Source organism: Borostomias antarcticus, assembly GCF_949987555.1.
Source record: "Borostomias antarcticus genome assembly, chromosome: 4".
Lineage (NCBI taxonomy): Eukaryota > Metazoa > Chordata > Actinopteri > Stomiiformes > Stomiidae > Borostomias > Borostomias antarcticus.
The window spans coordinates 34,315,024-34,387,112 of NC_140237.1; the positions used below are offsets into that span (position 1 = coordinate 34,315,024).

The 72,089-nt window shown below is 45.7% G+C and overlaps 3 protein-coding genes across 4 annotated transcripts; 2 read left to right on the forward strand and 1 right to left on the reverse strand.

Moving 5' to 3' along the window:
* Positions 1 to 4,499: 4,499 nt before the first annotated feature.
* Positions 4,500 to 18,532, reverse strand: LOC311307704 (ubiquitin-conjugating enzyme E2 Q2-like). Of its 2 annotated transcripts, none has more exons than XM_084436558.1 (13): positions 18,005 to 18,532; positions 13,957 to 14,061; positions 12,018 to 12,140; positions 11,544 to 11,600; positions 11,234 to 11,374; positions 10,482 to 10,566; positions 9,822 to 9,882; positions 9,556 to 9,646; positions 9,391 to 9,449; positions 9,050 to 9,098; positions 8,848 to 8,943; positions 8,083 to 8,149; positions 4,500 to 7,817 (listed from the first exon to the last, which is right to left on the reverse strand). In XM_084436558.1, the coding sequence occupies exons 1-13, from the start codon at positions 18,161 to 18,163 to the stop codon at positions 7,786 to 7,788; spliced, it is 1,125 nt and encodes a 374-aa protein (XP_084292684.1). In that variant the 5' UTR covers positions 18,164 to 18,532; the 3' UTR covers positions 4,500 to 7,785. The 2 variants fall into 2 exon arrangements, with proteins under 2 accessions (XP_084292684.1, XP_084292683.1); XM_084436557.1 differs by having other exon boundaries at positions 11,219 to 11,374.
* A 38,893-nt stretch (positions 18,533 to 57,425) lies between these two features.
* On the forward strand, positions 57,426 to 61,214 carry chrnb4 (cholinergic receptor, nicotinic, beta 4 (neuronal); the record flags this gene model as incomplete). The annotated part of the gene is made up of 5 exons (XM_084437151.1): positions 57,426 to 57,566; positions 58,532 to 58,576; positions 58,851 to 58,960; positions 59,146 to 60,193; positions 61,050 to 61,214. Exons 1-5 carry the CDS (start codon positions 57,453 to 57,455, stop codon positions 61,212 to 61,214), a joined length of 1,482 nt encoding a protein of 493 aa, XP_084293277.1. The 5' UTR covers positions 57,426 to 57,452.
* A 2,284-nt stretch (positions 61,215 to 63,498) lies between these two features.
* Positions 63,499 to 71,423, forward strand: chrna3 (cholinergic receptor, nicotinic, alpha 3; the record flags this gene model as incomplete). The annotated part of the gene is made up of 6 exons (XM_084437478.1): positions 63,499 to 63,559; positions 64,433 to 64,572; positions 68,302 to 68,346; positions 69,335 to 69,444; positions 69,863 to 71,069; positions 71,295 to 71,423. 6 exons carry the CDS (start codon positions 63,499 to 63,501, stop codon positions 71,421 to 71,423), a joined length of 1,692 nt encoding a protein of 563 aa, XP_084293604.1.
* Between the last annotated feature and the right edge of the window lie 666 nt (positions 71,424 to 72,089).

Sequence of the window (72,089 nt, forward strand, 5' to 3'; positions counted from 1 at the left end):
GAGCTTGTTTAACAGTCTGTAATACAACAGGTATCCTCTGGAAGTTGGGAGCAGACAGCCATTCAGGCTGATAAGATGATTATCTCTGCTGGTGGCACATCGTTTTATCTCTGGGGTCTGTAGCCTCGCCCAGCCAGACAATGAGGAATAGATACATAGATACATTCTTTAATAATCCCTGTGAGAGAATATCAACACTCTTGAGAGGAGAGAGGAAGAGATAACTGCTTTTTTTTTTTTTTATACCAGCACCTTAGGTGCTGTATCTTTGGTGTCCAGTGAACACCAGTGTGACTGATTAGATTCTCCATAATGCTTTTTACCTCAGTATAATCCTGAACAGCATATAGGATATATTGCATATTACTTTCAAAGCCATAGTCAGAATAACACCTGTCCTAAATGCTAATCAATCGCCATTTAATACTAAATGCCCTTCTCCTCAGTGTAATCCTGTAATTCACCGATCATCTCTTTGTATCTCAGTAATGGAGGATACTGCAGTCTTTTCTCTAGCTGTGTCACAGAGGCCATTTTAACCAATAAGGGCCTCCCATTCATCAGCTGTGAGTGATCCTCACCGCTGGGCCCTGATCGGCCACGCGCCCCTCTCATCCCTCCTACTGCTCCTCCAAATAGAGGAGGGGGGTGGGGGCAAACTGGGCCCTGTGGACTGCACCCCCCCCCCCCCCCCCCAACCCCCAACCCCCTTTCACGGTCTGTACCTGATAAAGCCATCAACTCACCCAGAGTCCAGATGGTACGCTTCATTAGAGGAATGTGGAGCGCTTAGCCCTAGAGCTAACGTTAGAACTAGCCGTGTAACCAGTTCAATCCACATCCTCCAATGCTTCTCAATCAAGAGCTTCTAGTCATGAATCATGATACAAATACAAGAAGTTATCCTTAGGCCTATTGACTAAGCTGGAGGATAAAAAGAACAAGTTGTTCTTTGTAAAAGTAGGGGTTTTCGTTATCCGTCTGTGGTGCATTGTGGGAGGGAAAACAGAGGGCAGTACCTCCAGTCCAAATCAATGTTCTAACAATAAGTCCGTTCCATCTCTCCGCTCTGCAGTTTAAGCACATTAGGAGTCTGGAGAAGATAGATAGGCCACTCCAGTGAGATCATTGCCTTTCCTCATTGATCTGCCAGTGCAATTTCAGCCTGCATCTAGACGGGCACTGATGCGTTATTGCACCTATAAGTAAACTTCCTTTCCCCCAACTTTCAGCTCTTGCACAAACACACAAACAAAGGTGAGCTACAGTCAGTAACTTCCTGAGGTCAACACAGCACAGGAAGACGCTCGTCGATATTGTTCCACTGTTTTTTTTGGCAACAATGCTTTTTCACAGTATTGAGTAAGCATCTGAAATGAATCATAACCCCCCCCCTCATGGAAATCCATTTAGTTCAGCCCAGTGAAAGCCTGTGCAAGGAAGCACATCTTTACCATGAGCACTTTTCTCTCTGTCATCCCTGAGCATTAGATTCTAGGGGGGGGGGGGGGGGGGGGGGGGGGCAGGCATCACCCAGGGTCAACATGATTATCCCATAGATATTACTCAAAATGGTCTGGGCATCACGTGGACAATATCCACTGGATAGTCAAAGATGATGTTGAACTGAATGTTCCCCATAAAGGGTTAACTGGTCTGAGATAACTTCAATGGAATGCAGATGGAGGCAGCGTTTCTATGCAGCCTATCTGCTGTTTGGGAGTCTGTGGCGGTCTGAAAGGCAAACTGTGAATACATTTGAAGTCAATTTATGAAAAGCAACACACGCGAAAACGCGTGTGAAGGTTATTCTGTCAGTGGTGCTGTCTGCAATTGCACGCCCCCTAAAATGCTGATTTGGGTATTTGAAATAAAACAGGACGAACGTCCTTTCTAGTGTGAAACTATTAAATAATTCCCTCTCTCCTCACTGTTAAAAAGCAGCCCACCGTTTGTCTGGAAGCCGAATAATCATCATTACAGAAAATACAGACTGCTTTTTCTCTCTCTTAGGATTCATTTCAAAGCCCTAGAGGAATTAATCTGTCATCGTCAGTGGTGCATTGAGACGTCCCCCCCCCCCCCCCTGATTGAGACGTACCCCCCCCCCCCCCTGATTGAGACGTACCCCCCCTCCCCCCTGATTTGGACACAATAGGACGCATCACGAGAAACAAGTGGGATGTTAGTTCCTAAACAAACACAGAAGGCAGATATGACTTCATCGGACCTAAACATTATATGCCGTTCACCAGATTTCACAATCTCTTGGGATTCATTTCAAAGCCCTTGAGGAATGAATCTGTCATCGTCAGTGGTGCATTAAGACATTAATCTATGAGGGCAGTGCCTCCGGTGACAAAGACTGGCCTTGGGTCATACAAAATCAGCCTTATCTAATGAATCTAATGACACACAATTGGATCTGTCCCTTCGTGACAAATTAATTAAAATAAATAAATTGCTTAGATTCATATTGTACACAAACACGCAGATATAGCCTACTTTGGGAGTCACCTTTTAGTCTAGAGAATGTTGAGGACACATTTTAACAATAAGGGCTATAGCCTTATAGTCTTGGGGTTGGGTGGAAAGGAGAAATGACTAACTCCCTGACAACGCTTTCATTGCCACTGGACATCTTTTCAACCCTGATTTATGTGTCAGGGATGGTTAGAAATGTGACCTTCACTTTATTGCCACTCGGGGCTTCAGTAGCCTACCTCTTGGACACGCTTCTTGGGTTCGCCGTGTGAGGACGAGGATGGCATCTGCCTGACCGCTGTCCAGACGCTCCTACCTCTGTAGAAGCAGGTCACACAGAGTCACGATTGGTCAGTCTATGCTTCTATTGCTGCCATTTCATCTGACTCCAATTTACTCTGACAGAAATGACGTCTCTCAGAAGAGCGCAAGAACACGGTAGAGCAGCCTCACAGCTTCATCAGCAGTATGGACATGTTGCTATCAGCAGTATGGACATGTTGCTGGGGGAGGGAGGGGCGCTTTTGTAAGATCTATAATCTAATCGGACTGATTAGTACCCTCGTCATAAACTGTTGGTAAGAACGTCTTTGACTCCATTTGGTGCAGTGCTCACAGAGTCTGTAGGATAGGCTACTACACAGCCTGGGCCAATAGAGCTATTGGAAACAACAGGTTTCAAACTGAGCTCCTTACTGCTATTTTCCAGCTCATCCGGGATTATGCTGGAGTATTTGACTGATATGCGGCTGGTTCAAATCAAGGTCTGGTGGTTCAAGTCAAGGTCTGGGGGTTCAAGTCAAGGTCTGGGGGACACGACTGTTGAAGCCGCTGGGTAGCCTACCAATCAACTCGGGCCGATTTTCAAAGCAGCGACATTGTGTTTGGGTCTGGCCTCGGGGTCGAGACGCCCGTGTCTCTGCAGGACACCGCCAGGTTAATCACTGAGACTCCCAGTAGCTCCATCACCCCTACAGCTCTGCCACAGCTCTGCCACAGCTCTGCCACAGCTCTGCCACAGCTCTGCCACAGCTCTGCCACAGCTCTGCCACAGCTCTGCCACAGCTCTCCTCTCAACCCGAGCCCAGCCCAGCTGACAGGCAGGAACCCAGGGGCCAGATAATCATCTGCTCCTCTAAGGCCAACTAGCCCGCCCCACCTTCAAATCAACAAAAATGACACGTATAAAAATTGTTTTGATAATGGGCAATTTGCTTTGCTTTCAGTGTACTCCGTCTCCCATACAAAACTGATCCAGAAATGTGATTAAAGCTATCAATGTTTTCAAATGGAAAAAGCGGCTTCATTGTCTGGCCTGATCTCCTGCAGCCCTGAGTACAGCTTTGAAGTGAGCAGTGTTTATGTCCATGTCATGTGGAATCTAAAATGCTTTCCAAATGCACTGCATGTTCTTGGTTTGAGTGGTTTATTGTGTCCAAAAGTGTTCATGCAGGAACATCAACCAGCAAGTAGATTTTTGTATCAAACAGCAAGTAGATCCAGTGTGGTCCACATTATAGCCACCGGGTTTACATTTGCCTTATTTCAGTATTTACACAACAAAATCTATGAGACTGTCCAGAGCCGGTCAACACCAGCACTGTCCGACTCAAATGTTACATCCACTGACAGAACTTTGCTTTCAATATGAAAAATCAAAAGACACAAACTAATGAGAAGTGATTAATGAAACTAAATACCCCACTATTCACCGATACTGGGCCCCTTTTGAAAAACCTGGAGGACACTGCAAAAGACATGCACCAGCACCCTCTAGAGGCAAACCATAGAACTAAGGGAACGGACAAAACAAGATGCAGGACACCAGCGCCATCTGCTGGCTAAAGTTATTATGTCTCGGATCCAGATAACTTTTACAAAAAAAATCACAGTATCACCTACACGATCAAAATTACAACAAAATACGGTCCTCACAAAAGTATTTCATAAAATTCTTTATTCATAAACTTGATGCAAGTTTACAAATTACTGTACATGGTCAAAATTACCCTTGCAATGAAAAAAAAATAAAAATAAAACCAAAGCATGCTAACAGTGCATAACTTTATAACCCGCCCACCACAGAATGAAGCCAGAAAAGGAGCCCATAACTAGGCTAGTTCAGATCTCAAACTAATACTGCCCAAACCCTCAGGCTGTTATGTTAGTTAGACAACCAATCTCAATTGGTGTAGAAAGAAGCTGCAATTCACTGCACGACTGACAAGACTACAGACATGGGGCCATCTAAGAAGCGCCGTCACGGGTCGCAGATGTAGGTCAACTCTAGCTGGGATGGCAGAGGGCTCTGAACAACATCCTTACTCCATGTTCCACTGAGGTGGACAGAATAGTAGTGATGAGATTGAATTTGGTCTCATACTTTTAGCAACGCACCAGAGACTGGCGCATTATTGCTCATCGCTAACCCCATCTAATTAGATAAGGTTCACATTTCTTATCTAAATAAAAACCCATTTCCACAAACCCCAAAATCAACCCTACTCAATCCGTTGACAACAATCCTATACCCACAGTCACAACAGAGCAAATTTACTTGGTTGATATATCTACATGCAAAAGACTGCAATATCAAAGGGCCACGGTGGAGGCCCCATCCTGAACACACCCATGAAGACCCAGACTGTGTGAGGTAAGAGATCCCTGGGTGGGAGTCAGTGTTAACCTACGCTTCCTGGCGTGAGGCTGATCCTGTGTGGGGATTAATGGTTTATATAGGAGGGTAAAAATCAGGAACCCACTCATGTCATCACTTCAAACCTTAGCTCAGCACTACCGGCTCCCCTCTTCCAACCTGACAGAGATTCATCATCAGAAAAGCTAAATGAAGAAGATGTGCAGTCCAACAGCAAAATACACCGCAACGCTTAATTGTAATTACAGGGGAACCAATTCGTAAACCAGTAACAATTAAGTGAACCAAAAATAAAACTTGCATCTTGTGAAGCAATCCCTTGCAAAGTCAAGTGTGCAATATGTATTCCTGAGTTTGCTTCTCCAGAGAACACAGGGATATGGGGGCGGGGTTACGGCTGGACATGGACAGAGATAGGATGACTATGAGAGCAGTGCACACTGGAAACCAACAACGCCAAACGCCCATGCCTACGATCAACAGTTAATATTGTGTAATGGAGTGAATAACGTAGTGAATGTAATTGACAAGACCCTTAAATGGCCGATACCAGACTTCAGCGTGAAGGAGGGAGAAAAAAAGGTCTGTCCAAATTTGGACACGATAGGACGTGAGAAAAGTGGGATGGCAGTTACTACACAAACACACAAGGCAGAAGAGACTTAATCAGACCAAAACATTGTATGCCCATCAATAGATTTCACAAGAACTGTGTTCTGCATGAGGTTAGCGTTGAGCCAGACCAGAAACATTGACAGGATAAGCAACTAGGAACATGCGTGGTTCCTATGCTGGTTTTCAGAACAACACTTGGAACAATGTGAACATTCACTATAAACACCCATGAAGTCATGTGTAAGAGCATTAAATGCAATGTGCCACGCGCACGTTTGTCTGCACAACATCCACATCCTAGGTAAGACTGGGCATGCTGATGGTACGCTTGGGCTGCTGACCAGAGGGAGAGACGGGGGGGGCAGTCATGACTAGGTACCAGAAAAAAGGGGGGGGGGGGTTGTGGATGCAGTGGGGGCTGTTTTTTTTCTCCGCCGTTTCTAAACACCTCGGACCTGAAGGGATCTCAACCAAATACACCTCTGCTTACTGGAGCAAATGGTCAAATAAAGTCCTCTAGTCTGCTGTTTCTCTGGAGGGTGTTAGTGGGGGGTAGGGACCGCTGTGTGGGCTGGACCTGTGAACCACCTACACGGATTCAAACGAGGCGAGTGTCCAAACTTGAGACAGTCGCTCGGTGTACAAACTCTATGACCACCTCACCAATAGAAAGCCATGTTGACTCTTCTCTGCGTAGCATCACTGGGGTTCATCAAGTTTGAGGGACATATACAAATAACTAAAATGTCTGGAATGCCAAAACAGCACTGCCTTTGCAATAACTGCTACGACTGCAAGTATGAAGTGCCACTGTGTAAGAGGAATGGTGTCACTGTTGTCGATAAGAAACATAAGAACTCAAATTCAAACAGGAAAAAAACCCAGCAGTAGTCATTAGGCTTATACATCAAAACATGGTTTAAGGTGTTTCTTTTTTTAGTTCTGCAAGAATGAAGCAAAGTTTGACTTATTCTATTTGAGTGACACATCTTCAGAAGTTTGCGATGGCAGAAGTGTACTGCTTTAAGTAGTCATGGGTATACTAACGCAGCTTCTGCCCAGCCCCAAAGACCCACACAAGGTTACAATAAAAACAATTAAATCCATTCTCAGAAATACAACTTTACAAGTTTACATGTGGAGTTAAATTCAACTACATAACAGTGAGGAAATTCCAACTTGCCACTGCTAAGCCTGGTCATGTTTCAGTATGCTGCCAACCGCCCCGGCCAGGGGTGGAGAATGTACCCCCCCATGTACCCCCCCACCTCCGAGCTCAACAGGATATCCTTCACAGAGCAGTAGTCAGTCCCACCCCGGCCAGGGGGGTCTCTGTAGCCCCCCTCTCCGCTCGGGAGGGGGGGGGGTGGCTTTGGTAGGCCGAGTGTTCGTAAGCAAGCGAGCCTCGGGAGCAGGTTAGCCCCGGAGGAAGAGGAATCTTGGCGTTATACAGGTATTACACAAGCACAGACATGACAGAAGCCGTCCACGGAGGGGGAGGCGGGGCTCTACGTCTCTCGCCGCTGGCGGTGAACGTCCGCTCCGGCCACAGCCGGCTCGAGAGAGGGATGTCTGGTCATTCTGCAGGTCCAGTCTTAAATGCCAGAGAGGCTCTGTCTGGCGAGATGGACATCCCAGCGCGGACAGCCTCTGCTGGTAGTAGAAGCCACGCCTCATCCTGGACCAGAATCACTGACAGTGTCCTCTTCTTAGCTCGCCCCAGGTAGCGATTCAGGGAGTTGTACAATATGGGCATCCATTGGAGAGTAGGGAAGGTGTCGTAACAGAAAAGGAGAGAGAGAGGTACGTGAGAATTAGGGGGATATGGGGTAGGGGGAAGAGAAAGGTGAGGACCCCCAACGGTGAGTAGACGATGACCGTCGGTTGAGAGTCAAACTGAGGGTGAACCTCCCGGTGAAGAACAGAGGTCTGGCTGGGGAGTGGGGGAACAGAAAGAATGGGTTGGAAAAGAAAAGGGCGTCGATCCGAAGACGTGGCGGTCCCGGCGGTGACGCGGCCCGGCTCCGCTCCTAGCCGTCCTCCTTGGGTGGCGTGTACCAGCCTGGAGGGGGACGAGACGGAGAAACATGACCAACTGGACAACGCGGCCCGAGCAGGAAATAAAACGATCCACAGACATCTGCACTCACAAAGATGTATACTAAGCCGGAGGGAGTTAAGATCATCTACTGTGGTTGCAATGAGAACCAAAATGAAACTGGGGACGGTGGTATTTTCCCAGGGCTGAGTGATGTACGGAGGGATTGAATGTCGGTAAACAGGGTCAGAGATGCTCCCTGGGTGTAAGCGGAGAAGCTGGCACTCACCGTTCTTTTCATGGATCTGGACCAGGGATTTGTATGACTGCTGTGCTCTGGCGAGATTGTATTGGTTCTGAAAATGACAGAAAACAGAGCAGACAAGAGAACGGGGCTGAAACTCCTGGTGATCAGACTCGCAAAGAATCCTCCGCGCAGGGAAAAGACCGGCGCACTAAAAATAGGCTGTGATGAAGAGGTCTGGTTATGCGGTCCCTGGTAGCAATCAGCCGCCGCCGCTGTGGCCATCTTCCCACTTCTGCCTGGTACTGCCCTCCCCGACGAAACCTCTCCCGGGCTCCGCTGATTCTGCCTCCTTCATCATCAACGCGGCTGATTATCAAGCCCCCCCACGCCCACGCCCACTTTGGACAGTGCTTAATGAGAAGTTCAGAAAAGTGAGCGGGTAATCGCGCGGAGTACGCTTGCTAGAGAACGAACGAATAGACTGCCGCTTTGCTATAAATAGCCCTGACTGGTAGGTCTGGATCGGGAGGAGGGGGGTGAATCAACATCCTGTAGACGTGGAGAACTGGGGGCTATCGTCAGAGTGTCGGCTGCCTGCCTCTTCTGAATGGAGGCAGACGGGACCAGCTGGCTTCTCTCTCTCGCTCTCCCTCTCTCGCTCTCCCTCTCTCGCTCTCCCTCTCTCTCTCCCTCTCTCTCGCTCTCCCTCTCGCTCTCCCTCTCTCTCTCTAAATGGTAGCGTCTACGTTCAATGTCCTGTAATCACGTATAAATGGCGGCAATTATCTTGCCCGTTTCTCTACGTACCTTATTGGCTCCAAACTGCACTCTAGCTTTTCCTTTGACTAAAGTGGCGTTGATCTGCATGATGACAGATTCTATGGAATAGGCACTGCTCCAGCCCTGCAATCAACAACAACAACAACATCATCGTGAGAAGCTAATCTATATGAAATGTCACTCGTACATATGGTGAGCTATGTGATCTATGCATGGCACGTCAACACACCTGCTTTGTAAGAAGCTCCATGCACAGGGCACCCCCTCCGAGGACATAGCTATGGGTGAGAAACAAACGGCGCGGGTTAGGAGGTGAGAAAGGGTCAAAATGTAACACAGCGCCCTCCCTGTTTCCAGGGCACAGACCACCTGGTGAAATCCGTCAAACGCTCACTAGTGGGTTTTCATTGGCTGTTGACAGAAAGGGGGTGCGGGACCAGAGACCACCCTTCCTTTATGTTCGGGTGAGGAGAACAACAGCGTCACTGTGGAAACACTCCAGAAAAAAGAAAGAAGAAGAAAAGAAAGGAGAAAAAAAAGACCCATTCCAGGCATGCCCAGTGAACTCACCCTCCAGACAGCACGGGCGACACCACCCGCACGAACGGAGGGTCAAAGGGGAAATTATCCTGCAGAGGGCAAAGGTCAAACCTCGTTACTGTGAGTCGGCGAGCTTCCGCACACTAGGGTCTCAGTGGTCGTTATTATGAAATGAGCGCCGAGGGTCTTACTCACTTTATAGGAGAAGTTCAGCAGAATGTAATCCATGCCCTCCTTCTCCTTCAGGACCTGAAGGTCACTGTGAAGGGGGCTATCTGGATCCACCCTGCCGAGGAAAACAAAAACAGCCTCTTTAAAATGTTGTTTACATGCTGTAAACACAAACATGCAATTTTGTTAATGCCTATGAAAAGGAAATTATATTTTTTCTGTCTGCACTGTCGACCGAAAGATTGCAGATTTCTGGACACTAAAGCGTGACCCCTCCCACAGGTACTTACGTCCTCAGCTTGACGTGCCACTCATACAGGCTGTCATTGCAAAGCTCCACTGAATAGATCCCTGTAAAAGACCACAGTCTGCTAAATCTCACGATCAAACCACATTCAACCATCTCCTCCATATTGTGACTGAGACAATGCAGTGAGTGAGGCAGAGTTGTAGTTCTTATACAGTGAATGGGGTAGAGTTGTAGTTCTTATGCAGTGAGTGAGGCAGAGTTGTAGTTCTTATACAGTGAATGGGGTAGAGTTGTAGTTCTTATGCAGTGAGGCAGAGTTGTAGTTCTTATGCGGTGAGTGAGGCAGAGTTGTAGTTCTTATGCGGTGAGTGAGGAAGAGTTGTAGTTCTTATGCAGTGAGTGAGGCAGAGTTGTAGTTCTTATAGTGAGTGAGGCAGAGTTGTAGTTCTTATGCGGTGAGTGAGGCAGAGTACTAGTTCTTATGCGGTGAGTGAGACAGAGTTGTAGTTCTTATGCGGTGAGTGAGGCAGAGTTGTAGTTCTTATGCGGTGAGTGAGGAAGAGTTGTAGTTCTTATGCGGTGAGTGAGGAAGAGTTGTAGTTCTTATGCGGTGAGTGAGGCAGAGTTGTAGTTCTTCTGCGGTGAGTGAGGCAGAGTTGTAGTTCTTCTGCGGTGAGTGAGGCAGAGTTGTAGTTCTTACCGGTCTTGTAGCTCTGGGATCTGTAGATCTCCCTGAGCTCCTTCATGAGGCGGTCAGAGGCCTGGACTGACCCAGACACAGCCCCCTGCAACACACAACCCACAGGGACAATATAACATCCTAACAGACTACACACCAGCCACTGTAGAGGAGGAACATTTTAGATGGGGACAATATTTCACAAGAATGCATTGTTGTCCAAAGTTTATCTAGACAAGTACTTTGATAATACAATAGAAGTGTAGGAGTAGAATGTCTCTGTGGGTAGAAAACATCCGGTTTTCACAGTGAGGCAGGAGCTGATTCTGATTCACATTTGAGATGACTAAGACGCATGCAGCTGAGCCACTGAGTGCAGTGAAGAGGCTGAGGCGCACGGTCGCTGGCACAAACAAATCTATTCATAACTGCACTGCCTCCCTCAGCTCAGGCCTAGAGAGACCTGGAGGGAAACAGCACACACACACACACACACACACACACACACTAGTGAAACACTTCCTTGCCATAAAATCTACTTATCTATGTGGACCGTACAAAACATTTTACAATCTATAAAGTGCAATTAGCTTTAGGTAGCAATTAGCTTTAGGCTGTTAGTACATCTATGAATACTGGCTAACCTATAACGTTACTTTATCTGCGGGTAGTCGGTAGGCCACTATAAGCTAAGAACAAAACTACATTAAAATGCCACATGCAGCCCCCCCCAAAAAATGTATGAAAGGTCGCCTTACCGAATGAGCACTTACGTTCAAGTGGTCCTGTCTCTGGTTCTTCCGGATCTTCTCCAGGATGGCCAGGTTCTCCTTCTCGATGCCCTCATCCTCAGACTTTTTCCCGTCCACAGGCTCCTCCTCTTTCATCTCGTAGTGGTCAAGGTCTTCTATGTCCTGTACGCAAAAACAACAAACGACAAGATGCACATTAGAAAACATACAGGAGACAATATGAAAACTGCCCATCAACACGGCATACGCAGATGGAATCGTTATGAGAGGATATTTATATGAAACGCTTTTTTTTTTTTTTTTTTTTAAACAAACAGATCAGGATCAGGACCTCTCCCATCTCCTCCTCTTCCTCCTCCTCAGATGTGACCTCGTCAGTGGTTCCATGCTAAAGACACAACAGAAAACAAGGTCAATGTAGATCAAAGCAAACCATGAACACTTATACTTAACATTCTCTCATTGCGTCTTCTGGTTCAGTAGTTGAGACTTGTCATGTATGAACCAAATGCTCAGAGCGGATTAGTCCTTTGTAAGTAAAGAGAGCCCCCCCCCCCCCCGCCCCCCCCAAACTGACCCTGACCACTGGAGGGATCCATCGATTTCTTCCCATGGAACCATGACGCAAATCATTAAGCTCTGTGGTGATGTACTGTTTTTGGGCAGCACTAAGTTATTTTACAGGTTTATAAATCTTTTCATTAGCTAAGTAACGTCTGTCCTCCATCTCCCTCTAGCCTGTTGGAACTGAATCAAGCTCAAAAGACAGTGTGCCCCGTGAGGAGAGTGTTTCAGACAGCCTTGCCTTGCGGTCTTGTCCTACGGGGCCGGCGGGCAAGGGCTGGTCCAGCATCTCCACGTCTGGGTGCTGGGGCAGGTTGTACAGACGGCACAGGTCACAGATCAGCCTTTTCAGCTGCTGCAGGAGCTGTGGGGAGGGAGATGGATGGGCAGGGAGGGAGAGAGGGGGGGGGGGGGGGGGGAGAGAGAGAGAGAGAGAGAGAGAGAGAGAGAGAGAGAGAGGCCGGGGAACAGATGAGTACAGGATGACACCATAGCAGAGCACAGAACAGACATGTCATAGATGACCTTCCTCTTGCACACCCTCACACGCAGCCACACAACATGAAAGGTTAGAATTTTCTCTCTCTCTCTCTGTCAAGTATAGGCCGGTGTCATTTTTCACATAAGCAACACAACCAGTTATGACTAGGCCACCCCTGGAACGCTCAATCTGGGTGACAATACGCAGGGTGACGCGATGGCACTTTAAGCGATGGCACTTTACACTGTGAAAGGAAAATAACTGATGCGTGCTCGCGCTGTGTTCTGCCTTCTGCCAAACATAATTGGTGCAACTGAGGGAAAACTTCACATCTGTGCAATGAGCTCAGGCAACGGAACTGGAGTACAGATCTTTATCTTGTAGCCAAACTGCCACATGTGGACCACTTCATGCAAACAATGTTACTTCTGTATGCGTCTCCGCCTTGATATACTAGATGCACTTCAATTCAGGATATAGCCTTGTACAACAATGGAAAAATTCTAGACTGTGGGGCCAGCTTTGACATCACTACTATAAAAAGAAATTCTTGTGGCCTACAAACAGTGCATACAGCATGACTAAGTAGGCTAAGATAGAGATTGTCGCCACACAGACTCACCCGTTTGCCACATAAATGCTGACCAAATATAAGTCATCTGAATAAACAGCACCTGTCTTTTCAAGCCCTTCCTCTGTGAGGTGCGCTATCCCCTCCTGCCAAGCGCCCCCATCCCTACACATCTCCCATCAGCAACCGTGATCGAGTCAGAGAGGCGCTCACGATTCTTGCTAAACATGACATAGTAGTGCTAAACATGACATAGTAGTGCTTTGAGGTGTGAGACAAAACGATGCCTAAACAGTCTGTTGAATACCCCGAGTGATAAATTAAAGAAAAGGGAACACTACATGGCTAGAGAGCCGAGGGGTGAGAGAGAGAGAGAGAGAGAGAGAGAGAGAGAGAGAGAGAGAGAGAGACTTCTGGATTGATTTCACCTTCCATCTCTCTCCAAAGCTCATTAATAAGTTAGAAGTGCAGTCAGTAATAAATGTCAACAACAAAAACACAGGCCTACTGACTTGACATATTTACAACAGCTGTTCTTAGAATCCTAAACTAAATACAAGTCAATTCTGGCAGTTCTTGTAAGCGGGTTGTTTTTTTAGCACACATTATCACATCATAGACGAATGTCTGGAATTGAAAAGGGGAGCCAAACACGATTTAGTGCCGCAGTTATCTGCTTGCTTTTGGTGAAGCGTGGCTCCACAGGCCAGCATTGTGTCGTCATAGTGCACAGAGAAGGCTCCTGCTGAGATACAGCCTGGCCCATTATTTCCTTAACCTGGCACCTAGTGGCTAGTCAGAGCACTGTATTCTTTTTCCATTTAACCCATCTTCACTTTACCAGAGTTAACGAGACTTTTCCTAGAAGTTATGTTGTGAAACAACAGAATAGACTCACATATCTTTACTTCCTCAATTATTTGGCTCATAGTAACCCCTATAAATGGTCATGGGGGAGTCAACATTTTGACCCTTGAACATTTTAAGTCATTGTGTTTTTGTTTTTTTTACTGTTATGCGGGTTATATTGTTTTCAGTGGGCCACAGCAGTTAGCTAGTAGTAATATTGTTATCTTACAGTGCAAACACAGAGGCTCTTTTACAACATATTGGCTTGGTATATCTTACCAGAGTGCTTCCTCTTCTCACATCTTCAAGACGCTCCAAAACTTGTGTCAGGCTTGGGTCATCGGAGTCCACAAACCATATAGGAGGTGTGGAAGGGTAGGACTCCTATAATATATGGAATGGGAGAAAAAAAACGGCATTATCATTACTGGTACAGGGTAGGACTCCTATAAGAAATGGGAGTAAAAAAACACAAAAAATGAAACGGCAGTCATTACAAGTACTGATGGCTGAATGGTGTACAGTATCTATGACAGTGGATTGTGTGCGTGTGGGGTTGCATTCAATGACTAGAAACGTATGCGAATTCAAAAGGTCTCTTTCTTTAATAATTGCATTTAATTGAGGGCTCAATTCACGTGCGATTGTAGCTACTCATGTTAACCTTAACTTACTAAGAAAATAAACTTGCTGGAAAACCATGACCTCGACAGGTAGCTTCCTAGGTCTCCAAGTTGTCAAACTGCGCACTCACATTCAGACTACGCAGCTGCCATCACCAAGTGTTTGTAGCTGGCTAGCTCACTGTTAGCTCGGTCAAATGGTTCAGTAACATTCAATTCAATTCAATAACCTTTATTTCAACTCGAAGGACACTGAGGTTGCCCTCATTTACAGTGACGACGAGTAAAAGAGATAAAATAGTACAAAGATAAACATGAATAAAACAGAGGTAAGGCAATAATAACACTAAAAGCACAACATGAAAATAGAGTAAAATAAGTTAAAATAACATGATATCTACAGTAGGTTAATGACTAGCTTCATGTCTAACTTGTAATAATCTCAATAAGGAGGTGCAATCAAGCACTGTGCAAGTGGTGTGTCACAGGGAGACAATGTTGAGCAAGCTAGTCAGTTATCCACCTGCGTAGCTGCTCCAATTCTGCTGCAACTCTTGGTTCTTTTAAAACAAGCCTGAAGACTTGTCTTTTTGCCACTGCTTTCTAAGAGGAGCTATGTTTATCAGTATACTGCACTGTAACCTTTATTCCTGTACTCTATTTGTCCTGCTTTTTGTTTTAAATGTCTATAATGACTTGCTTTTTTGTTTTAATGCTTTTAATTTGTCCTGCCTTTGTGTTTTTAAATGTATATAATGTCTTGCTTTTTGGTTTTAATGCTTTTAATGTCTCATGTAAAGCACCTTGAATTGCCCTGTGCCTGAAATGTGCTCTATAAATAAACTTGCCTTCAATTCCCAGTCCTCTAGCAGGGATGTGTGATTAGCTCGGCTGGCTAGCTAGCATTGGGTTAGGGTTAGACCTGGTCCAGGACCAGGTCTAGGGTTAGGGTTAACCCTAACCCACATCGTCACAACATAGCTCGCTAGCTAGCAGGTAGATAGCTAGAGACCCACCAGACTAGCTAGCCTGGCTCGACCCAACACGTCTTTTAACACATCTGATTAGATAATGTTACGTTTTCTAACCCTGTTGTGTCTTTGTGTCCGTGCAGGATCGTTAGCCATGTCTTATCGAGCCAAAGCCATGCTAATATAGCTAAGCTAGCTAACTGCGTAGTGAGCTAGCTAACGGGAATTCAGCACATTATCTCGAGTTCGTATCAAAGCACAAACCGACTGAGTGTTCAACATCCTCGGGAAGTTAGCATGCTAGCTAGCCAACGACGTAGGGCTACTCAGAATAAGTGGCTAGCTAGCGTGCTACTACCTAGCATGCTACTAGCTAGCGTGCTACTACCTAGCATGCTACTACCTAGCGTGCTACTACCTAGCATGCTACTAGCTAGCGTGCTACTAGCTAGCGACGGTTAGGGTACGTTCGTTTATAACTGGGAGGTGGCAAATTGCGACTTGCTAGGAATGATTAAATAAAACACCGCATGAACTCGCACTTCCTCGTCGTGAATTCAGATATGTTTCTCTGCTCGAATGCACTAGATATAACTAGATAACTGTGATATAATGGTATATAGATATAACTAGGTAACTGTGATATAATGGTATATAGACATAACTAGGTAACTGATATAATGGTATATAGATATAACTAGGTAACTGTGATATAATGGTATATAGATATAACTAGGTAACTGTGATATAATGGTATATAGATATAACTAGGTAACTGTGATATAATGGTATATAGATATAACTAGGTAACTGTGATATAATGGTATATAGATATAACTAGGTAACTGTGATATAATGGTATATAGATATAACTAGGTAACTGTGATATAATGGTATATAGATATAACTAGGTAGCTGTGATATAATGGTATATAGATATAACTAGGTAACTGTGATATAATGGTATATAGATATAACTAGGTAACTGATATAATGGTATATAGATATAACTAGGTAACTGTGATATAATGGTATATAGATATAACTAGGTAACTGTGATATAATGGTATATAGATATAACTAGGTAACTGTGATATAATGGTATATAGATATAACTAGGTAACTGGGATATAATGGTATATAGATATAACTAGGTAACTGTGATATAATGGTATATAGATATAACTAGGTAACTGTGATATAATGGTATATAGATATAACTAGGTAACTGTGATATAATGGTATATAGATATAACTAGGTAACTGGGATATAATGGTATATAGATATAACTAGGTAACTGTGATATAATGGTATATAGATATAACTAGGTAACTGTGATATAATGGTATATAGATATAACTAGGTATCTGTGATATAATGGTATATAGATATAACTAGGTAACTGTGATATAATGGTATATAGATATAACTAGGTAACTGTGATATAATGGTATATAGATATAACTAGGTAACTGATATAATGGTATATAGATATAACTAGGTAACTGTGATATAATGGTATATAGATATAACTAGGTAACTGTGATATAATGGTATATAGATATAACTAGGTAACTGTGATATAATGGTATATAGATATAACTAGGTAACTGTGATATAATGGTATATAGATATAACTAGGTAACTGTGATATAATGGTATATAGATATAACTAGGTAACTGATATAATGGTATATAGATATAACTAGGTAACTGTGATATAATGGTATATAGATATAACTAGGTAACTGTGATATAATGGTATATAGATATAACTAGGTGACTGTGATATAATGGTATATAGATATAACTAGGTAACTGTGATATAATGGTATATAGATATAACTAGGTATCTGTGATATAATGGTATATAGATATAACTAGGTAACTGTGATATAATGGTATATAGATATAACTAGGTAACTGTGATATAATGGTATATAGATATAACTAGGTAACTGTGATATAATGGTATATAGATATAACTAGGTGACTGATATAATGGTATATAGATATAACTAGATAACTGTGATATAATGGTATATAGATATAACTAGGTAACTGTGATATAATGGTATATAGATATAACTAGGTAACTGTGATATAATGGTATATAGATATAACTAGGTAACTGTGATATAATGGTATATAGATATAACTAGGTAACTGTGATATAATGGTATATAGATATAACTAGGTAACTGTGATATAATGGTATATAGATATAACTAGGTAACTGTGATATAATGGTATATAGATATAACTAGGTAACTGTGATATAATGGTATATAGATATAACTAGGTAACTGATAACTAGGTAACTGTGATATAATGGTATATAGATATAACTAGGTAACTGTGATAACTAGGTAACTGTGATATAATGGTATATAGATATAACTAGGTAACTGTGATATAATGGTATATAGATATAACTAGGTAACTGTGATATAATGGTATATAGATATAACTAGGTAACTGTGATATAATGGTATATAGATATAACTAGGTAACTGATATAATGGTATATAGATATAACTAGGTAACTGTGATATAATGATATATAGCTCGAATGCACACAGGTCGGAGGTGGGTATTTTCCCACTTGCGACTTGCCACCTCCGACCACAAACGAACGCACCATAAGTGGCTACCTAGCATGCTACTAGCTAGCTAGCTTCTTCCTCGGCTAACAGCTAGTGCTAGCCTGGCTAAGCTAGTTCCTCTCTTACCGTGATGTTGCAGTGGATAATCAGCAGTTTCTCTCCAGTCACGTTGAACTGACAGCTCAGCTCATCGGGTTTCCAGTCGATTATTCGGAAACGTTCGTGGTTCGGATCGAAGATGGACTCCAGGAACTTCAGCTCGGCCTTCAGCCCCGAAACAGACATCTTCCACGCATCTCCGGCCGGGGGGGATAAGTCGGGACTTGCTGCCACCCACGTAGTCGAGACCAACTAGTACTAACGTCCCAAAAAGCAAGTGACAACAAAAGGGTGGAAGAAGAGGGAAAACAAAGATGTCCTGCTAGCGTAGTTAGCTAGCGAGGCTAACTGTTAGCTCAACAACAACGCCTTGAATGCACGTCCGTTGTGTCTTTCGGTCTGTTGTTGTTGTTGATGCCTTTGTTATTGCGGCCCACAGAACTATGCGGGTCGTGTATAGTTTCCTTAATAGGACAACTTTTTAGTTTAGGTTATCAAACAAGAGGATGCCCCGCAGAACTAGTGCGTCGTTGATCCTGGCTGTTCAACGGGGGCTTCTTCTTCTTCTGGGGTTTAAAGATGGCGTTGCTCCCAACCCGCAGGATCCGGGGGCTTCTTCTTCTTCTGGGGTTTAAAGATGGCGTTTCTCCCAACCCCGCAGGATCCCAGCATTCACTTCGTGCTCGGTTTAGTAGGGGCGGAGGTTAGAGGATCAAAACATGGGATTGTATGCAATTGTGAAAACATTTGCAGGCAATGTATTATTACTTTATGGGTTATAGTGAATGACGTGCGTCAAATGTTATTGACTGTAAAAATTGTGTTCCCTAAAAATGAACCCCCAAAATAAAAAACATTGCTTTAAGCCATTGATATACAGACAATAGTGGTGTTTCTCAGGAACCAGGGATATAGGCAGGAACAAGGATACCTTGAGCTACGTAGGACATTTTTGTAATGTCAACAAATGGTGCATAGTACAAATTGCAACTGTGTGCTATGACCAGAAGATGTCAGTCTTCTCCAACTGGACTGTGTTCGTTTACAAGGCATTTAGTGTATGTGTAGTGTATATTTAGTGTATACTTGTACATGCTGCCCCTTGGCAGTGTCACCAGGAGGCACAACATTAGCTACCATAGCTATGCAGATGATACCCAACTCTATATATCTGTAACACCCAGTAATTACAGCTCGATTGATTGCCTTTTTAAATGTATTACAGATATAAATGTATGGATGTCACATAATTTCCCCCAGCTAAACCAAGACAAAACAGAAGTATTGATCATTGGTGAAAAAGCTGAAAGAGAGAAACTATCTGCACATTGAAAAATTCTGGCAATTGACACCAAATGCCAGGCTAAAACCCTAGGTGTCATACTTGACTCAGATCTTAATTTCGAAACCCACATCAAGAATATTATCATGACATCTTTTTACCACTTAAGAAACATTGCCAAGGTACAACCGTTTCTCTCTTAGGCTGACACTGAAAGACTAATGCAAGCTTTCATCACAAGCAGAACAGGCAAGGACTACTGCAATGCTCTGCTGTCTGGCCTACCAAAGAAAGCAATCTCTAAACTACAAATGATACAGAATGCTGCAGTGTAGTGGAAATAAATCTGATCGAAAGTAAAAAATTCGCCAAGGTTCGCTCAAAGAGGTTAAGTCTGATTTATTGAGAAAACATATGAGCGCAAGGACTTCAGGATAACGCACGTGAGTGGTATCCAACAGAAGTGAAGCAGAAAGGTGTTGCAGGGTCTTATATTCAAGCAATATACAGGTATGACGCTTCCAGTGATGTGATTGACTAACCCATCTGTACACGTCATAATAAAGTGGCGGACATCATCAACAGTGGTCAAGAGTACAGGCACGTGATATGAGAAAGGGGGGAAGATCTTGCAGGGACAATGGAACAAAGAAAGGTTATTCTAGGGCAGACAAAGTCTGAGGTGTGTCGACCTCCTGGAGAGGTCATCCTGTTATAAATGAGGTTAGCACAACTAGGGGTTTTGCATGTGAAAGGTTGAGGGAGGTAGAGTGAAATTACAATTTCTATGACAGCAGCACGAGTCCTCACTAAGACTAGATGGAGGGCACACACATCACACCAGTCTTACAATCACTACACTGGTTACCTGTCAGTTCTAGAATAGACATCTAAATACTTGTATTAATCTATAAATCTCTCCACAGTCGTGCACATGAATACATTTCAGACATGCTTGCTAGGTACATGCCCAACAGACCACTCAGGGCCTCAGGTACTGAACAGTTCCAAAAGACAGGACCAAGAGACACGGAGAGGCAACTTTCAGTTTCTATGCCCCCAACCTCTGGATCACCTTGCCAGAGTACCTAAGATGGGCTTGAACAATGGAAATCTTTAAGTGAGATCTCAAGACGTACCTTTTCAGTCTAGCCTACAATCATTAGCCAGGACCTAGAGACACAGAAAGGCAGCCTCCAGCCTGCTTGTGAATCATCTGTATACATTGGTGTATATCCTGTTATGCACTGTGTGTATATTAAAATGTGTATACAGATGCTGGTTGCCATGTAACTGTTTAGGTGGCGTGAGGATTTGGCTTTGATAAGCCACTTTCTGGAAAATGAAATGTTCCTAAGATGAATTAGCCCTGTGTTAACAGCACTGTATTTTCTGCATTGCAATTCTACATTTTAAAATATACAGTGGAGTAGATCATTAAAGATTATTACAACGATACAGTCATCAGTTACTGTATTACCACACTGGAACCCCTTTTCAATCAACCAGATGCTGAGGAGGGTTCTCTGCGCTGGGTGATATGAGAAAGGCCACAAATTCTGCTGGACAACCAATCGACCGATTAATCACACCGATAAGATGTTTTTAAATCTATTGTTATCGTCTGAACTGGGCTCCGATAGTGGTTGATGGCTGTCTGGCCTCCGCCCATTGTACTGTAAATAGACCATATATGATGTAGGCCTAATCCACCAAATCACACTTAAGAATGTTCCGTTTCATTTGTGTGTGTGTGTGTGCGTGTGTGTGTGTTTATATATATATATCAAGTTCCGATGAAGTAGCCTACTCCTGCTGGTGCTGGAAAGAAGGGTCCAGCCGATAGTCGAACCTCAGATTGAAGAGGAACAATGTGGATTCTGTCCTGCTCGTGGAACCACCGACCAGCTCTTCACTCTCACAAGGATCTTGGAGGGGGCTTGGGAGTTTGCCCAACATGTGTTTTGTGGATTTGGAGAAGGCTTATGACCGGGTCCCTCGAGAGATTTTGTGGAGGGTTCTGCGGGAGTATGAGGTGAGGGGGTCCCTGCTCAGGACAATCCAATCTCTGTAAGCCCAGAGTGAGAGCTGTGTCCGGGTCCTCGGCAGTAAGTCGGATTCGTAGGGGTTGGCCCTTTGTCACCAATCTTGTTTGTGATTTTTCATGGACAGGATATCGAGGCGTAGCGATGGTGGGGCGGGTTTGCAGTTCGGTTAGCTGGGGATCGCGTCACTGCTTTTTGCAGATGATGTGGTCCTGAGGGCATCATCGGCCTGTGACCTCCAGGACTCTCGGGGTCGGTTCGCAGCCGAGTGCGAAGCGGCTGAAAATCAGCACCTCTAAATCTGAGGCCATGGTTCTCAGCAGGAAACCGGTGGCCTGTCCGCTCTAAGTAGGAAATGAGTCCTAACCCCAAGTTAAGGAGTTCAAGTATCTGGGGATCTTGTTCACGAGTGAGGGGACTATGGAGAGGGAGTTTGGCTGGAGAATCGGAGCAGCAGGAATGGTTCTGCAATCGCTTTACTGCACTGTTGTGATGAGAAGAGAGCTGAGCAAAGCTCTCGATCTACCGGTCTATCTTCGTTCCTATTCTCACCTATGGTCTTGAAGGATGGGTCATGACTGAAAGAACGAGATCAAAGATACAAGTGGCTGCGATGAGTTTTCTCAGGAGGGTGGCTGGTGTCTCCCTTAGAGATCAGGTGAGAAGTTCTGGCATCCAGTGAGGATGCTTCCTGGGCGCCTCCCTAGGGAGGTGTTCCAGGCGTGTCCAGCTGGGAGGAGGCCGCGGGGTAGACCCAGGACCAGGTGGCGGGAGTACATCTCCACACTGGCCTGTGAGCGGCTAAAGATCCCCCAGGCAGAGCTGGTTGATGCTGCTAGGGAAAGGGATGTCTGGGGCCCCCTGCTGGAACTGCTGCCTCCGCGACCTGACCCCGGATAAGCGGATGACGATGGATGGATGGATAGCCTACTCCTTTGTGTCAGTTGCTGGTGGATGGGGTCCAGATTAATTCAAAAACGATATATATATATATATATACCAAGGTGCTCTGCTCTCCACATAACTACTTGTGAAACGCGGTGAGCTGTAAACCATACACAAAAGACGTGAAGCACATTGCTAAACTACTGTAGGTATTCATCACTTCGACATACTGGAATCTTCCTCAATACGACAAAACAAAGGGAGGCGGTATGGCCACCAGATGGTAGTAGACACCAACAAAAACATTCATTCATTCATTCATTCATTCATTCATTCATTCATTCATTCATTCATTCATTCATTCATTCATTCATTCATTCATTCAGTAATGCATAATGTGATTGTATGTTTGGGAAATGATGACATGTACAAGCTTACAATGTCTGTTTTTATATTATATGTATTTAGTTTGTTCCGGGTTTTTCTCTCTTCATGGCTGTCTGAGCCTGTCGTTGCCTATCCTGCTCAAAGCAATCCATGTCTCCTCAGATGCCGATGGGTTTTAGGGAGCATTTTAAAGATAGCTACAATCTGACAGTGAGTGATGGCTGTGTGAATGGGTTTATGGCATCTCTCCAGTGGCATTATTCACACAAATAGAGCTGTATTGAAACATGTGTAATTGAGGATCACACGTTTTTGGTGTGCTTCTGCTTGCATAGCTTTTTGGCTGGAGTATATAACACCCAGGGTTTTTCCATCAATTAAAATGGAATATAAAATGAGCACTACTGCTTTCAAATGTCTCTGGCTAGTTGATGTACAGACGTTGTACTCTTAATTAATTTACTTTATCAATAGAATAAGACTCAGCTATAACAGTGTCGGGAGGGCTTGTTGATTTGAAAATCAGACTCTCTAAATCACTAGCCATAGGGAATTGTAATTGCTTGTATTGGAGAGGGACTAAGGGATCAGGGCTGAAGTGGAGGTTGGAGGTAGAACATGAATAATTCACATAATAACACCAGGACCTGTTACTACATTTGGCTTGCCTGTGCTACCCTATTGATTGAACAACAATCTCTTAAATGATCATAAGCTAGGTGTCTGAGGGATAATGGTGCTACAGTAGCCTATGTAACTTTAGTATTAGCTGTTGGTTGATAATCCCAATATTACCACTCTCTAAACAATCATAAGGTGTGTGAAGGAATCATAAGGTGTGTGAAGGTCGACTGAATAGCTAACCCCATAGTCAGGTCACTGACACGCTCGGCAAATGCGTTGGTGGCTTGGCAAAGGCCACGGTTCCACTCCAATGCACAGAGTAATTCATTTTTCTGACTTTGTATGGAGGAGGATGGAGGCAATGGTGTTTCTTGGTCATACATTAAATCAGGAGCTGTTAGTGGACTGTTGGAAACGAGAGGGGGTAGCAGAAAAAAAAAAAAAAAACTGGTCCCATTTTGTACCTTTAGCCAAAAGCACATCTGTGTGTGTGTGTGTGTGTTTGTGTGTGTGTGTGCGTGTGTGTAAGTGAGAGAGCGAGAGAGAGAGAGGGAGAGAGAGAGAGAGATTAATGAGCTATAGGGGTCAGGGGATTGGTCAGACCAACACTATAATAATTCATTCTGAGCAGGTCGGAGGATTAGAATAGGGTTTATGGGTCAGCAATTTATTTGTTATCATTTCTATTCACTAAATAAATAGCATTGTTTTTTTATCTTGAGAAAGTAACACCCTACCTTTCCATTATTGAGAGTACTGCAAGGCTATTGTAAACAAAGGAAACATACTGTAAATTCATTATGGTATGATATCAATTTGTGCAATGAAGTTGTTGCCATGTTCATCAATTTACATGAGTAAACTCATTCCTAAAATTGCTCCCTTTTACGGACAACAATACCAAATGAAATCAACCCCAAACTCAATTGAATTTGCAAATGGTGATATGCCTGTATTTTTCTAATAAGAGTTGATTCCCTATTTAAATCCATTGATTTGGAGATGTACAGTAGGCATAAGTGACCCAAGGAAAGGTTCCATTGTGCAATAAACAGAGGGTGAAGTGAGTGGGTGCTTTCTCATTCATTATCATGGTCAGCACTCCTAGCTGTCCTTTTCTCACCTCCTCTCTCTGCCAAGTCCAAGACTTGTTCAATCTGACCCGAGGTCACTGGGGTGACCTTTGAGCTGCGGGTTAAATCAATAACATCCACTCCTTGTTACCGTGTAATTACTCCCCATCGATCGCAGGGAGAGGAGCAGCATTCAGGAACGTGGCTCGCCATTTGTCTGTGTCCGCTATAAGGATATGATGTTACACAATAAAATAACAGTCATATAACACCCTCAAACCAGTTCACATCACATGTTGACCGTATTGCATCTTCACACTTAATGGCATTTGTAACGGCCGAGAGTGACGCACACAAAATGTATGGTTGTAGCACACGCTGTTAGCTACTATACCAGTTAACACTATGGAATTTGGGGAGTGGGAATTGAGGCGAGCAGGGGTGCCAGCGATGATTGTGTAACACTCTTGACTCATTTGTCCTACACTGTCCCCAGTGAGTTAGAGTGCCATAGCAGTGGTAGTAATATAATGCCAGGGAGTCATGTTTATTTTGGTTATTAGTTGAAGTCCCACATAAGTGGGTCGAGGTCACCGGCTAATGCTTGCTGTGTACAGGATATGATCATTTACAATGGTTTTAATGCTGATGACATTGGCGGCGTAGTTTTCCCTTGGCGCATGAAGCAAACATGAAAGCGCTCTTGCTCAGAGTTAGCGAGACCTCCTGGAGAGAGGGCTCGAGAGAGGAAACTCTATAGGCTGGACCGCCGACGGAGGCGACCCTCAGAGAACCTTCCTGGAAGTGGACAAGGAATCTAAAACGAAGGGATGTTACGCCACTGCAGTGTGTGCCAAGTGTGAAAACCTTCAGGCCGGCCGCCATTGAAGTGAATGGGTTCGCCATCTCCTCATTTACGACTTGTCATTTTAAGTAATAACCCAGGATGGCAGAATCATCTGTAATGTATTGCATTGTTAACTAGCTTACTAACTTACCCCCAAAAAAACATTTAGCTAAGCGTTATAGCAACACAATGTCCGTTGGGGTTGCCAGCTAGTTCACCAAATCATTTCTTGCCCATTAGCCTACATCAACAGTTAGTTGACATCCACTACTACACAAGCTATTTGAGGAAATATACATCAACCAAACGTTACCGTGCTGAGCTGGCATGGCCGCTGTCAGCTGGGAAGCCCAGAGACAGGAGAGACTGCGTTGTGGGTAAAGGTAGGCCTTCTGTCAACTATCTGTTGTGACCATGGATGTATTAATAGAACTGGATACAGTCACTCCATTCACTGACCGCTATCAACAATGAAGCCCTATTGAACCGCGCCATCTTGGCAAATTTGTAGTCATTTGACTATTTCCGGTGACTTTTGTACTTGCGCAGTTGTGCTTTTCTGGTCTTCCGGTGACTTTTGTACTTGCGCAGTTGAGCTTTTCTGTCCGACGCGCGTCCACGAAAAAGTTCACGTTTATGTGAAATGTAGACGCACGTTCCCGGCTCTCTCGGCGCTCCCCGCTTTGATTTAGCAATGAAAACCGGCTTGCATATTAACCTGTTTTTGTCAAATATATCCATTGGAGAAATTATTTTTTCATCCAGGCATCTTAGTTTTAACAGGTTAAATATAACTGAACATGTTTTGTTTGCTAGTAGATGGTATTCATTCCGTTCGCGATAACGTTATTGCAGCCAGGCTAAATTCCTCCAGGGAGCCAGTGACCGGCGAGTTGAAGAGCTTCACTCCCCGCCAGCAGGAGCTTTGGCCGCTGCTACCGCATCTCGGATAACCCGCTGAATTCGTGGCTGCTATTTCACATTCGCCCTTGATCAATCCCAATACCGATCCATGGTAATAATGAATCAATCGTTCAGATCAGATCGGCAGTGCTGCATGCATGTTACAACATCATTGTTAGCTTTATTAACATAACCATAGCCTACATTTATCTCTCTAACGTTAGGCTATCCATCTTACACCAGTCGGCCATTCGATAGCTAGAAGCGGTCAACGCCAACGTCATTAACGTTAGTCGTAAACTTCACTTTAGATTTCGAATCCTGGGGGCTTTGTAAAAGGGCAACTAAATATACGCCCTTTTTGGTTGATAGATCGCGTTGTTGGGGCGGAAGAGTGCGTACGCCAGAAATCTCGGAAAAGACCGTGTAAAAAAAGGCGTACCTCAATGATAAATGAGGTCCCTGATTGGTCAAGACACGCCTCAGGAGACACGTCACCGTGGAAACCAATGCAGCTGCTTAAGCTGTGCTTCATAGCCATGGATGTATTAATAGAACACACGCACAATTAATGCTGATGACCATTCAATGATGATTCCACAGCTTTCATCTATGACATCATAGAACAATCCATCTATGACATCATAGAACAATCATAGCCATATAAAAGACAGCAAATAAGTAAAGATCCATCACACATTCCGTCTCCTCCTGGAGTGCATTCACCATTAATTTCCTGTGAACGTTTCAGACTTTCCTGATGGCTTTTAAATCGCATTTAAAGCTTCTCATTGGAGTTGCTCTCTTGGTGGCTGCGGCCAAGATCGATCCTTCGGACATCAAGGCCTTCAGAGAGACCCTGATGTCTCTCACTGTGCCTGACCAGTGGGCTGCCTCTCCGCCCAATAGAACGGACCGCGTCTTCATCACCCACGACTGCCACTTACTGGACCATGACGACGGCCGCTTCGCTGGTCTTCAAACGGGGACAGAGACGCCCGACGCCCAGCAGATGGAGACCAGCATGTTCTGGGTCTGGGACCTGTTAGCTAAGACCTTTGCGACAAAGAACACCAACGCCCACCAGAAGACGAGAGTAGCCCTGGTCATCCCCATGATCGAAACACCGACAAGGGTCAGCGCTTTGGACAGCGGTGCACAGAAGAAGACCGGCGGGTTCTGGGACTTCTCAGCTAAGACCTCGGCTAAAATAGTCCTTGCTGTGGGAGTTACGTTCCTAGGAGCAGCAATGTTCTGCCTTCTGCGAGGAATTCATTAGGGCCAGTCCTCCAGGTGAACTGGGGCAGCATGGAGGGGACTGAGGAGGTGCAGACTGGCCAATAGGAGGAGACTGACAGAAACCTCTGATATTTTCTTTTTTGTTTGTTGTAATAGTTTAATAAAAGTGTCAAAATGTATAGGGTATCTGTTTTTGAGGCTTTGTTGTACACTAGGCTTACTAAATGGGCTCTGGTAGCCTAGGGAGAAAGAGAGAGGGAGAGAGAGACCTGTGGTATTTGGATTTGTGGTACTTGAACTTGTGTCTGCGTTGCTGGCTTGCCATCATGGATGTATTAATAGCTTATAGCTTGCCATACTCACCAACATTGGGACCTCAGAAATAGGGAGCATTTCCAAACCAAATTGCGGGGGGGGGGGGCATTAAAAGCATTACAAATTAGACATTAAAAGCATTAAAACTAAATGTGAAACATTATATATATATATATATATGTGTGTATGTGTGTGTGTATGGAGCAATTGTTTTTAATGTAAATGGACTGGACTTATATAGCGCTATGTCCGACTTTTGTCTGTCCTGTTCAGTAAATGTGCATCTGTCCTCATTTATTGTAGCCTATCTACTACACAACCTAGTTCAAATGTATGAATCTCCCGCGGAAGTCAGGAGGGTTGGCAAGTAGGCTATGGTCACTGCTCCCCAGTAAAATTGAATAATTTAGGGGTTACTTACAGTACAAAAAAAGTACAGCATTTGTAGAACTCGGATGATACTACATAAATTGCCATGCAAAGCCAGAGACTGTTGCTTGTAGACGACAAGACTGCTGTAACCATTCAAGTGTGGAGGCTACACTGCATTGAAGGTGGGTTGGCTTACTTGACAGTGCACACAGAAAACAGACACCACAAAAAAAGGGCTTAAAGCAGGTCCAAAACAGCAGCAGGTCTGGTTGAGGTGCGAACTGGTCTCCTAAAAATGGCTTGAGCTGTGAGGATAAGAGGAGGCACACTGTTATTTGCACAGACAGCTTCAGTGGTAGTTTTAAAGTATTTATTTATAATAATAAAACAGATGATAATAAAAATATAATAAAATAAAAAAAACAATAATGTGGGACGCATGGCCATGGAGCACATGTGTGTCATACACTGGGACAGCTACATCCACAATATGTAAAATGAGAGCACAGAACAGACCCACTGAGTGGTTTGGCTGGGGAGGATGAGAAGAGGGAGAGGAGGAGGGGGTGGGAAAGGGATGAGGAAGAACAGTGAAATTAATGAACAATGTGATGGCAACAAATATGTCTTGGTACAAAAATGTACTTAGCCTATGTATACTAAACTAACAAAAAAAAGAGCAACAGAAGTATGTTCATCATCACATAAAAATAACACACTGATTTATTTGAGCTGTTCTTATTAAAAAATAATGCTTTGTCAGTTGAAGTTGCAATCCAGAGGAGGTGTAGGCCAAAGCAACTTCACCCACTCCGGATTGTTGCTTCAAGGGACCGCAAGATGTTTCTTAAAAAAAGGTCATTTCCCAGAGTGGATAAATGACATGGTTGGGTGTTTTCAGTCAACGTTGGCGTTAACCGCTTCTAGCTATCGAATGGCCGACTGGTGTAAGATGGATAGCCTAACGTTAGAGAGATAAATGTAGGCTATGGTTATGTTAATAAAGCTAACAATGATGTTGTAACATGCATGCAGCACTGCCGATCTGAACGATTGATTCATTATTACCATGGATCGGTATTGGGATTGATCAAGGGCGAATGTGAAATAGCAGCCACGAACTCAGCGGGTTATCCGAGATGCGGTAGCAGCGGCCAAAGCTCCTGCTGGCGGGGAGTGAAGCTCTTCAACTCGCCGGTCACTGGCTCCCTGGAGGAATTTAGCCTGGCTGCAATAACGTTATCGCGAACGGAATGAATACCATCTACTAGCAGACAAAACATGTTCAGTTATATTTAACCTGTTAAAACTAAGATGCCTGGATGAAAAAATAATTTCTCCAATGGATATATTTGACAAAAACAGGTTAATATGCAAGCCGGTTTTCATTGCTAAATCAAAGCGGGGAGAGCCGAGAGAGCTGGGAACGTGCGTCTACATTTCACATAAACGTGAACTTGTTCATGGACGCGCGTCGGACAGAAAAGCTCAACTGCGCAAGTACAAAAGTCACCGGAAATAGCCAAAAGACTACAAATCTAGCCAAGATGGCGCGGTTCAATAGGCCTTCACTTTAGATTTCGAATCCTGGGAGCTTGGTTGTGACACAAACAAGCCCATATGTGTGTACGTGTTACAATCATACCCTAGACAACGAGGTCCGTATGACTTTCTGAAGGCCTGCTAAATCTCTTAACCCAGGTTAACGCAACACTAGCCTGTGTGTGGCAGCTAAAATAAAAACTCACACGTGTGTGAGGAGAGAAACACTGTGTCCGCCTTTGCCTTTTTCTTTTCCAGCGCCCTCCACGGCGTTTGACCTCGATCGTCTCAACAAACCAACCGTCTGGCGACCACCGCTCCTGTTCACCACCGGACAGCTACCCACCTGGTCCGACTCATTCAGGACTTCTTAGCTGTTCCGGACTGCCGACGACCACGACTGCAGCCACGACAAACCCGACCGCTCCGTGAACTGTCCCGCGGAGAGGGACGCCGAGACCGCCATGGCTGACGCCGCTAAGCTGGCCGTCACGTCTCCCACGGCGACGAGCACCATCTCCGCAGACTTGCGGCATTTCGCTGACGTCATGAGAACCGTCCGCTCGGTGCTCACACATTCCTGCATGGAGGCCGTCCAGACCGCCAACCCAATGGTCAATGGTAAATGGTATCCAAAGCGCTTTACAATGAAGCCTCCCATTCACCCATTCACACACATACTCACACACCAATGGCGGCAGCTGCCATGCATGGTGCTAGCCTGCTCATTGGGAGCAATTTGGGGTTCAGTGTCTTGCCCAAGGACACTTCGAAATGTGGACAGGGGGAGCAGGGATTCGAACCGCCGACCCTGCGATCATTGGACAACCCGCTCTACCTCCTGAGCTGCAGCTGCCTCTTACCCGAGCGTGCAAGCTCCCTCTATGGACACACCACCCCGGGCTTTGGCCCCCTTGCCCCCACACCGCCGCAAGGACTCTGGGGCTGTTGTTCATGGAACCGTAGCGAGAGAAACAGAATGTGAGATTACATGATCAGGATGGCGAAGCCAGGCTAGTGGATATGTGCTACGTGCTATTTAAATGCAATATAGTGCTTTTTATATAATGGGGCGGAACGTCAAGCCACCTCAGAGAAAAGGTGTGAAAAATGTACTGTATGTTAAGGGAGAGCTCTCGCCTCACTTACATCAGGGACCAGGGCTAGAGAGGCGGACAGAGAGCCCCAGCGGTACGCTCTGCGGAAGGCCAGAGCACGTCCTCTGCCTCGTGATGGTCAAGTCTGGCAGACGGCAAATTCTGGTGCCGACGTGACCAGATTCTAACACAGTTGCCTGTGGGTGTGGAGAAAGCAAGAATGAAGCCTAAACAACTCGGGCCTAATGGCCGTCATTTCATCCCCTTTCTCAGGTCAGGGGACAGTGCAGCAGCAGAGACAGAGCAAAGGGGTCCTGGCCACGGCAAGGAACAGGGAGATGCGGCCGGACCTTAAGAAGCAGCTCAAATTCCCAGAGAAGATAACCCACACTAGCCACATATCCGATATTATCCTCTGGTCTAAAGGTACCAGGGAGGTGATTCTTATCGTGCGTCCCATACCCTTGGGAAGAGAGGATGGAGGAGGCACATGAGAAATATCAAGCCGTCATCTTCGAGAGCCGACAGGATAGGATGGAAGGCCTTGAACCTGCAGCTGAAAGCCAGTTGCAGGGGCTTCGCTGGAGAGCTCTTGGACTGCGTAGGATTGAAGGGCCGGCCTGGATGCGGCTGGGAGACAACATCACCAAGCAGGCACGCGACATGGCGGTGGATCTGGATGAAGCCCAGATAGCAAGCGGATCTGGGCCATATATGGGCCGGAACTAAGCCACAAGGGCCAGATCTGGCCTTTATATGGCCCAGATCCGCTTGCTATCTGGGAGAGGAATGAGCCGTGGCAGAGTCAACCTGGTGACGGACTAACAATAGAGTTGAGCGGTGGACAGCGGGGGTAGTAGCCTACCAGGAGCCCCCCCCCCCATCGAGCCCCCGACCCCCATGGGCTGGAATTGACAAAACACGGAGGAAGGCGAGGGGGCCACTCGACCCGGGGCCAGTTGGGAGGGAGGTGCCTTCAGGGCAGAAAAGGAGAGAGCGATGCTGGCTCACAGATGGCGCAGGGACAAGTACCTGTACAGGTGAGCTGGTTGTGAGAACCTTTATCGTATTTTGAATGTTAATGTTACCGTTTGATGTACACAGTACATTCCTGAGAATTATAAGCACTTTCAAAAGTTAGTACGCAACCTGATGTAGTACCAAACTGATGTAGCCTAGCCATTAGTAGCAATGTGCTAGTTTGTTTATTTATTTATTATTATTATTACTACTGTATTTGCACCATGAGGAAGGTTGAATAAGGGAACAGGTGGGAACCAAATGCCATTAGAATCTAGAAATGCTAATAGCAATATTTTCTGTTAGGTAGGCCTAGTTGTAAATTAACACCAGCTCACTCAATGAACTCAATGAGGAGTCATGGATGCAGTCGTACACAGATTGAATTATTTTATTACTTGAATGGTAAATGGAGAAATGGAAAAGATATATATTTTGCATGTGGACGAACAAAGATGATTGTGCTGACTGAGCGAAACTCATTTCTTTCTCCTGTTTTTACAGGAAGTCGTAGATGTTTATGGGTTTTCAGACCTGCACCCTGTATTCTTAAAGACAGGCTTATGGCAGCCATATTTCTCTCATGTGTACAGAACAAACGTTAATTGTTAAACGGGAAACCACTGAGCCAGTGAGTGGGAGACTATGAATGGCTGTGACAGTTTGCATTTTTATGTCTTTAGCCTTAAGCCATAACCTTATGCCTTTTTATCCCCATGCGTGTGTCCCACCAATCTCAAAAACTATGCTGAGGGCCTGTTTTCAGAGCAGTAAAACATTTTAAGTCACAAACAACAGAGAAAAAAGAGAAGCCTGGCCAGAGTCAAATAAACATGTTTTTTTAAAAGGCGAGAGTCCCGTCAGACTTGTTTTATGATTGAGGGGCTGGCGTGCCGTTTGTCAGGCCGGCATGTGGACGCTCTAATAAAGACGCAGATTGCTGTTGTCGGTGGTGATTTATCTGGGACCTCTGTTCTCCCTCTACCACCAGAAAGAACTTAATTAAAACAGCGACTGGGCTCCTCATTCCACCCCGGATCGGGGGGGGGGGGTGGAAATCACACCCCAACATTTACTGCCTTTATTATTTCTTTATGACCAGGCCCAGCACTGCTCTCCAAAATGGCTGCCAAGGGCCTTACAGTACTGTGGGCTGGAGAGCTTCAAAGCACACAAGTGCTGGCTAATGATTGTGGGATTTTTGGTCTGGGTGTAATTAAAGTGCTGTTTGTGTTCAGAGGCCAGCATCTCTCTTGATAAACCTCTAATGGCCTGGTTAGTCGCAGTAAGTGGTATTAATAACATGAACAATCTGTTGAGTTCATTCTCTTGGCACATTGGGGCTGCATTGCAACCGCAGCAGACTGTATTGATGGGCATTTCAACTAATTTATCTGCTATAACATCCACTTCAACCAGATTTGCCATGACAAATGGTAAAAAATAAATCCCCATCATTGTCCCCCGCTCGGCAAGGCTGAAGGAGAGGGACTTAAGTTCGACCCGATGTACGTTAGTGTGTACAGTATGTGCCTATGTGTACAGTATATGCGTTCATCCGGCACATATTTAGCCTACAGTACCAGAGCCCACGACCTGTGGGAGCTCATCAAATGTGTTTTCCCATGCCAGGTAGGTCTACATTTTGTGTTGTACATAAAAAAACTATGCTTGGCAAAAGTATAGCCTAGTCTACTTTCTAAATCCAGAGTTCCGAGTTGATGTGTTTAGTAGCTCGCTCGAAGGCGAGAGGTCAGACAAAATACAGTCAAACAACCTCTCTTGACCATGGAGGCTTTTTAGATAAAATGATTTACGACCACTGCGGACAACTAGTGGATGTTTCAAGGACAAGGTGATCTCTAATGGTCAAAACAATATCAGAAATAAATTACACATGTCATAATTGGTTGAATTAGACATATTACACCTGTGTTTACACCTGTGTTTACTTCTAACGTTATGGCTAAGGTATTCAGAATAGCAAAATGACCTTGACCTTTACCATAACCTTTCAAGGTCAAAATCACCCAGAATGGTCATGACAATATCAGGAATGAACTCCACACACCACAATCAGTGGAAATTGAGGTATTACATGTGTATATACTCTCAGAAACATAAAAGTTACATTTTCATCATAGCCAATGGCAGCCATATTTGATTTGGCCATAGCGTCATTCGTGACACTGTGGCGGACGAGCACCCCGTGATTTTTCATGTCTAGGGACCTATTGACTCAGTTCAAGTGAGAAATTCTCCCAAAACCAAATTGCGTATGGGTTCAGAGGCCAGGTACTGGACTAAAGAACAAGGCTCTCAAAGAAACAGGAACCAGGGTCAGAACTTTAGGGACAGACTACACGAGAGAGAAACAGACAAAAGGACAGTAAGTAAGTAAGTAAGTAAGTAAGTAAGTTTTATTTATATAGCGCCTTTCACAGCACGAGTGCACAAAGCGCTTTACAATACAAATAACACATAAAAGGGAAGAAAGAGCGACATACAAAATACAATACATACAAAATACAAGGCAATTACGACATACAAGCGTCTGCTCTGAACGACAAAGGGAGACAAACAAAAACAAAGGACTGCAAACGAACAGATTAACAATAAACGCCAGGAATTGGCTTCCTAACAAAGCGCTTCACAATACAAATAACAGATAAAAAGGAAGAAAGAGCGACATACAAAATGCAATACGACAATTACAAGAGCAGGAGCAAGCAACAAAGGGGAGATAGAATAAATACAAGAGCAGGAGCAAGCAACAAAAGCGTCTGCTCTGAACGAAAGCCGGAAGGAAGGCTCAGGGGTGCCACAGGAAGGACAGGGGTGGGAACATAGATCATCATTCCATCTGTGGCTGTGGTGTGTATGCCCGCAGTGTTAATCATCTGGCTGCCCTTCACCCCATCGGGTGAAGTCCACCTTGGACTCATCAGACCACATCCCTCCGCCCTCCCTCCCTGTGGATGTCAGCCAGTCCGATCCAAGTGCAGATCGGCGGCTCAAAGTTCTTGATGAGGTTCTGGATACAGTTGTATTCTTCCAGACTGTGTGCTGAAGCCAGGTTACCTGCCTCCCTCACTCATGTAGTGGGCAGAACTTCACCAGTCTCATTGGTGTCCATATAAAGTTGATTCTTGCTTAGGCTAGTGACTGATACCAGTGTATATTTAGATGAGCTGCCCAACGTTGAGACCTAATAGGTCATAGAAGATCATAGAAGGTCAGTCTAAGGGTCATAGAAGGCCAGAGAAGGATTTCTGGATTTACCCAGTCAGCGGAAAGCCGTCAACAACAGCTGTAAAGTTGCTTCATCGGACATTAGATATAGTTCAGTTCCCTAGCAGGTCTAATCTTGAACTGGTTTTGTGCCATCATCGCTTCTCACCATAACTAAAGATTGTCATGTGACCAGCCTCTACTAAGCACCCCCACTAAACAGTATAAAAGAAGAACCACTGGAATGGAGGGGTGCGCTTAACCTCGTAGCTCATGTTGGTTTGAACTATCATACGCTAGCTTTAGCTTAGCTTAGCAAGCTAGCATGTTAGCATGCTAGCTCACACCTATTGTCCACGCTACGCTACTTTGACGTCAACTTCATGCTACTCTGCTGCTGTCACGGTATTGTAATTGTCTATTACTGTTACTTAACTGTCTTTGTCATAAGCTGCTTGTCAGAACTGTATTGGACCATGCCTAAAGCTTGGTTACTGTATTGTGTTTTAATATGCTTATTCTTTGTTAAATAAACTACAGAAAGATTTCTCTTCTGAATAATCATTGATCAGTAATGTGTTAATTAAGGTTTCCACCATCACTCACACAGTGGAGCTCAGCATCTCCCCAGGCCATATTATGTAGCAACGTACTTGTAGCAGCGGCTACTGAGGCTGAACTTCAGCTCCATCTGCTGGTCAGGTGTGGGAGTGCAGAGCCCTGCAGCCAGGGAGAGCTGCCATGCTGGAGAAGAAGTTTCTCTCTCTCCGTCACTGACAGCGGTATTAGGAAGGGCTAGTAGACACAACCTTCATCCACCATGCTCACACACTCTGGTGTCTTCTCCGGTGCAGAAGAATTGGATGTCGTTAACGGGTTTAAATATCTAGGTGTGTTCATAGACTGAAAATTTTGTCAAAAAAAGTAAAATTCCATCTTTATAATTTCAAGCAAATTAGGGGTTATCTTTCTGATACAGCTGCCATGATGTTTCTACACTTTATGATCCTATCACATCTGAGTTACTGTATAACTAGTTGGTCTATGTCAGGTGCAACAACATTGAAACCAGTTGAACTCCTATACAAAAAATCTTTAAAGATTCTGGAACCGAAAACCTTTTACTTATCACCACTGCAACATTTTAGCAAAATACAACATGCTAAGCTTTGAACATTTCAGTTACTTCTCCTCTGTGTGCTTGAACTACAAAGTGCTTCACGGTCTAGCGCCACCCCCTTTGAATGAGTTTATCAAATACAGATCCACCACCAAACTTACTCGGCTCACAAGAGCCGTTGCAAATAGGGACTGTGCAATTATCTTTAGAAAAACCTCTTTCAGTGAAAATGTTTTATCTTATAAGGGGTCCGCAATCTGGAACAGCCTCCCCTTAATCACGAGGGATTGCCCCACTCTTGCCACCACTTTAAGGGGCATCTAAAGGTGTGGCTTAGAGCCACCCAAAAATGTGAACACTAACTGCATGACATTTTTCTATGTTTTATATATTGTACTGTGTCTGTGTTTTATATATGTTTAACTGCCTCTGTACCTCTTGTAACTTTGTTTTGTAACATCAACCTGCCTCATGGACTCCAGATGGAAACTAGCCTCCGGGCGACAATCTGGCATATTTACATGTATTGTACACGTTCATCAATATGCACTGTCCTGATTTAAATAAAATAAACAAAAAAAAAAGGATAAAACTGGTAGACAGACAGGCTGGTAGACAGACAGGCTGGCAGAGAGACAGGCTGGTAGACAGACAGGCTGGCAGACAGACAGGCTGGCAGAGAGACAGGCTGGCAGACAGACAGGCTGGTAGACAGATAAGCTGGCAGACAGACAGGCTGGCAGACAGATAAGATGGCAGACAGACAGGCTGGTAGACAGACAGGCTGGTAGACAGACAGGCTGGCAGACAGACAGGCTGGCGGAGAGACAGGCTGGTAGACAGACAGGCTGGCAGAGAGACAGGCTGGCAGACAGACAGGCTGGCAGACAGACAGGCTGGTAGACAGACAGGCTGGTAGACAGGCAGGCTGGTAGACAGGCTGGTTGGCAGGCCGGTGGTCAGTTTTTCTCAGCTCCTTTTATCTCAGTCGGAGAAGGAGGATCAAGGCTGGTGATCTTGGCAGGATGTCATTGGTAGATAATCATGTGGTCGTGGCACATTTCAAACGAATACGTCCCCCTATATGACCTATGTGGAACATGTACTGTGAGTATATGTATGTGGAGAAATTCAAGAACACTGATAGTTGTAGATAGCTAGCTAGTGTTGGGGTTAAGTGACTTGCTCAAGGGTACAACGGTAGGCAATAATTGATCGGTAATCACTTGTCAAATGGCATATGGCAATGGCAACATAGCAGGTACAGTTATCACAAAAGAACAGCCTATCTAATATAAGTAGGCCTACATGTTACCATCGGCTAATGTTCTATAATGAGTGTGCATACAACAGTAACAGACAGTGCAATTTTAATTGTAGGCTTCTAACTTTTGCTATATCTCCTAGTAACTTCTTTAGAAAGGAGATGCACTTGTGAGTTCTGGCAAGTAGTAGTACTGACCTACATTAAAGTCACTTTGGATAAAACCGTCTAATAAATGACTGTAATGTCAGCTAATATCACTCACAGCAACATAGGATAAGCAGCTAGGTAGTTTGCTAGATATTTATGGCTAGTAGTAGCCTACTTTGTTTATTAATTTACATTACATATTTTTCTAATTAAGGTAAAAAATGTGCTGTGTGCGCCGCACAATCTAAGTGCCCTTTTTTTTAAAAACTTTCGCCCCTGCCCCTCTAACATCCAGCACACGTTCCTGCCTGGGACGGCCAAAGCCATCCCTCAAACCCCAGTCTTCATTTCTGGGGTCTCTCCTGCTGACTCATCAGGACAGGTCCAGTTTGTCACGGCAGACAGCGCCATTCCCAAGTACAAGGAACAGCAATATCCAATTTTCCTCGGGAGAACTGGCGAGAATACATCTCCCCCGGGAGAGACGAGACCAGACAGAGGCGCGTGGCTTCCCAGGATCCTCGGCGTGGGGCGGGAACTGCGGTGCCTTTGCATCACCCGGCCGGGTGACAGAGATGGCAGCTCATTTACAGACAGGCTTTCTGTCAGTCTCACCGGATGGAGCACTACCACACTGGCTCTTCGTCAGGACCATACATGACCAGGACCTGGGACAGAAAATTATCTGCCAACAGAACAGGAAAGTGTCACTTACCAAGATGTTTAAAACAAGTACAATTGTCTAGTCTTAAAGAACCCACAGTTATCTTAAAACTAGTGCGGCCAGACTAAAAACAAGTACATATTTAAGAATTATTTTCTCAGCAAATGCTAGTGCTATTAAGACATCAAGGACAATTTTTCGGGCCCAAAAGAAGACCGGAGCCGTCTTTATAGACCTAACGGCTGCCTACGAAGCCGTATGGCACCGCGGCCTCACCTGCAAGCTGCTCCGCCTGCTGCCGGACAGGCACATGGTCAGCATGATCATGGAGCGTCTCCGAAACCACAGCTTCACCCTCACCACCGGTAGCGGACAGTGAAGCAGGTTGCGAAACCTTAAGAACGGCGTCCCCCAGGGATCTGTCCTGGCCCCCCTCCTCTATAACATCTACACCTACGACCTGCCGAACACAGTCTCCAGGAAGTACGCCTACGCAGACGACCTCGCGCTGGCAGGCCGTGGAGGAGACCCTGAGCCAGGACATGCAGACACTAGCGGCATACCTCCGGAAATGGAGATTGAAGCTCAGCGAGGTAAAGAAGGTATCGGCGGCCTTCACCTTACCAACAAGGAAGACAAACGCTCCGAATACACATATATGGAACCCTCCTGCCATGCTGCGCCAAACCAACCTATCTCGGCGTGACACTGGTCAGGTCGCACACGTTCCGCCGACACCTCGAGTCACTGCGCAAGAAGTTAACAGCTCGTGTGGCATTGATGAGGCGACTGGTCCAATCAGGCTGGGGCGCCGGCGCAAAAACATGGCCCTAGCCATGGTCTACTCAATCAGTGAAAACTGCGTGTGGTGTGGTGTTGCAGCGCTCACACCCGCCTCATCGATCCGTCTATCAATGAAGACTCGCGCATCGTGACAGGATGCCTGCGTCCCACTCCTGTGGACAACCTTCCCATCCTCGCAGGCATCCAGCCCGCTGGCCTCCGCCGCACAGAAACCACAGCACGCCTCGCCTGCCGGGCCGTGGAGCCTAACCACCTGCTCCAATATATATTCTTAATATGTGAAGAAAACAGGATAAAATGCTTGAAATAAGAAATTATGACATGGACAATGCAGTTTTGTACTTGGCAGTATTTATCAAACAGCTTTATAATTCTGGTACTTCTAGTTTAATGATTTAAGATATCTTCGATTTTAATTTTTGTAGTGTGGTAACTCAAAATCAAGCTCCTGCCCAGGGCAATGGCTGGTTTATACTCGTTTCTACACTAACTAAAACTCTTAAACTAGTCCTAAATCCTAGCAAATCTAAGTTTATGTTGTTCTCTCTCTCTCTAAGAGAAAAAAATACAATTTGAGCAATAAGCTACTAATCATTCCAAGAATCACCAGGTCTGCTGAAGTGTTCCTTAAAATCACGCCCCTGAGGGCTATTACTCTGCACAAGGACATAAGCAACTACCGAATGTTACCTTTGGTTCATATTGTTATATGGCACTAGGCACATCTGTGTGAGCACACAGATATGGAGAGGATAACTCTGCTTTATCCATGCCTAATGTATTTTTCACGAAACCTCCAGTGTAATGGACAAATGGGCTCAGTACTGCAGGTCTAATTGGATAACTGTTATCTATGGATCAGTGTGGGCTCTGTGGGCTCTGCTGCCCTGTACACTCCTCTAACCAAGTCAGCAGCAGCTAATCGCATCCCCGCCAAAGTCCATTTACTCTCTGGGCCTGGGCGGTCCGGCCGGGGCTGGCCTGGATAGTACGGGCTGGTCTAAGAGGAGAGCGGCGTTGCCAATCTATCAGGTCTAATGCGCGTGCAGTACACCAGGCCAGGGGGAGGCCCTGACAGCTTGACAATGGGGGAAGGAGGCCCAGGCTAAATCAATTAGCTAAGAGGACAAATTGAATGTGAATTCTAGCCTGCGGGGCCCAGTGCCGCGGCGTGCAGATGAAAGATGCAGACGGAGAGGAGTGTTTGGGCCTGGAGAGTTCTGACCAGGGTGCTGACAGATAAACACACCGCCTACTGCTGTAGCCTGTAGACGCACAGTACAAGATATATATAAATATATCTTGAGAGAGAGAGAGAGAGAGATAGAGAGAGAAGACGGCCCAGTAATCAACCTCCATGTAAACCACAGTACAAGATATATATAAATATATCTTGAGAGAGAGAGAGAGAGATAGAGAGAGAGAAGACGGCCCAGTAATCAACCTCCATGTAAACCACAGTACAAGATATATATAAATATATCTTGAGAGAGAGAGAGAGAGATAGAGAGAGAGAAGACGACTCAGTAATCAACCTCCATGTAAACCCTTCATTCCGTCAATCAACATGTTGTTAATGTCTGCTGCAGAAGGGCCTAATAGCAACAGTAAAAAAAAAAAGTCAGGGTGATTGGAGAAATACGCAGCTGCTGTTAAAGTCCAATTCTGAATGTACTGTACATAGATCGCACTCATATCACACCGCTCACACCGTATACACACACACTCACACACGCACGCTCACATGCACACACACACACACACACACACACACACACACACACTCTCACATGCACATTACACTCTGCACACTCACTGTAGATACACTGACCGCACTACATTTTGCATATTGTTTATCTTATCCTATTTCGCACTAGCATTTTGTACTTGCTCTTTGCACTGTCCTGTCTTGGCAATAAAAATGAATTCTGATTCTGATTCTGTTTTCATTAACATCCAGAACACTTATTTTTCCTTTAGGATGACTTTTCTCTTTTGGTCTCACAACAAGGGCATTGATGGAGGGTGAATTCACGGGAGACAATGACCTGAACAAAAGAAAAGTTTCAAAAGATGAAGTGAAGGCTGTGTGTCTGTGCAGGTGTGTGACTGGGTCTCCGAGTGTGTGTGGAAGTAGGGGTACAGTACACTATAATGAGGACAGGCAGGGACATATGGTGGTTGTGCTGGGAAGCACTATGTGGCAGATAGCATTTTCCACCCAGAATCTGGATCCCGGCGGAGACTGCGATGAGGAGAGGCCGGTTCCCTGGGTCCCGGGGGCAGCGGCGTGCCATCTGGCGCCCTGAGAGATGTGACACATCCAATATACCTCTACCTGTGCACCGCGCCGACACCTGTCCACTCAGCGCCCCGGGCCAACGACCGAGGGGCAGGGACACTGTCGAAACTGACAGGATCCGCTCGTCAATCGGGCCCAAATTCTTCAAAGTAGAGCAGAGCTGGTTTACGGAGAAAAAAAAGCCTCTCCGTCCCAATAAGGGGGATTCGTCGGATTTATTCCAGACGATGCACGGTCATGTCTTCTCCCTGCTCTCCAACTATCTATACTACAGTCCGTTCTGCGAGGGACCACTACTCAAATTCCTTCCAAATGATTTAAACATAGCTGCAGGTTGAGGAACCCTGTCATGACATGGATGACTCAAGCCAGGCGTTTTGTTCCATTAATCTGAGTGGCTAGCTGGATCACACGTCTTAACTAAATGGCTATAGCCCTGAATCTACGGCTTTTTTATATCCCCCAACCACAGGCTTGGATGTTCTCCAGGCAAACTAAGTGCAGAGGCAGGTAATTCGCCTTGGGATTGGCAGGACAGAGCAGGTTAAGAGATGACAGGACTCAAACAAACCTCTATTCCAGCCAAGGACATTAACCTAACCCAGCACTCTGGTCTGGTGCCAACACTGAGCTGTTCTTGTGCAGTCACACAAGCAGATCAATAACTCCAGGATGAAATATTATAATTCTCAACAGCAATCGTGGGAGAGGGATGCACAAAATCAAACATGCATGTTATGGCGGAAAGGGTCTCCTACCTATAATAAAATGAAACAGGAAGTATTAGTATTCATAATGTCTCCATATTGGAAAAAATAAATATGGACCAAAAAATACCTTGATGAAAATGAAAAAGCTGAAGGTTAATATGTTATAAATTAGATCCAAAGTGACTCCCACTACCACTTGAGACTAAATTAGCCGACATCAGCATAAAGACTGAAGGACAATCTCCCAATCCTTTAGATTGAGACTGTTGCCTGTCCCTTGTTAGGAGACGCCACAAGAAATGCTATGTGTGGTTAGTTGATGATCACTGCTCTGCATCATCTGTGACTGCTATTGATCTCTGCTGTCCTGCTCTTGCCCTCTTACCCAGAAGTCTGTGCTGATGAGCTCCCCGGGGAGGCAACCCCTCTCACTCCCTCCACCACGTCCCCAGAGAACTGGCTGATGGGTAATATGGAGCACAAATTGAATCACAAACATGTGAAACACTGTCCAGAGGATGTCAACGACTTAATTCCTTAATTGTAAACAAATAGGTGAAACGATACGCATCATGTACTGTACAATATGAGTCAGACGCATAATCATACATGTTCTTTCGATAATTAAGGGTACTGGTACCCTGGTTTTCTGCTCTGGTGGTCCAGGTATGGGGGTAGCGCCATGGTACCCATGCCTGTAGTTGAGACATAAAACGGGGACTGAATGGCACAGACCTGACCTGAAGGACACAGGCCTGTCCAGACAACACGATAAGAAGCAACCATCGTCGGACAGCTGAGCCTCTGACAGTGCCTGGATCGGAGTTGGACAGCTGCAAGCCAGGACATCATCTTTGTGATGATGCTAAACCAAGCAGAGATAGAGCTTTGAACCAGGTGTGAGTTCAATTTGAAAATGGTGTGCACTGTTTTGCTATGGTTTCCGGGTTTGAAAGACACGTTTTCTCTCAGTTGGTGGGTGTTCAGTAGGGACGCACCACCATTTCAACGCACCACCATTTCCGTTTCAATTAACGCTTTGCTACGTTTTGTCGGGGCTGAACTCACCCCAGGTGTGGCCATGCTGAAAGCTTTGTTCTTTTTGTATGGCATTGACCCAACACCAAATTATAATAATTATTATAATTGCTGTAGCAGAGCCAAACAGCAGTCTACAGTACAATGATGCAGTTTTTACAGAGGAGCTCTATCACTTATCCCTCTCAATTTATCAATCTTGCATATTGCAGCTTTATAGAGCCTTGAAAATCAATAGAGCATTCTCTAATGTTCTGATTAAATATGGCAGTCAAATGTAAAGTGGAAAGTTCTTATACTGTAGGTCATGAGCTTTATGAATTATATATAACTCCTCGTCATTGAAGTAAAGTCTAACTGCTGTAAATCTTCTATATGGTTACTGTGAAACTGAAGCAGTTATCGGTTGCAACCAGGTCAGAGTACGAAGGGATCCCTACAGTAGGCTCCTCACATTCCCTTTGTTCGTGACAGGAATGTTAATCATGGCACAAAGAAATGCAGATAGAAGAAAAAAACAATATGGGGATTGGCTATGTCTTTCCCTCTGTAAACTTCCTTTCTCATTGCATTTGCCAAGCGCATCAAAAATCTGCCAAGCTTTGATTTTAGATTACGCTGTCATGTCCGAGTTCCCCCACTCAGAACGCAGCTTCATTACTGAAGTACCTCCTGCTCTTCTCTTCCGTGATACTGCAGATGCATTGTTAGTGTAGCTGAATGTTGCTCTGTTGATACAGTACAGAAAAGTATGAGTGTATGTTCTCTCCATATGTAATAGCCAATCCTAAAATAGCTCATCTCTATGTGGCTCCACGCCTTTGAGATTCAGTCCACAGGGAGTGTGTGGCCTTGGCCTCCCTCACACCCCAGGCCAATCCCTGACAGGTCATTTCCACTGCCAGCATTGACAGCCATTGATTAGATCTTCCCGGCTCTGACCCCAAAATGAGCCCCAGGAGGAAGGTTAGTTTCCTGGGTTCAATATACCCAGAGTTCAGCCTGTCCCATCCTGATCCATTATCACCACATCTGGCTGGGACCAGAACCTTCTGTTTACACCTATCTGTCTGACTGATGTGGAACGACTACGAAACAGCTTGATCTCAGCCCTGGGATTTTAAACTCACATACAGTATGGGGAAGACTGTCTGGTCTTCCCTTCTGTTCTCTCCTTCTTTCTCTTCCTTTCGCAGACTGTCCAAATAAATTGAGGTGTAGAATTCTAAAGCATTTGGTTTTTACGAGTAGCCGTAAAACAGTGTGTTTGTCCAATGTCCTCCGACAGCTGGGGTTATGTGAGGAAGAGCTGTCTGTCCATGTCAGTGCTATCCAGAGTCTCCCCGCCAACACCCCTGCCTGTTTTCTGTTCTAGTGAGAGAACGGGTTGTTCACTCTCCTCACACGAACCAGCTTGACCCTTTAACATGCCTAGCGGCTGTGTGCTTTCTAGCTCTCTTGTGCCATTTTGCACATCCATTGGCCAGAAGCCTGTGTGTGTGTGTATGTGTGTGTGTGTGTGTGTGAGAGAGAGAGAGAGAGAGAGAGAGAGAGAGAGAGAGAGAGAGAGAGAGAGAGAGAGAGTGTGTGTGTCTGTGTGTCTGTGGGTGTGTGTGTGTCTGTGTGTGTGTGTGTGTGCCATGTGAGGATAACTAACCAATATGGGGCGGCTGTGGCTCAGGAGGTAGAGCGGGTCGTGCAATGATCGTAGGGTCAGCAGTTCGAATCCCGGCTCCTCCTGTCCACATGTCGAAGTGTCCTCGGACAAGACACTGAACCCAAAATTGCTCCCAATGAGCAGGCTATTGCCTCCCAAACTGTTCCTACAAAGTTGGAAGCATATAATTGTCCAAAATGTCTTGGTAAGCTGAAGTTTTAACATTTGCCTTCACTGGAACTAAGGGGCCTAGGCCAACCCCAGAAAAACAACCCCAGACCATTATCCCTCCTCCAACCAACTTTACAGTTGGCACAATGTAGTCAGGCAGTTAATGTTCTCCTGGCATTCGTCAAACCCTCGACTCGTCCATCAGACAGATAGAGAAGGGTATCTCTTCACTCCACAGAAGTGAACAGAAGTTTCCACTGCTCCAGAGTCCAGTGGCGGCGTTCTTTACACCACTCCACCCAATGCTTGGCATTGCGCTTGGTAATGTAAGGCCCTCTCGTCCAACATCAGTGTGTGACCTCACAAATGCTCTTCTGGATGATTGGGCAAAAATTCCCACAGACCCAAAATGTTGTAGAAAGCTTTCCCAGAAGAGTGGAAGCTGTTGTAGCTGCAAAGGGGGGACCAACTCCATATTAATGCCTATAAATCTAGAATGGGAGCTTCTGTAGGTGTAGTGTGTAGGTGTCCCAAAACGTTTGTCCATATAGTGTAGATCTGTGTCTCTAGCCTTAACAATGCAACAATTGGCAGTGATGTGTTTTTTGTGCATACAATGCATTATAGTGTGTATAATACCTAGCCTCTCTACATTCCCTTTCTAAAACACTTTAGAAGGAGTACTTTGAGGGTCAGTGTCCCAATCTGTTCTCTGTGATCAAATGAACAGAAAGAATAGAACGTACAGAGAGACTGTTTGCGTGGCCTTGCTCCGACCTCTCTTGGGTGAACCCTTCTAAACACATCAAGATCTCATCTGAGCCAGACAGGATTGATTCCTGAGAGCCGTGATCAGGGGAACGCCTGTCAGTAAAGTAGCGCCCGTGAAAAAGACCCCGGTGAAGGACCAGTTAGGTATAGCACGCACACACGCACACACACACACACACACACACAAATCTAGCTTACAACATTAAGGTTAGATCGTCCTGTGCTGTACCTCCCTTCGATCTATATTCATGGCAAGCCTGAGAGTGAAAAATCAGTGAACATACATTTAAAACAGAAACGCCAAGAACATTTCAGGGAACAGGTAGAAGGTGTTCACTGTCCACAATGATCAATTGATCATTGTGGACACTTCAGTGTCCTTTCTCCACACTGCCTTAATAATGAACATTCTCTCCTTAATGATGCCTGTCCTTGAGATGCATGTGCTGGTCCAGAAGCCATCATTATCCCAAATGAGTTTAGTGATTCTTAATGAATCTCCCTCGTGTGCCGTCAACCTGATATAGCCCTGCTACGTGAGGGTGAGGTCTGCCTCGCTTCACTCCTGTGAGATTTCCCCTCCCTCCCTTTTCCTATCCTTTCTAGCTATTTCTACTATTAAAGTAGCGACCATTTGCCACAAAGAAAGCCCCATAAAATGTAGTGTTTCATTGCATTCCAAACTCCAATACACTCTTTCCAATCAATTAAGGGCCATTCGGACAGGACGCCATTTGAGCTGCGCTCAACCTAGTTGAACTTTGGGCACGAACTCTCCACGCTTCGCTCGGCGCAGCAAAAATCTGCAATGGCGCGGCGCGGAGAAATAATGGGTTTTAGAGGGCAGTGGTCTGAATATCCTGTCTGAATAGCCTATCCAAATCTACCCACCAACCCTAAATTCTAATGGCTGGGACCAAAGGAGCTCTTTCATAGATGACCATGTCCATTATTATTTGTCCTTCGGGGAGTCCCACTCTAAATCTGCCTCCCACGGGAGGGAGGGTCAGGGACAATCTGAACCAATCGATCCCCTGAGGATTTGTGGACTGTGCTCCGAGGGGCAGGTGCAGCTTTATGTCCGGGGCTGAGCTGTAAAGAACAACATGAGCCATCGGGTTACACCAGAGAGTCCCGCCCCTTCTCACAGGTGTCCCACAGGGCTGGTTAGTCGAGCAGTTTATCTTTCTCACAAACTCTCTCTCTCTCTCTGTGTGAAATACTGAGCAGTGTAGCACTTCCTTCAGGCATGGCCACGCCTTCCTGTCCAGCCCTGAGGAGTGCATTACCAGGCTGGTCTGTATTTCTTCTATAATGGCTGTTCATTACTGCTTACATGGATATATATGCCATAGTGAGCCCTGAACACAGACATCCCAGTTGATATAGTGTTCATTAACCGAGCAGTAATGTCCAATTTTAATGCTAATTCCATTGAAGTCTTCACTGTTGCATATTCATCCTTCCTGACAGACATTGATGTCAATAGGGTTTTCCCACATGCACACATTAAGTATATACACACACATACACACACACACACACACACACACGCACACACACGCACACACATGCACACACATATACACTAAGCTTGTTCACAGATTATGGTAACACTAAAACACCCTGCGGAGCTATGAGGTGGTCATCCCTCTGCAGGCAGTGAACCGAGGACAATCAATACCATCACATGGGGCCACGACGCCAGGCTAAAGGAGCCAAGCACTCCAGGTAATGAACTGCCTGGTTGATATATTCCCACCCTCGCGGGTGGGATGGCAGCCACCCGCGCTACACCAGTGTGTGCTACAGCAGCAATTCTTTGATTAGTCATTTCTATTCCATCAGGCCTCCCAGCGCACAGACAAATCACCTGTCCTCACCCTCCCTCCTCATCCGCCTCCCTACATCCCGCCCCCGGTCCAGCCCCGTCATCCGACGCCCTTCCAGCCAGTCACATGTGCCCTCGGCGTCATGATACACACGTAACTCATCCCTCCTTTTTATAACGACTAGAAAAAGCCATTGGTCAAAGTGGTCAGCCTGCTCCAAAGCGAGTGGTTGTCGATGCCTATCTGTCGAGGTGACTGGGTGACATGTGTCAACAGCAGGGGGGAGGCTCTGCTAGGCATGGCTTTACTCTTCCAAGACTTAGAAATCCTAGGACGTGCTTAGAGAGCCTTGGCTGGCTCTACTCCTGTACTTGATGATGTGATTCATACAAAAATCAATACATAATTCACAATAATGTCAATTGGTAGGCTATAGGCTAAGCAGACATTTAGCCAACTGGACCAGTTTGGCAAAGGAGACCTGACGCCAAATAATTTTTATGAGGACTTTATTGTAGTGCTCCCCTATCCAAAAATCGGAAACAAATTTTCAGGTGAATAAATCGCAACTGATTAATTTAGTGCGGTCTTGGGAAAAGGGGGGCAGTGTATGGCATTACCGAGTTTCCACACCATAAAATGTTCAGGTGGTTTGCGACGCAAATTACCCTGGCTCAGGTTCGTTATTATCAGATAATTATTCTCTTCCCACAGTCTTCCTGAGTGAAGCTCTGGGCAGGTAGTGTAGGACACAATAGTTGTGATTAAAGAAAGATGTGCATATGGCTCATTAAGCCATACATTGCCCCCTCTTGAATTTCGAGATGTCTATTGAGTTGTTTCAACACCTCATTATAACATTTTCATGAGTTTGAGTTGAGCTTAATTTGACATTTTTGGAAATCATAACAAAGGTGGTCACAGTGCCCAATGCAAGCGTTCAGGAATGTTTTATCTATCATAAAAGAGGCAAATGGGGGATAGACGGTGGATGGACCGACCATGCACTTCACCGCCTAGCCACCAGAGGGCAGTGCGTGTGATTTAAATGGACATATCACAACAGGGACGGTCAAAAAGACACAGGCTGCGTTCCGAATCGCATACTTCTACTACTTACTACTAGTACCTACTACAGCTGCCCTCAGAAAGTACGTACTTTGCAAGCAGTAGGCATCCAATTGGGACATACTACTCTGTCATAACATTGCGCCCTGAAATCTGACCACATCCGTCGCAGTCCATAACGCGACATTCGTCTACAGCTGTCAACTCGCGCATGTGACGCACATTACCGCTGCGCAAAGGATTGTGGGTCAGAATAGCCAGAAAAGCCTGCTGGCGTGCATACTGCAAAATACGACCGGATGTAGTAGGTCATCCTGGTACTTTTGCCATACTGCATGTGGCATACTATGTATTGGGACATACTACATTCTGTTTTGGCATACTATATAGTAGGGTAGTAGGCGATTCGGAACCCATCCACACAGTTTGGACTGGCAGAAAGGTCTCCACGTAAAGGGAAAAGCAAATGCACGTGTGCACGTGCACCCAGCCAAAACAAAACTTTGAGCGAAGCAGCTTCCCATGTGGGGGCGCTAGAGACACAGGGTTTGGACTGGGGTGTGCATGGGCACAGCCCCAAATGCACCAAACCACCCCCCCCCGCTGGCTCTGGCCCAAGGAGGGCACCACAGAGCCGCCCATTCACCACCAATTGTTTGGACTTCAGCTCAGGAGCCAAAATGTCAGTTGTAGATAGATACACTATATGGTCGAAAGTATTGGGACACACCTCTTAATCATTGAATTCAGGTGTTTCATTCAGACCCCTTGCCACAGGTGTATAAAATCAAGCACCTAGTAGCAAGTACCTAATAGGATACCACCATTACAACAAGTCAGTTCATGAAATGTCTTCCCTCCTAGATATTCCATGATCAACTGTAAGTGGTATTATTGCAAAGTGGAAGTGTTTAGGAACCACAGCACCTCAGCCACAAAGTGAGCCCCTTTGGCAAATGCCAGGAGAACATTATCTGCCTGACTTCACTGTGCCAACTGTAAAGTTTGGTGGAGGAGGATAATGGTCTGGGGTTGGTCTAGGCCCCTTAGTTCCAGTGAAGGGAAATGTTAATGGTTGAGCTTACCAAGACATTTTGGACAATTCTATGCTTCCAACTTTGTGGGAAAAGTTTGGGGAAGGCCCTTTTCTGTTCCGGCATTACTGGGCCCCAGTGTACAAAGCAAGGTCTATAAAGACATGGTTGGGTGAGGTTGGCGTGGAAAAACTTGACACACACAGAGCCCTTACCAGAATCCCGTCAAGCACCTTTGGGATGAACTAGAATGGAGATTGCGAGCTAGGCCCTCTCGTCCAACATCAGTCTGACCTCACGAATGCTCTTCTGGATGCAGGCCCGGCGGAAGACAATTGGCCGCCCTAGGCAAAATAACGACAGTGCGCCCCGACAAATTGTTGAGCGGGGGGGGGGGGTGCGAGCGGACAATTACGATTGTCGGAAGATTTGTTGAGCGGGGGGGGGGGGGGGGGCGCCAGACCATATTGTGAGATCATCTCACTGATTGAAATGTTGATGATACCTGATAAAGATCTGGCAGACCAGATCCTGCTCTCCCCTATCCAGTGACTATCCAGTGACTCATCAGGTCATGTAGGGAGGAAAGCATTTAGTTTCAAAGTCACAGTTAATCTGACAAAACCCTTTTAGCAAGGACTGGTTCTGTGAAAGGGGAAAACATTAACTCTTTCTCTCCTCGCCATGGTCTTCCTACCTCCCCTCCTGCGGTAATAAACCCAGGCACAACATTCCAATGAAGATCTCTCCCAGCAAGAGAGTGGCAGTTTATAATGAATAGTTGTGATACACCACAATAATACAATGGCTACCTACTCTGTAACCAGAAGAGCCTACCTTATATAGGGATTGATAAACTACTGTGAAACAGTCTAGAGTTTGATTTAACTTGAAAGTGCAGCTAATTCAAGAAAGCACTCAGGGCTGCCCTTAATCAAGATGGCCTCCCCAGACGAATCCCTGATGGCAGATCTTTTAGGGGTCATAACCAATAACCTCCCACTGGGCTATGCAGACCACTGCAGAGTCCTCAGTAGCATGTAGCTCAACTTAGCCATGAAGCTTAAAACCGCCGGACGAGCGGTCGAGGGCCACGAGCAACAAACAGAAGCCTATGAGGGAATGATGCATCAAAATGAGGAGCTAAGAAGTCGGATCTCTGCAATGGAGCACTTTAACAGTCACCTTGGCTATCAGGTCACCTCGACCGAACAGGCCATGGAGGAACCCCAGAGGGAAAAGAGCAGCCTACCGGAGCAGTTAGCGGCCAAGCCAGCAACCTCCGAGGCTATCAATTTGCAAGCTGCAGCAGTGTGATCCACTCAGGCCCCATGCAGGCCCAGACCATGCGGTCTTCCCAATCATCCCAGATCGAGTTCTGAACAAGATGGTGCCTAGCATTGAGAGATTTGAGCCTGGAGCAAACGGAGACATGGAGATCTCCACTTACCTACAGGATATCGAATACTGTCTGAGAAAATTCCTGCACGCCACCGAAGACGACAGGATCTACCTCATTAAAACAACTTTGAGTCACGAAGTCAGTAGCTTCATCCTGAGACAGCCACACTCTGTTCAGGCCGACTACGATGCTGTATGCAAGGCTCTGAGGCGAGAGTTCGAAGACCCTGGTGACGACACAGGCTTAGAAGCCGCGATGGCCGTCACCCAGGGCAAACTAGAGTCCCCCCTAGTCTATTACCAAATACTATGAAAACCATTCTTCTTACGCAGAAATAAACCAGGTATGGAGGAAGACAAACTTTAAGTCACTGTTTATCAAAAACCTCCACCCTGCCACTAGCCACCCCCTTGGCATTGGACCCTGTCCCCGAACCATGTCCCGCTCACAGCTGCGGGACATGGCTGTGAAGAGGTTTGCCAAACACAAATGAACTTCCCACCAGCAAGCCAAAGCTAAGGTGGCATATCAACTTGACTTCAAGAGTCCCCAGATGGAGCTCGATGGAGCACCTTACGGCAAGCCCGCCAGATCCTCAACCAGGGCATGGCATTCCAATGAAGTTCTCTCCCTGCAGACTCACAGTTAAACAAAGGAATATGAACATTCTTTGTCTTGTTTCTTTAATAAAGTGTAATTACTTTCTCCCAACTGTGATGCAACCACCATGAGAACAAGCCATAGGAATAAAGTATAGGCATTGATGCATTGTATTTGTAACCAAGTGTTACTGTGTGTTGTAACTCACTGGCTCTATGCTGCCAAGTCAACTGAGCAATGTTTGGTATCAATCTGAAGCTAAAATCATGAATCAATTGATTATACATGTTGGGGAAATGTAATATCATGTTGAAACCATACCAGGGATATTTGATGATTCCAGACTCCTAAGGGAATCTTGGCTCCCCTTTTATGACCAAAGGGAGTGGGGGTTGACACAGCCCGCAGCCCTCACTCGGTGTGAGTGACCAATTGGTGCTGTCAGGAAACAAACAGGACACACCTTATGCAGGGCTGGACAGGCAACTGTTTTGCTCGCATTTACGAGTGGATAATTTCCAATGCGATTAGAAAATTACATTCAGTCGCATCAGTGCGAGTCCGACAGAAACATTGGTACATGCACTGTTTTGTGTGCTTTTTTTTTCCTTCTTTTTTTCAAGCGAATGTTTAGACTAACGTAATAGGCTAGTTTAATCTTCTGAATCTACCAATAAAGCGCAGCATTTAGCTACGTAATCAGATCTGATACAGAGCAGGAGACAGAAACGAGAGCGACTTGGATGAAGAAGAGGATGGGGCGTTAAGCAGGGGTGAAAGTAGGCCGGAACGGTCCGGTTCGCTTACAGCTAAAAGATTTAGAGCAGGTATGCAGCGGTACGCAGTGGAACATGTTTTTTGTTTTGTTTTTTAAGGGACGCAACATCTGCCTGTCACGTCCAGTTACAGGTGCTGTCCATGGTCCTGCCCAGTTTATAGACACAAGTGGTTCTGAATGGACAGCTGTGGGTGCCAATGCAGAGCACAGTATTGCTGTAAAGACAAACTGTGTAAGATTATGCAATATGTTTTCTTTGCACGCCTGTTTTCCCAGGATGCCATTACTAAAATCCTTCCCTTTGTTCCAAGGCCTACTCACAAGAACTTAAAATGCTAGACCCGTTTGATGACAAAGAAACGCTGCTTGGGAATTTGGAGAGGAAGTTTGGCCTGAGGGCCTTGTTACTTTGGCTGGTAAAAGCAAGAACCAAGCAGCTTTAATTCACTCAGGTGCCTCTGTAAAGAACCTCCACAAGGCCACATTCCAATGAGTGGGGAAATACATGATCAATCAGAATTCTAATCTCTATGCATGACTGGTTTGTCTGATGTGAAACATCCTCATTGAATTCCATCACCATCAACACATTTCACAAGGGGTTATTCTCACACAGTTGTTGGACAGCATTTCAAAATGGCCGTTCAGCCGTATAGTCTTGAGAGAGGCCAGAAACAGCATTGCCAGTAAACCAGGAACAATAGGCTCGCATTTCATCAATACTGAGCTCCTGGGATGTACATAAGAAATAGTTGAGTCAATCATGCTAGTTAGTAAACATGGAAAATTAGTACTATTGACTCTCATATAATAGAGACTGCAAAGGAAAACAATGGTTTTCAGTAAAGAGAAAAGGTGGAGGATGAAGAGGAGGAGGAGTACAGAGTAGAGTCGTGTATGGCTTGATGACTGGATTGATGACTTTGATTAGGGATGGGATCCTTGACTTCGACACAGATGGCTCATTCCAACCCTGAAAGAATGTTGCTGACAGAATATTTCTCAGAATGTGTCTCTTTAAATTATTATGAATGTTTTGCATAATTAGCTGTATCCATTTGTAAAATGAACTGGCACAGTTCGGAATAGGCATGTATCACAACACTTGACCTTGAAAACTTTCAAGTTGAAAGTTTCATACTGCTGAGGTGAAAATGATTTAAGCACTCCACTTTGCACTTTGAGCTTCTTAATGCGTGTTTGAATTTATTGTCTGAAATGTTTCCTGAACACCTTAGCTGTAAAGCATGTGGTATGACAATAATTATTACACTGACATTTTACGCACACTGAAACTAAACGCAAGCAACAAACACATGAAGCGATTAACAGTAACACAATGTAACAACAAGCCTCCTATCACATGTTCAGATAACTGAGGAAAATGTTGAGATCACACACTCATCAACTCAACCTTTTACTTTTAGGTTTTAAGGTAGAATGAATGTCTATGTGCTATTGATAATCAGTGTGGTTGTTTGTGGGAAGTCCCTGGGGCTCATTCTGTGTCTGATAGTGCTCATTCATTGGGCATATTAATGGCTTTCAGCTGTGGGAAGACAGTAAATCTTCTGTGCTGAGATGGCACTGTCCTGGACCTGACCGGACCGCACTCCTGTAAATCTCTGTCGTCCACCACCACAGGCTCATTCATCACCAGCTGGACCCTGCGGACATCCTCTCCAAACCCATACGCTGTCACCAGGTGACCACAGAGCAGTTGTAATGGCCGACAAAAACAAGTAGCAGGAAACAAACAGCCATAATTGGCTTTATCTGACCAGAGCACACCGGCTCAGATAGCATCTGAGCAGAGGAGAATGGATGAGTCCCTGACTTGTGCCCATCAGTCCCTAATGAAGTTGGTGGTTGTGTAGGACTTACCTTTTGTTGGGCAGTTTGTATATCTATCTATCCATCTATCCATCTATCTATCTATCTATCCATCCATCCATCCATCCATCCATCCATCCATCCATCCATCCATCCATCCATCCATCCATCCATCCATCCATCCATCCATCCATCCATCTACTGTTTTTATCAGATGTTGAGAGAGAGAGAGAGAGAGAGAGAGAGAGAGAGAGAGAGAGAGAGAGAGAGAGAGAGAGAGAGAGAGATAGATAGGCAGGCAGGCAGATGGACAGACAGGCTGGCAGACAGACAGACAGACAGGAGTGGGAGGCGGGGGCTGTACAGGGAAGGGGGGAGGGATCATGTAGCGGCCAGGGAGATAAATGGAGGTCACACCAAGTGCATTGACCTTATACTCAGAGGAGTCCATCGAGCTGTTAATGGACATGCTCTAAATCTGCTAAAACCACACAACAATTCAACATCAGCTTCCATGCAATCTATGAAAGGTTCTGAACACAAATGGCCTTGCTTGTGTTACAGTAACTTAGTCGACCAACATCTCCATGTCCATGTTGGGTAACATGAGCGCAAATTGGACCACGAGTAAGATACTTTTGGCCAAACAGATTAAAAATGGCAGTTGGATTTTGGTGGGACACGTTGCACTCCGTAGTATTTAAAAGGTAGGGTAGCCTAGCTTATGGAAAGGCTATCAGTACAGTATCTCCAAAGCATTTAATAATTACAGTTTTATTTACAGATTACTGAAGTGCAGCCCATCTTCGCAGCTGTTTACACGCGCATTTATAATAAAAACGGATAAGAAAATAAGAAAATTGTCAGATACTTTGAGATAGAGTTGAGAGCGAGCATTGTGCTATGCGCATTGAGAATAACCTACAGTAGCCTTGCCTGTGTATATGTTCACTGTGCGGACGAGGACGGTAGGGGAGTGTCGTTGCATCGCACGGGACAATGTGCTGCCGGATCCCTGAGGAAGATCAATCTGACCGACCCCTAGATGGACGCGAGGAAGATCAACCTGACCGACCCCTAGATGGACGCGCACTTTTCTGAACAATCTGGTTTGCGCGCGTAAAGGCACTGTCGGTTAAGCTCAATATTTTGCGCGCATATGGAGCCTTTTAGGAGTCCGGTGTGTTCGATAGGAGCATTCGAGTATTTTCTTATTAGAGTTTCTGAGTGAAGATGGACCCTTTGACTACGATAAAATGACACGGATTCTCCCTGTCCTCGTTTACTTTCTCACTTCAATTCAATGTAAGTATGTCTGATTTTGTGAAAGTGATTGTCAGAACTCTTGGACATTTGTGTTAAAAAGAGTTCAGTATGTACAGTAGCCTATGTCGTTTACATAAACATGCAATGTATTTCCATATATCACTTGCTTGTTACTCAAGTTTACATAAGTACATGTGATGTTCCATGTTTTTCTCTTAAACAAAAAGATGCTTAGCAATGTTCAGTATTTTGTTATCCTATTGTGTCACCGTTGAGCAACAGTGCCCTTCTTTCCAAATAAGGCAGAAAGCACTAACACAATTCTGAAGGGGATAAATTGAGTCGGATGGTGTATGGCGTTATTATACAAGTGCCCATGATATTGTTATACAAGTTAATACTGAATCACTATTTGATAAGCCTGAAAGCTGCACTACAACTGGGCACTATAGTCATATCCTGAAGTGTATACTGTAGTTGAAGGAGTTCAGTTCCTTCAATTCCTAATGGGCATGACAACATCAGCACAGCCACTCTGAGACCCCCACCCCCACCCCTGGGCTTGATAAGAGACTGCCACAGTGCATCGTAAATTGTGCCTATTTACATTTTTCCTTCACTGTGTTTCTCAAGTGAATATTGAACCTCTGCGCCAGCAATACCACACTACCAGGGTCCATGCTGCCAAAGCAAACAGTTTTCTGTCTGGAAAGGGGTAGCTCTGGCCAGTTAAATGTAATCAACAACTCTACTGGCTTGGCCTTGGGGGGTAACATACACATTTTTTTGCAAGACTTATACTACGACTCTAGTAGTATCCTTCCTCAACGTACTCTCCATAAAGCCGTACTTCGGAGTGTTGAGTAGAGTGACCTTCTTTTTTAAAGTCAACTGCTGATTCAGAACCCCCCCCCCCCCAAAAATAAAGTACACACACCCTCACAGGAGGTAGTGTTCACTGGTGTGAGTGGCCCGGCCCCTGTGGTTTGTTTGACAGCGGCCTCCCAGAGCTTGGACAACATGCCATCTGTTAAAGGCCCCCAGAGGGCCCACGTTGTGCGGGCCCACGTTGTCATGGCAGCCGGGGGGAGAGACCTGTCCAACGACCACGGCCTCTCCCAACCCTGCATGAATCCTGATGCTTCCCCGGTCGTAATTCACACGCTAGAAAAAACACATAAAAATGAGCCTGTCTGATGCAGTAAAGTGATCTACACTCAGTGCAAACAAACTTCTGTGCAGCCCTGTGATAAAATCATTCTCCGTGCTCGAGGTTTATTTGCTTCAGCAGCGGCTTCTCTTGAATGGGCCCCATCAGTTACTGCGCCTCACTACGCTGGAGTGGTTTGCATGAGTGGACCAAGTGGAGAGTGCTACCCAGCTACTCTGCTGTGTCAGGGTGCTGCATCAGTCACTGGACCAGGGAGGAGAGGGAGGAGGAAGCCTTATATCACCCACGCTGAACACGTCCTTCCTGTTTCAGATGGGACGCGCTCCTCATCCCTTTTAATCAAGTCGATCTTTACTCCCGACTTCCCCTGTCGTTTGTCATGGAGTCGGAGGTGTGGAACACGTGTTGGTATTCAGGTCTGGCGCCCGCGCGAGAGGAAAGATGGCGACCTCAAGGCTCAGCAACCACAACTTCATTAATGCTGCGGAAAAACCTCCCCTCATTCGATCATTTAATTATTCATTGGTAGAGCTCTGAGCCCCTCATAATAACATTTTTACTACCTCCCTAACTCAAGCCCGGGCACAGCTCTGTTTGATTTGTCTTGTCTTCGCCCGGGGGCTCGGTTTTTTTGAGTATGCAATTATTCGGGGACATGGGTACAGGAAGTGTGCCTGCAAAGATCAGCATGTTCAGCAGTTCTCCCCTCTGTGTGAGAGGATCGCCGGCCGTTTGCAGAACAGGAACCGACGGAGAACCGCAGGGTCCGCAACAAGTCACTACACCGCGCAGTAAAGCATGCTCCGTGAAACAAATCAGTCACGGGCCTATAAGTCTCCTTTTATTACCGGGCTAATAAGATACATCTGTTTCTGGTCGTCGAAACCAAGATACAGTAGCGTGTTAATCTAACGTAGCTTAACCCGCTGCTGACTCTATCCCCCAGGTGGAGGCTGCGCCGACTCGGAGGAGCGCCTGATGAACTGGCTTCTGGGAAAGGATCGGTACAACAAGCTGATCCGGCCGGCCATCAACAGAACGGAGCGCGTCACCGTCAAACTGCAGGTGTCGCTGGCCCAGCTCATCAGCGTGGTAAGACCACGGCCACGCCCGGTGACGGAAGAGAGAGGGAGAGAGATAGAGAGAAAGAGAGAGCTCAGAGAAACCGGTGAACGTAGTAAATCACCCTCCGTGTGTATTTTCTACTGAGTGGTCGAAGGCCGGGAATCCCGGGATGGGGAGGTGGGTAGGTACAGTAAGATGTGTCCGGCTGTGCTTCCTGTGTCGGCCTGTCTCCGTCACGTCCAGATTGAAACATCAGCACATTTCATTAAAAGGAGCCGTAAAGCTGCCGCTTGGCATTGAGGGCACTGGAGTTTGTCCTTTGATTTACAGGCTCTCCCCTCCATGCTGCAGGGAAAACCAGCAGGGCTCTCTCTCACTCATACACACACACACGCACACACACACACATGTACACACACATACACATTTTTTATAGGCTTGTATTGTCCTTCTCCGCTATAGTAATTGAAGCTTTGTTATTGCGTTGCTTGAGCTGTTTGTCATGATAGTGTAATTATGCTGTCAACGATGAAGGTGTAACAAAGGGGGTAGTGTGTGCGTCTGTGTGTAATGTAATGAGTGTGTGTGTGTGTGTCTGTGTATAATGTAATGAGTGTGTGTGTGTGTGTCTGTGTGTAATGATGTGTGCCTGTGTGCCCTGTGGAGGTTTGCCTAGTTTCCATTCTGTCTCCTTGTTGCTGGACACAAGTTTACTTTTCTGTAAATGTTCAGTGACTTTATCAAAAGGTCCGACACTGAGACGGCAAACGTGTCCGAGGGGATTGGGTCATTTATCTTAACGCCGGGGCAGTAAAATAGGTTTCTCTTTCGGGGCGAAAAACCCATTTTACACTTCCCACTCCCAATGAAGAATGGTGGTCGTGATTTTGTGTTTTCCCCATGCCGTACGTGTTCTCCTGTGTTTCTGTTACACATGACTCAGCTAGTAATGTGCTTGTGGTCTTTCAAAGTCTGACTGCTTCCATCCCCAGAATGAGAGAGAGCAGATTATGACCACCAACGTCTGGCTCACACAGGTAAGTGTGAAGATCATGATTAATCAACTCCGTTCATCACCACTTAGGGAAGTCGCCTCATCCTTCTCCATCTCCACTGTCCTTCTCCCTGAACTTTAGTTAAAGCGTAACCATACCTCTCCCTCAATCAAATGCAGAATCTGGAACTCTAATAATAAAAGACCGTTCTCTTTTGGAATGATAATTGAGTTTGTAATTGGGAATGATGTGGTGCTGATGGAGTCGGAGAGAGAGACCCAGGCAGGAGGTGACAGTCTGAACTCTGTCTCTTCAGCACTGGGTGGACTACAGACTGTCATGGGATCCCTCTAAATATGATGGCATTGACAAGCTGCGTATCCCCTCCAGACACATCTGGCTTCCTGATATAGTGCTGTACAACAAGTAAGCATCGCCTTGCCGGATACAATACTTTGTTTTTCTAATAATAATACGTTTTTCTTTGTAAAAAAGAAAAACGAGAAAAAAAAGTGTCATGCTCATGTAATTTAAAGAACATCCACTTTCTCAAAGCGTGTGTGATTGCAAAGTGCCAAAGCAAGATGTTGACTTCTCTTACTCCTCCACAGTGCTGACGGTACCTATGAGGTGACAGTGTTCACCAACGCTATCGTCCAGTTCAACGGCAGCATCTTCTGGCTCCCGCCGGCCATCTATAAGAGTGCGTGTAAGATCGAGGTCAAGCACTTCCCGTTCGACCAGCAGAACTGCACCCTCAAGTTCCGCTCCTGGACATACGACCACACGGAGATCGACCTGGTCCTGAAGTCTGAGGTGGCCAGCATGGACGACTTCACTCCCAGCGGAGAGTGGGACATCCTGGCCTTGCCGGGCAGACGGACAGTCAACCCCCTGGACCCCACCTACGTGGACCTCACCTACGACTTCATCATCAGGAGGAAACCCTTATTCTACACCATCAACCTCATCATCCCCTGTGTGCTCATCACCTCCCTGGCCATCCTGGTGTTCTACCTGCCCTCGGACTGCGGGGAGAAGATGACCCTGTGTATCTCCGTCCTCCTGGCGCTCACCGTCTTCCTGCTCCTGATCTCCAAGATCGTCCCCCCCACCTCGCTGGACGTGCCCCTAATAGGCAAGTACCTGATGTTCACCATGGTGCTGGTGACCTTCTCCATCATCACCAGCGTGTGCGTGCTCAACGTGCACCACCGCTCCCCCAGCACCCACACCATGCCCGTCTGGGTCAAGCTGGTCTTCCTGGTCAAGCTGCCGGCGTTGCTCTTCATGAGGCGTCCTCAGAATAACTCCGCCCGCCAGAAGCTGCGCCAGCAGAGGCAGCTGCGCGCGCGGAGGTCCCTACTGGGGCTTGACTACCCTGCCCCGTGTAAGACGGCCACGCCCTTCTCGTCCGTCCACCTCAGCTCCGCCTACTCCTCGCCGGGGCACTTTTACAACAAGAACGCCGGGCTGCCGGGGCTCAGCCACGCCTCCAGGAAGGGGGACGTCCGCCCCACGGAGTACCTCCCCAACGGCGTCCCCTCCGGCCAAGACCTCCGCCAGAGGGGCGGAGACTGGACGGCGGACGTGCAGGAGGCTGTGGACGGGGTCCGCTTCGTGGCCGACCACATGATGGGGGACGACGACGACCAGAGTGTAAGTAGGCCGCAGCCGTGCGAAGGCAAGGGCAACAAACTTACGTTCTGTTAGTCACCTCTGGTCCCGAGAGGCCACACTGTAGTTGAGGCGTGTTAGCGTTGGCTGGAACAACATCCCACCCACGCACGATCCCCGTAGGAACAGAAAAAAACAATACTGTACCTACCTGTAGAACTTAGCCCCCCTGTAACCCCCTGGACCCCACCTACGTGGACCTCACCTACGACTTCATCATCAAGATGAAACCCTTATTCTACACCATTAACCTCATCATCCCCTGTGTGCTCAAAAAAACAATACTATACCTACTGGTAGAACTTAGCTGTGGGCCAGAAATGTAAGCTAGGACTCTTGGTAATCCTTTGTTTTCTTAGATAAATCAAAATAACAGGAAGTTGACCAGGCTTGAGGTATGGCCACCTTCAGAAACTGCCGAGGATAGCAGAGGATAGGGGTGAACGGGTCAATAGCTGTAACAATGTACAACTCAGCAATTATGGAGACTGCTCCTACAGTATGTTGGTTTAAACCGTACTTCAAAGTTATAACTGAACTTTGTTTTTCATGCTCAGTCCGAACCTTCCGAAGTCCAAAGTCATTTAGTAACCGTCACACCTCCATAACACTGTCCCAAAGTTAACTGACTCTCTCTCTACCCCCTCTCTCTCTCTGTCTACCCTCTCTCTCTTTGTTTCTCTCTCTCTCTCTCTCTCTCTCGCTCTTGCTCCCCCCCCCTCTCTCTCTCTCTCTGTCTACCCTCTCTCTCTTTGTTTCTCTCTCTCTCTCTCTCTCTCTCTCTCTCTCTCTCTCGCTCTTGCTCCCCCCCCCTCTCTCTCTCTCTCTGTGTACCCAGGTTATAGAGGACTGGAAGTATGTGGCCATGGTGGTGGATCGTATGTTCCTGTGGATTTTCGTGATTGTGTGTGTGGTGGGAACCCTGGGCCTCTTCCTCCAGCCTCTCTTTCAGCCCCACATCGTCCCCATCCAGCACCCCATCTCAGAGACCCCACGCATCTGAGACCAGCCGGCCACGGGGACGACCAGAGCCACGAGGCCTACAGCAATACAGCCCACACCAGTCATACTATTTAGAATGCAATGACATTCTTGTGTACCTATACCATTACATACAGTATCTACTATGAAAAGTTGTATTTTGTCTATGAACTGGTAAAGTTGAGCTGATGAAACGGACTATGTCTATTTTGAAATAGACTGATGCAGACGAGGCTCACGTTGAACTGGTGGATCAATGAACCAAGAATTGCAGAGATACATGTGGGACATTATCTGTGTTGATGATTTTTATCCTTGCTGTATCAACAAGTTGTGTCATGGTAAAGCGTCATTAAAGAATGTACAAAAAAGGTTTGCCATCAGTCCTTGTCCTTAGAGAGTTTGACTCAAAGCATTGACATCCAATACAATTTAAAGTGGTGGGGGATGTTTGCCAAAACCTATTAATTAATCTATTTTCAGAGAGATAGGAGAGAGAGAGAAAATTGCTTAGCAAGTGTAATACACTCTTTGAAAATGTATTAATCTGAATATGAGATCACATGAATGAGGTGAAATTTTGGCACTGGTAAATGGTCAGGTGATATGTGAGTTTATGTTGATACCAGAGATATTGTATGTTGATGCAATAAACAATTCCAGTTAAATGAGGGAGGGTATCTTCTGCACACCATGCAAGTGGTTACATAGAGCGCCATCTACTGGCCACATTGTATATGTCCATCCAGAGGACTTCCATTGACATTTTTAGACTGTCTAGCTCTTACAAGTACGCACATACACAAACACACACACAAACACACACACACTGGCCCATTACTGCTCAATACAGACTGCTGAGTTGGCTCGTTAGAGATTCTGCAGACGGTGGTGGTTCTTTAGTGAGGACTTGATTTAAATCAAGAACTACCAAGATCAGCTTTGCAGATCAGTGTTGCAGTGCCAATACCAGTTTTTTTTTCTTGTCGGCTTACTGCTTATTGCTCCTACTTACTGCTTCCCTATATGGCTCTTTATTCCGCTGCTTTTTTACAAGGGGATAACAATTTATATCGTGCTCCATCCAAAAACAGTTGCCACTAAGAACAAGAGGACACGTTGAGTAATCAGCATTCTCAAACTGTCACGAGTGAGTTACTCTTTAGGCTAATTGAAACAATGCATTAGGACAATGTATTAGAGTGCTCCTGTCAGCTAAGTACCAATCTCTCCTCTGATGAACTAGGCAGAGTTGTTTGTCTGAGGTTTTCTGTCACATCACTTTCTAATTAAACGTGCCGAGCATATCTCTGTTCCGGAGTCATTTGAGTCCTCCTCCCACGCATTATCACTGTGTCGACTATTTGAAATATCCAGTCTACCATAGGGCGTTAATGGAAACATAATCTGACTTATGACAAAGTTTGATACATTGTTCCTTTTGAGGGCAAACCCAATGCAGTGGGTAAAAAAATGACTTGAGTGTAAATGCCTGAAGAATGGCCTCCCGGCTGTGTTCAAGTGTTAAGGTGTAAACACCCTTCAGTGTTCCTATCATGTTACTGTTATTTTAATAACATGCCTCTGCATAGCCTGAATTATCATTCAACTATAGAACTAGAGAGATAGGCTATGCTCTGCACGTCAGCATGAGACTACAGCAGTGAAGAGCCACCGTAGCGGTTGCCTGACGAGTTTGGCTCTAGAGAGCAGAGGTGGAGGGTCGCTGTCCGTGGTGCTGATTGTTCTGCATAGCATGTAGGTAGCTCAGCTTGAAATACTCCGCCCGTTTGGTTGCGTTTACAAGTAGGCCAATCAACTCTTGTTGAGAGGCAATTTGCACTGTTTAGATCCAATTTAGTTAACCATTGATTTATAAAAACGATTTAGTCTACATGTTGTGAACAGTTGGCTAGATGGAGAAGCCGTTTAACCCATAACCTCATCCTACTGTAACAGTAAACAACGATCGGTTATTGATTAGAGGTTGATAAACTGCATGTATATGGACCAGAAATCAAAGCAGTGGTATTTGTTGTTAAAATATCCCAAACAATACCCGACTAATAAAACGTTTTTATGGCGAGGTGACTCCAGTTCCTGAATTTACCAGTGGGGGGTTAGCCTGCTCCCATTGATTGACTCCCCTCGTCCTGTTCCTCACCCCGTGTGCATGTGCTACCCGGCATCTAGAGCACCGTGCGCTCTGACCGTCCTACTTTCTCTCTCCTATTCAGATTCAGTCTCCCCTTCATCGCCTTTTACCTACCTGAAGAACCCAGGATTAATTTCGGATTTAACCCACCATGAACGATCACTTTCTCCTCATTGTCCCCACCTGTTCCCTCTTTCTTTTCCTCCTGTCGGGTAAGTAGCCTAGACTACAGTTCTCCGTGAGGTATTATGTGTGCTCTACTTGTTGCATTAATGTGAATCTATTAAATTCAAGTAGGCTAGGCTAAGTGCAAAAAAAAAAAATAGTAGGTTATGTTTATTTACTTGAATGCATAAAAGCCCAGAATAACTGCTTACAATCTAAGATGTTTGTATTCATTTTTGGACAGTATAAGTGTAAGGAAGTAATTTGGAAATAGCGTTATCCATCTTGTGTGTTCATGTGTTTTACTGAAATTCATCAGAAGTGTTGTTTTGCCCATGTAGCTTATTTGTTGACGGCCAGATCATGCGTTTAGGGCGGTTATAAACGATGTAGCACTATGAATAGGCTACGTGATGTTTGTTAATCTCAGGGTTTTTGAAGGCATTAGATTTTCCATTTACATCTCTAACTCAAATGCCTATAGGTGCTGGCACAATTACTTTGCTGTTCGTGAAATCTGACCTTAAAGAACATAATTAAATTGCTGTTGGGACACATGATAGCAAAAATAAATCTATTTCGGAAACGAATAGCCTAACGGTAGAAGTACTAATTACAATGTGTGACCAATAAATCGAAAAACATGGAACAGCACATTGGAGTCATACAGGAACTGTGCACTGGCCACAGACAACCTCAAGTTCAAAATAATTTGAATTTGTTTTATTCAGAAATTATATACTGATAGATTTATGGGTTAGACTATTGATCTACCTACGGGGAAATTTGGTACTGAATTGAAACAGAAACATATATACATAAACCACATACCATAACCACATATATAGCCTATATAAACCATCACTCAACACAAAATTGCTACTTCTGACCTGTCTCTAACCCTGTTGTCTGTAACTCAGGCGGAACCTGTTCTGAGGCAGAACACAGGCTGTTCTCCGGGATCTTCTCCAGCTACAACCAATACATACGGCCGGTGGAGAACGTGACCGACCCGGTCGTTGTACAGTTTGAGGTGTCCATGTCTCAGCTGGTCAAAGTGGTGAGTGTGTGTGTGTGTGTGTGTGTGTGTGAGTTAAATGTCAATATCCTGCGGGACTCTTGCTCCTCTGCGGAACCACGGTCTGTGTGTCCTACATCATGACAGCGCAGGATATCAGAAAGCGCGGTGAGAGGCAAGGTCCTGACAGGATGAAACAAATCATCCCATAAATAACGCATCGGGAGCGGAGCCGCGGGGCATTCCCTTAAATGGCCATGCATTGATTCATGGTGAGGAAAGAGCACATGGAGAATGTCTGGATGTGGATGCTATAGGGGGCGGTCCCAATGCCTGATCACTGATGAGACACCCAAGAGATGCGAGAGCCTGCAAGTGCTGTGCTGTACCCCTGAGGTGCTCCCGACAAGAGTTTGTGTGCTTCAAGGCAGCAATCGGCCCTATCAGCTGCTTATCGGCTGAATCCCAGACCCAGTGGAGAGCCTGTCACAAAGAAAGGCTGTGTGGGTGTCTGACAGGCCAAGAGAAGATGGGTTCCTCACTCTTCCGCTGCTCCCTGCTGACAGTCGCCATCCCTCAGTCACTGCCCCCTCAAATGAGCGCTGCTGGTTTGAACGCGTTTTGTCTGTGTGAAGATTAGACAAGGTCTGCTTGCCTCAGACCTCCCCAGAGTGGAGGGCTTTAATTAAACAAAGAAGCTTGCTTTTAGGGAGGATGAGGAGTGCATCATTTAATAAATGAACATAGTGGCTTAGCCTATACCTAAATTTTATAGCTGGCCCAAGCAAGATCTTAAAGGGGTACTGTGCTATCCTATTTGTGGTTTGTCTACCATGAACCTGAAACACAGAGACCATTAATTCACTGATTGTTTCAGTATTGAGCTAGCTGCAGTTTTAATGCAGGCTCTCACTGGGCTACAGTGGAAGTCAATGGGGCATATGTTAATGCATTGGAAAAAACATGTTAAATGTGCTCTTCCAAGACGGGAAGCACTGGGTACAATCCAGTCTCAGTATGCTCTACTGTGAAATGTATCACAATCCAAATATTTTTATGTGTTTGGCATGACTTGGACATAGTGCTCCGTGGGAGCAGCAAAAACAAGGCGACTCTGGGAAAGCCCCTCCATTCGGACATGGGTGCCGGATTTCCTCTCCCGGTTTGTGACAATATACGGGTCGTCTTCCGGTCCACCTGGCAGATGGACAGGCGGTCCAGGCATCAAGGGAGGGACACCTTTGGACGGCCCAGGGAAGCTAGCTATAGCCTACCCAAAACCTCGGAGTCGATTCAGTCCCGTTACGGGTGTGGGAGTACACTGCCATTGGTTTCATTCAATGTGTTTCCGTGTCTCATACATAGCCTATCCTCCTCCTGCTGACTCGCGACCGTTTTCAGCTAAATTAAAGGATTCAGTGTAGTTTTATACTACATGAAACGATTCAGTGTAGTTTTATACTAAATGAAGTCTACTATATACTACATTTATACAAAATGAAGTTATACTCGTGAAGTCGTGATTTATGAGATACGGCTCGCAGTTTTAACTGGAACGCCCCCCACGACTTGTTTTCACCACTCGTGAACGCGTACCACTCGACCCTATACCCCCGGTTTGCTCTGGAAGTCATGAACAAGATGGCAGCTCCCTGTGTAACCAAGTGAAAAAAGTTTTATTAGCATTTGTCTTATTTGTGTCCCATTCAATTAGTCGTACACACAATATTCCCCAACTGTTATCTGAGGACATGTTCGCTACCTCTTTTGTATGCGCAAAATACCACGTAGTGTTTATTATCTACTGGTTTGACAAACAAAGCTACAGTAGCTAATGTCCATCTTTGTTCCAAGGTGTGGTGTCTACTGTAACATGGTTACCTCGTGGGTGACGTAGTCCTCCATCTCTCACACCTCAACACTTCCCAGCCAAATGGAATGCACCCTACATGAAAGGAAAGGATTCGGTGAAGTATGGCACTGTAACGTCTGATCATTGTGTTACGTCAGATATACATCTGTTCTGTTGGGAGTGCATTATTCAAAGTGCAATCTCAGCCAGTGAATGAGGAACGTCAGAGTACCCAAAGGCTTTGCAGAGCTGCGTGCGTTAAGCCATTCAGAGAGGCTCTGTCATGCCAAATAGTGTCCGGGCCAAAACGTGTCTGGGCGATGTAATGAATGGTGATGTCATCAGAATGGCATTGCTATGCCAACGCCAGCATTGCTGCCATCCCTTGATCTAGTCTCTTCCACCAGAAAAATATCTCAGCTGAGGAGTAATGTTTCTTTAAAGTCAGCTGATCTAGCAGGCCAGGGCTTCCTGTGATGGATGACTGTTATTTCTTCCCCATGAGTCACAGTCAAACCTTCTCCTCTAGTGGGATTCTTCAGCCTCTACCGGCAAACAAGATTTACTCCCTTTATGAAAAGGCTATGCCTACCTTACTTATTTATATTCCTCTTCCATGTACTGTACCATAGTTTCAAAACCAACCTGGAAGGCAACACAAGTGCCTTGTCAGCGACTACAGTTAAATGTACTCTTCACTTATAGGAGAACTGTAGTCAAAGTGGCCTATCCCTCAAAATCAATCTCATTTATAATGAATAATCTGCAAACTCACTCATCAAATCCACACCCATTTGTGTGCATGCATTACATTCATATTTTTCAAGCTTGTAGAATCTTACATCCACAGGGGTAAGGAAAGATGGGCCCTAATATTGAATTTTCAATCTCACGTAATCAGGGGTGTAGTGGTAAATACAGGTGGGTAAAGTCTGCTTTGTTACCCTCATTGATTAATACAGTTGATTAGAAAATACAGTAGGTGAGTCAACTTTCAGCCTCATTTTAAAGAGGTGAGTAAACGGAGTCTACTTGGGTTTACCCTCCACTACACCCCTGCATGTAATCACAAGGTTGAAAACTAATATTGCTTTCTTAAAATCACTAAGACAAACCATCCAAAATACATTCACCAATAAATGTTCATAATAAGTAAGTAAGTAGGTAAGTAAGTAAGTAGGTAGGTAAATGTTATTTATATAGCACCTTTCACAGATCAAAAGTCACAAACTGCTTCACAAAATCATCAATCATAATACAAGAGCAATGACAAGGAGGGCATTCAAAACAAAAAGCAAAGCACATAAAGAAACAATCCGCAACAATTCAGTGGGACAATGAGCTCATTTCAAGCATCGGTAGCCCACCTTCTGGGAGTGGCTGTGGGTGACGGCCCCCTGGCTCGCCTGGAGAGACGGGCAGACGTGGCTGTCCCCGGCCGGGTCCAGTCCACCACGGGCCCCAGCAGAACCACCTGTCCTGGCTGTCAGCAGCCTGGTCTGGGCCTGCAAAAACACCCGGAACGCTCTGCTGGGAGTCCCCGGGCCGCATCCATGGGTAACGCTACGCACTGGGTCATGAGATTAGTTCACTCATGGTCCAAGTAAACAAGTAAATCTGTGTGCCGTCTCCTCCCCCCAGCCCTGGAACGCGTGGAGAAAGTGGCCCGTCTGTCGGCCTGTCCGTCATGTGCGCTGCGCCTCTAAGCTGAAGGCCCCAGGTGTTCCTCTCACCTCTGGGAAGGTCATGGGCAGGACACAGAAAAGCAGGCCTCTCTTCACGCTAACAAACCCGGATGGAAAATGATGGCTCTCGACAGCGTGGCCCCGTTTTCGCTCTGAAAACAGTCGTACGCCCCGGCGATCGATTTGTCACTGCATCGTCTGTCTGTTTGAGGACGTATTCCTCTCTGTTTTCAGGATGAAGTCAACCAGATCATGGAGACAAACCTGTGGCTAAGACATGTAAGTTCCCTCTCCATCCATCTCCTATTGTCTGTGTATATGTACAGGTTCCGTGGACAAGGTCACCTTGTCATACATGATTCTCATTGCCTAGACTGATACCTTATTCATCAGGAAAAGCTTTTAAAAGCATCCTGGAGCAGCCCCCGTCCATCCCAAAGTGGACGTTTAAACCAGGCAGTGCTGTGACTCAGGGAAGATCTCCATTTTATGCTGAGGTCATCATTTCTACCAAACTGCTTATAAGCGCTCACAATATGGAAGATATAGATTTTCTCTACCGCGACTGTTTCTTTCCAATCTAAGATGACCTCAGCCGGGTCTAGAACGATCTACAGATGGGTTGTTGGACGGATTAGTCGCTTTTATCACATGGGTGATCCCACATGGTACAAAAAGCAAAAGTGGACTCGCACACAGAAACAAATAAAGACTGAAAGTCTTGTTAGAAAGTGAGATCAATTAAACTGGGATCAACAACAAAAAGATGTAAACGTTTCAGTCCGTTTCAGGTCAGGGACCTTCGTCAGTGCAAAGTGAGAGGTTTTGGTGTCATTGTCCATATTTACTCTGGTTTCTCCACATCAAGGTAGAAAGCTTGATTGGGCACACCTGGAGCCTTTCACACAGGGCAGGAAATCACTTAGGAGTACCTGCAATCATTGTATACACACAAAACTCAAAAACATTACTATACACATATAGCACAATAATGAATTCCTAATAATTAATCACAGATTACAATATAGATGTGTGTCTGAAAGGGAAACTGAGCTTAAAGCGGTTGTGTGAGAGAGGGGAGGGTTAACTCTTTAGTGGGAAGTAGATCTTGAAGGAAAGGATTAGGATGCTGGTTGGCTGTCTATCCTCTGTCTGTTCCTCCCTTCCTTATGAGTCATTCAACCCCATGTCATTATGTAAGACGACACACACAGAGGTCAACGTTGTAAATGACCGATATCGGAAGTAATTGAGTGTATCTCCTTAGATTTGGAATGACTACAAACTGAGGTGGGATCCCAAAAACTTTGGAGGAGTAGAGTTCATTCGAGTGCCCTCCAACAGGATATGGAAGCCAGATATCGTCCTGTACAACAAGTGAGTTGAACAAGAGATGATAGCGTTGTCTAGACAACTATATTGATCTATTCAATTATTATAATAATGCGGACACTGAGTACAGAGAGCTCTGGGCCATTAATAAATGACAGAGCAGATGATACGAACCACAACATGACATATTCCTTATGCACAGTAAAGACTAATTTATACTTCATGAAACGTCTCATGGCTCATGGCTCTTGGTTGCCATGGAATGGAATGCCTGGGCATTGTCTTTAGCTTCCATTCCATGGCAACCAAGAGCCATGAGACATGAGCCATGAGACGTTTCATGAAGTATAAATTAGGCTTAAGACATACACAAATACATTATTTATGTCCACATATCGTTTATGTCCTCATAATGACTCATTCAAACTTCTATCCATTCTCATTCTCTCTCTCTCTCTCACAGTGCAGTAGGAGATTTCCAGGTGGACGACAAGACCAAGGCCCTGCTTCGCTACAATGGCGACGTGACCTGGATCCCTCCAGCCATCTTCAAGAGCTCTTGCAAGATTGACGTCACCTACTTCCCCTTCGACTACCAGAACTGCACCATGAAGTTTGGCTCCTGGACCTACGACAAGGCCAAGATAGACCTGGTCCTGATCGGCTCCACCATCAACCTCAGGGACTTCTGGGAGAGCGGCGAGTGGGTGATCATCGACGCTCCGGGCTACAAGCACGACATCAAGTACAACTGCTGCGAGGAGATCTACACCGACATCACCTACTCCCTCTACATCCGGCGCCTTCCGCTCTTCTACACTATCAACATGATCATCCCCTGTCTGCTCATCTCCTTCCTCACCGTGCTGGTCTTCTACCTGCCGTCCGACTGCGGCGAGAAGGTCACGCTCTGCATCTCTGTGCTCCTCTCGCTCACCGTCTTCCTGCTGGTCATCACCGAGACCATCCCGTCCACCTCGCTGGTCATCCCGCTCATCGGGGAGTACCTGCTCTTCACCATGATCTTCGTCACCCTCTCCATCGTCATCACCGTCTTCGTGCTCAACGTGCACTACCGCACGCCGCAGACGCACACCATGCCGGGCTGGGTGCGCAGCGTCTTTCTGGGGCTGCTGCCCAGGGTGATGTTCATGACCAGGCCGGAGAGGGACCCCGAGACGCCGGCGGAGACTGGGCAGCCACCGCTGCCTCCCAGGCCCTGCTCCGTCCACACCCTGCAGCTGCAGCAGCGGCAGCACAAGCCCCAGGACCTGGCCTCCATGGTGTCCAGCCTGGCCCAGCGCCGTCTCTTCCTCAACACGGAGCTCGCCAACCTCAACAACCTCAGCGCGGACGTCGCCGCCGCCGCCAAGGCCCCGGGCTTCCTGTGCCGCGAGGGCCGCTGCAACTGCTGCTGGCGCCAGAGGACGGGCAAGCTCCCCGCCGACGTCGGGGGAGGGAACGGAGGCGTGGCGGGCAGCGTGGGGGCCCTCAGCGGGGGGGCGGGGTCCGCCGGGCCGGGAGGAGGGGGCGGGAGCCCCTGCTCCAGCTCCGAGTCTCTGGACGGCGGAGTCGTGTCCCTGCCCCCCCTTTCCCCAGAGATCCAGGAGGCCATCGAGAGCGTGAAGTACATAGCGGAGAACATGAAGCTACAGAACGAAGCCAAGGAGGTGCGTGGCTGAGGGGAAATTGTTACATCCAAGTAATTGTTAAAAGTTACATCCAAGTAATTGTTAAAAGTTACATCCAAGTAATTGTTAAAAGTTACATCCAAGTAATTGTTAAAAGTTACATCCAAGTAATTGTTAAAAGTTACATACAGCCAAATAATGAAATGAGTGAAGGTCAGATTCAGACAAAGTGTCATATCAGTGAGACTGTATTTTCTCTTCCAGGTCCAGGATGACTGGAAGTACGTTGCCATGGTCATTGATAGGATCTTCCTGTGGGTTTTTGTCCTGGTGTGCATCCTGGGAACAGCTGGCCTCTTCCTCCAGCCCCTCCTATTGTTTGAGGACATGTGACACCCCCCCCCCCCCCATCCCAACACACACACACACACACACACACACACACACACACACACAAACATACACACAGCATATTTCCACAGATCCAGGCATTATTAAATGACAGAACGGATCCTCGCCAGTATGGAGTCAGCCATAGAACCAGGATGTTGGCGCAGACGAGCTGCAGCTGCCAGATGCTCATGGCCTCTTCTCTCTATCAACATGTCAAATGGGGAAGTGAACTCTCCAGTGCTGAGGACAAGGCCGATGTAACCATGGCGAAGGCAAACACCATGCTACAATACCCATTCTCCTTTGTGTTGCTCTGTTTACATCTCATAAAGACTTGATTATGCAGATACAGAGCTCAATGCTTAACAACTGGGACGCCCATCTCATTTAAGAGGACCACATGGACATAACAACAGCTTCCCAACAGGATATGCTGTAAGAAGTACATCTGGTCAATTTCCAGCAACGAGATCAGCAAATATGTGCCAATGTTCCCTTTCAATGTTGAATGTCATGCAAATAATTCAATAGTTTGTAAAATATTAATGAGTATTCAGCTCTAAACATGTAAACATCTTATTCTGCATGTACCCTTCTAATGCCCAGTCATGTTTTAGTGTTCCAACATTTCAGGTTGGATACAGACATTCATGGAAATCATACATT

Excerpts from the sequence above, each read along its gene's own strand:
- LOC311307704 (XM_084436557.1), bottom strand. The coding sequence starts at position 18,163 with ATGTCTGTTTCGGGGCTGAAGGCCGAGCTGAAGTTCCTGGAGTCCATC. Across the intron at positions 12,141-13,956 it reads TGAGAAGAGGAAGCACTCTG|CTCCTGCAGCAGCTGAAAAG; the intron begins GTAAGATATACC and ends CCCTCCCCACAG. Across the intron at positions 9,450-9,555 it reads TGCTGAACTTCTCCTATAAA|GATAATTTCCCCTTTGACCC; the intron begins GTGAGTAAGACC and ends TGCCCTCTGCAG.